This window comes from Platalea leucorodia, assembly GCF_965183815.1.
Source record: "Platalea leucorodia genome assembly, chromosome: 1".
NCBI classification, from domain to species: Eukaryota; Metazoa; Chordata; class Aves; order Pelecaniformes; family Threskiornithidae; genus Platalea; species Platalea leucorodia.
Genome location: NC_138823.1, coordinates 140790696 through 140862784, shown reverse-complemented (window position 1 = coordinate 140862784; position 72089 = coordinate 140790696). Strand labels below are relative to the sequence as shown.

The 72089-nt window shown below is 41.5% G+C and overlaps 2 protein-coding genes across 2 annotated transcripts in view; one reads left to right on the top strand and one right to left on the bottom strand.

Moving 5' to 3' along the window:
• Positions 1–95, bottom strand: part of DLX5 (distal-less homeobox 5) — a gene marked incomplete at both ends in the record, with an annotated part of 2483 nt that extends 2388 nt beyond the window's left edge. Inside the window, 2 exon segments of the mRNA XM_082311400.1 lie at positions 1–54; positions 57–95. The exon segment at positions 1–54 is cut by the window's left edge and continues 385 nt beyond it. Of these exon segments, the coding sequence (XP_082167526.1) occupies positions 1–54; positions 57–95 (93 nt within the window).
• A 30478-nt stretch (positions 96–30573) lies between these two features.
• On the top strand, positions 30574–65076 carry SDHAF3 (succinate dehydrogenase complex assembly factor 3). Its single transcript, XM_082317032.1, has 2 exons — positions 30574–30754; positions 64681–65076. The coding sequence occupies exons 1-2, from the start codon at positions 30593–30595 to the stop codon at positions 64882–64884; spliced, it is 366 nt and encodes a 121-aa protein (XP_082173158.1). The 5' UTR covers positions 30574–30592; the 3' UTR covers positions 64885–65076.
• The last annotated feature ends 7013 nt before the right edge of the window (positions 65077–72089 follow it).

Below are 72089 nucleotides of genomic sequence, written 5' to 3'. Positions count from 1 at the left end.
CTGCTGGGGCTGCTCGGGTCTAAGCAGACATGTCTGGGGGAGGAGGCTGCGGCGCTGTGTCTGTCTCCGGCAGACTGCTGGCTGGGGCGCAGCATAGGCTTGGTTAAATCCTTAATTGCGCTCTTACGCACAGCAGGGTGGATCGGGTTCCATTGGCCAGAGCAATCGGGAGCAGCGACACCCTAACTCGTCCAACTAGTTTAGCACAACAAAGCTTTGGCTTAAAAAAAAAAAAAAAAAAAGGAAAAAAAAAAAGGGGGGGGGGGGAAAGTCCCATTCAAGCTCTTTTGAAGTGAATACCAACAGCAACCTCCGAGCCGGAGCGTCGCGATCGGGAGGTTTCCGGCTGCCCCCGCTGCAGCCGGCGAGGGGGCCCGGCCGGCCCCGGCGCCCCGCACCTCCAGCCCGCAGCGCCCCGCACCTCCAGCCCGCAGCGCCCCGCACCTCCAGCCCGCAGCGCCCCGCGGGAAGGCCGCAGCCGCGCCGCTCCGATTTGCCGCCCGGTCCCCTCTGGGCTACGCTGATGGCTTGGGAACAACGCACCGGGCGCTCCCGGTTCCCAAAGCGGTTTCTGATCTGGTGGCGTCGAACTGGGGTTGTTTCAGCCGGGCTGTCCTCCCTCTCCGGGGGGACGCCGTCCGGGACCTCCGCGTTAAATAAAGTAAATCGCATTACCCCCCCAAAATCCTGAATTTTAGCTACATCATATCCTGCGTGGAAGACCCTAGCGCGGCCCGGAGCCGGGCGGGAGTCTCCCGGCGGGACGCCCTGCCGTGGGGTGTGGGGGAGCTGCCGGGGGCACGCCCGGCACCACACGGCCTAGGGGCACCCACGCCGCGGGTTTCGCGAACGGCGACCTGGCCGTGGCGCGATGCCCGTGGGCGGAGAGCCCCCGCCCCCCCGCAGCGCCGGCGCCCCTCCAGGTGCGCCCGTGGCCGCTCGGCCCCACGCGGGGCCGCTCCTCACCGCCCCGCGGCGATGCTCACCGTCCGGGTCAGATGCCCATCACGGGGGGAGCTCAAATCACCCTCACGCGTGGGCAGGACCGCTGGGAGGCCGTCGCAAGAGCCCGCTTCCCGGGTAATAGCCCCCCAGACGTGGCTGGCGCTGTGCGAGGGTGTGTGTCCGTGTGTCCCCCCCCGCCGCAGCACCCCGACCAGCAGCACCCGGTTTTCCGCGCCCGTCTGCGCACCCAGGTCCCAGGCGATGGGCTCCAGGGCCGGGCCGGGGCGAGCCACGGGCTGGTGATGCCCGTCCCTGGTAATTTTACAGCAGCGTTGCAAAAAAAAAAAGGATCAGATTTTACTAGACACTAAGGAAAACAAATAAAAGGCTGTTTTCAGTGACCTGGAGTTGTAGATTTTTCTGAAGTTGTTTACTCTCCAGGTTTAGCGTGTTTGCTCACTGAAGATCTAGCCAGCTGGGTAACACTTGTAACACAACCATGCATGTTGTACTTGAACTTATTGTTTGCTTTGGAAATATCCACAGCTCATATAAAATCACATTAAACAAATCCCTAAGCATTTCATTATAGGAATCACTTAAATCCATTGGAAATATCTCCCCCCCCCCCCCTAATTTTTTTCTAAAGAGAGAGGAGAGGGATATATGTTTACGACTGGGGAGGGGGGAAGTAAGTTTGTTAAAGCTCCCAATTTGCATCCAGTTGGAAGGGACGGTAGAGATTTTAAACAGATGAAGAGGGGGAGAGAGTTGGGGGGGAGGGGGGGGAAGCCCATTTGTGTCATAAATTCCAGGGCACTGCACTTCAACACGCCCGGGCAGGAAGGTGCCGGCGGGAGGGAGGGAGGGAGAGGAGCGGACCCGGGCGCTGGTATCGCACCCAGCCCCGGCAGCCTCCGCAGCCGCCGCGGGTCCCGGCCGAGCCGTCCCGGCGAGCTGCAAGAGCAGCTCGCCGGGGAAATCTGGATCGGTTTCCTGCAGCAGAGAAAGTTTGCTCTTGTTTTATTCAGAGGCAAGGCAGGGAAAGGAGGGGGAAAAAAAAAAGTTTCGATATTAAAAGGAAAAAAAAAAAAAGACAGAAATCCACCAGATACAACCGCAAAACCCCCAAGCTGGTTTTTTTTGAAGGCATCCGCAGCCGTTGCAGCCCGTGCGAGGATTACCGAGCCGGGGGCATACAAATCCGCCTGTTTGCGGGTTTCCTGCCCCCCGTCCTTCCCAGCCCGAACCCGATTTTCTTGACTTTCTGCTGTTTTTTTCCCCCAGCGGTTTTTATTTAACACATCCGGTGGGGAGCGAGCGTTTCGGAGGGAGCCGGAGTCTGTTTTCTATTTCACAATACGGTCATTGTTTACCGGCACATGCCCGCCGCGCCGCCTCAGCGGCTGCCCGGGGCCCCCGCGTCCAGCCGCGGCCCTTTCGGGCCCAAACCCCGCTAATCCCCGGCGGGGGTGGGGGGGTGGGACGGGGACGGGGCCGCGGCCGCGGGGGGTCCCGCGGACGCAGCCGGTCCCGGCGCGGGGGCGCCGCGGCCGCGGAAGCGTCGGAGGCGCGCGGCGGCCGTGCCCGTGGCAAGAGCGCCACGGCGTGGCCGCGCGGGGCGCAGCGCCGCCGCGCTACCTGCGCGCCGCCCGCCCCCTCCCCCACCCCCCGCCGCCGCCGCCGCCGCCGCCCCCGCCGGGGCCAGACTGAGCGGCGGCGGCGGCCGCGGAGCCGGGCGGCCCCGCCAGCGCTGTCCCCGCAGGGCACGGGGACCGGGGCGAGGGAGCCGCCGGGCCGGCGGCCGCGGCCGGACAACGCGGCGATTGTTCCCGCCCGCCCGCGCCGGGGAGCTGCCGGGGAGGCGGCGCTGGGGCCCCCGACCGAGCCCGTGTGGCGGCCGGTGCCCTGCCCCGGTCCTGGCTGGGCAGCGTCCCCGCGGGCCGAAGCCTCCGCGCTCGGGCTGCCCGCGGAGCGGGGGGGCTGCGGAGGGCTCGCCGTCCTCCCTCGCTCGGCCGTGCTTTGTTTCCAGCCAAGGAGCGAAATATTTCGGATGAAGCGTCTCAGACTTTTGGATGAAATCTTGCAATTGTTCAGAGAAAATCTTTCACTTTCTGGATAACATATTCCCGTTCGGGCACCGAGTTTTTGCTGGAAACTTTATTTCCATGGAAATTGCTGGCAAAGAATGAAAGGAATTTTTTTCCCTTCTTTAAAAAAAAAAACCCAACCCAACAGCCCTCCTCAGTGGAAACATGGATTAACTCTTGTTTTACAGCATCAGAAAATGGAGATTTCCAAACAGCTTCAACAACTGATGGCTTTCCTGGCACTCCAGTGCATCGTCTCAGGCTTAGGACTTGTTTACCTAGGAGATTATTTTCAGAATGAAGAGGCAAAGGGACTGAAAGTCCTTGTACTCTCATCTAAGGCTGGGCAAAAATAAACTACATCTGCTTCAAAGTAAAAATCTTGTCATGTTCAGCATGGGCAAAAGCTAGCGGGAATCCAGTGGAGAGGGCTAGTGAACTACCCAGAAGGATGTTCACAGGGCGGTTATAAAAGGGAAGAACGCAGGATTTTGGAAAAAAACAATTGGGAGCAGGGGAGGAGAAATAAACCTGACAGATAACCCAGGGAAAGAGCCTAGGACTTTTTGCTCAGATTTCAGTAGCTTTCTGCAGAGCCTCCGGCCCCGGGTATAGCTGGTTCAGGGAGAGGAAAACGGGCATTTCTCCACCTAGGCATGACATGCTCTGCTCTGGAGAAAAGAAAAGGAGGTTTTGTGTTCCTGTGAAGGTCACCATTCATGTTGATGGAAGGATGCACATGTGACCTTGGGATCGAAGCCTGTCTGGTCTCTCAGGCACTGGGGCAGGCGTTGTTTTTGCCCTCCATCCTGAAGCATTCACTAGGCTCCGGTTGTCTCCCACCCCTGAACAGCCTTTTCTCTTCCAGTTGCTTGCGCGTGCCCAGGGAACGCCGGGCCTCTAGTTAACGAAGCGAACCTGTCATTTCGGCATTTCCACGGCTGATGGACTCAGTGCTGGGTTGGCTGCAGCCTGGGCTCCGCTGGCCTCGCTCGTCTGGCCTGTAAATTGCACTGTGCATTAAAACCATGACGTACAATGTTAAGAATTAGAATTTGCCTTTTAGGGCGAATTGTGGCTGTCTCTTTTACTTGCCAAAGAGCTGACATGAGGAGCTTACACTTGCACCTATTTCCCCCAAATTGCACCAACATGCCTGAAGGGAGGAGTCAGGGCTCCCTGTAAGCATCAGCTGCAGCAGACTGAGCCAAACGTGTGGGACAAGATGATGTTAAGAGATGCCTGGAGATGCAGAACTCCTGCCTGGAGCCCCCCGTTCCCTCCTTGCTCAGGGTGCGCCTGCCAGGGTCACTGAGGGGTTGCTTAGATGTTTCTCCATGCATCACAACCTTCCCAAGGCAGGGTATTGCCTGGCAGTCACAGTCCAGCCACGGCCTGCCCCTCCAGAATAGGAAATACTTAACAAACTCACCCATTCCCTTCCTTTTTGGAGCTCTGTCCACATGAGGCAGACAGGGAGCTCCCGTTGTTCTTCAATTCAAGGGCTCGGCACAGATGTGACCCATCCTAAGGAGACCTGCTCTGGGCTGGGGAGGATGTTCAAGGAAAAGCCCGTCCCAGGGTTTTTTCCCGTTTCCAGTCCACGTGCTTCCATCGCGGTGTAAGACCAACCTCTTTCTGAGGTCATGGAGGCCAGCACAGAAATATCATCAGAAAGCCCAACTTCTCCCAACTCCCAAGTTGTTCTTCTACCTGCCTTCTCCCCAGGTAGCTGGGCGTTGTTATTCCAGGAGCTGTAGCTGCTTCGACTGATGTGAGGCCCGATGGTTTCCAAGAAAGACAAGATGCAAACCAGATGGAGCCACCTTCAGATCAACAGTTTTGGTCAGCAGCGAGAGCTGCGGGAGTTGCCTGAGGTTTCCACAACAGATGTTTGAGCATGGACCTGGAGCCACGTAGGCAAAACTGCTGCTGGAGGTGCTGCTCTGACGCAGATCATGAGCCAGCACTGCCGGAGAGCCAGGTGTAAAGGCTCTCTTGCCAGAAACACTCCTGAGAAAATATTTGCGCTAGCTGCCCTTGCTGCCCGGTGTGGTGCTGGGGTGTGTGTGTGTGTGCTGCAGGGGTCTGGCACAGTAGTCGGAGCGGTGGTGGTGCTGGCATGTGGGGAAGGGCCTCTGACCAAGAGCAGAGGAGGAAAGGACCTCGGCCGTGGCAGCAGGAGGGGCAGGAGGGAACGACTTCAGGAAATCCAGCGTCCTGGATGAGTGGGCAGCTGGGCTGGATGACTGTAATGATCTTTTCAGGCCTTAAAATTTATTACTGTAGCTTTTAGCTCTGAGTACCCAAAGGCAGTTGCTCCTCAAGGAAGAAGATTGATTCATCTCCAATACGGCTATTCACTGCTTATTCTCTCCCGCCTGTCACATCTCCTTCAGCCGTAACTCACTTGTCGGCCTCTCAGATAGGAGCAGGGTCGCTGCCTCTCTGCGGGACTTCAGATGTGAGATAAATCCTTTTGCATCCCAATGCCGCAGGAATGCTTTCCCAGATCTCTGACATCCCTGTTAAAAGATGACTGGTCAAAGAATTTGAGGCGTAGCTCTTCAGGCCCTTTGGTGTGTTTTCAGCAGAGCAGGGCAGGGCAGGGCAGGGCAGGGCTGCTAGCGGAGGGGCTCGGGGACGCCTGCCTGCGGGGGCCCTCGTGCAATGCGGATTTTCCCCTACAAACCTTGGGAATTAAGCTCACAATTTTCCTTCTGCTCTTTTAATAATGATCTAATATGTTGTTATCCTACAGAGGTCAGCCAAACTTTTATAATTTAGACCTTGAAGGTTTTGTGGATGATGGCAGCGTTAGGACAAGCTCTCCAAAACTCCTGTTTAGCTTATGCTAAGTTCAGCGTGAGGTTAGCATGCTTGTGCAATCAGCTCGAATCAGGCAATGTTAAACCATACAAATCGATGCAGAAATGAAACACCGTAATGAGGCTGCTCGAGCAGTGAATACAAGACGTGACATTCAACAGGGGGCCAGGACACCTTGCAGGTTAAAGATCAAGACAGCAGAAGAACATCTCTTGTCATATGGCTCTGTCCTTGTTACTTATGTTACATGGTCTGTCTGGCCTTGCCTATTAAGTTTATCAATATGTATTCACCGACAGTATATACGCTAGCTAGCAGTAGATAATATCTATAAAATGACTTAATAACTTGCATCTGTCATAAAACCCACTTCATGGTCTGTTCCTCAGTTATAGCTTAGCCTTATTATTATTACTTTTTAAATAAATATATGCTAGACTTTCCCTGTGACTGCAATTCTAGGGCTCTATTATTTTATTTCATCTTCTGCCTTAGCTTTTATGTCCTTCACTAAAATGTACGCTGCCATAATCCAAACTTGGTCTCCTAAAAGTTTCCTGTGCAGCACAGGGGAACCTTCTCCTCCTTTGCCTTTCGCAATCCAGCCTGCAGCTGTGAGCAGCCCTGCAGGGAAGCTGGATGTCACTGGCTGCGTTGTCAGTGCTGTCTCTTCAAGGGGCTCTGTAAGGTCACTGTCATATTCATAAGCATAGAGGAAAAGACTTTTCTTCTTTTTCTGGTCTCCATGTTTGAATTACATCTTTGTCCCTGAAAGAGGCCCTGCTGCAAGAAGCATCAAGATGCTCTGCTTTAAGATTCTTTTTACATTCCTGTGAAGATCTTCATTTATTGGAAAAATGGAGGTTATTTTCTTCTTCAGCTCAGATTTCTTTATCACGATGTTCTCTAGTCAGTGACTGAAAAATAGCTCTTGGGGCTGTATCATTTGTGCTTCTGTGAGCCTGCTAGTTCTTTTGTTATTAGGAAAATGCCTTGGTTTGGGAATGAGAAATAAGGTGTTTTTCTTAAGAGACTTTGAGGCAGGCATGTATTTTGAGGTAAAGTACCACCTGAGTGAATACCTACAGAAGGAAAAGAATTTTCATTAAAGATATTTAGCTGAAAATACATTTGGATTATAAATAAGACATGTTTTATCTTTTTTTTTTCTTCTTTCAAAAAGGCTAAATTAACCTTTGTAAAAAAACCCAAAGGGTTATGGTGGCTTCTGCATGACTTGTACTTTTTCATGAAGATGCCTCCCTTTCCAAGTGAGATCTTTGGATCAAGCAGAGGATGAACGAATGATGCAGACATGACCAAATTAGGTTGTATGGCTTATGGTGTCCAGAAAATCAGAGCAAATGATTGCTGTGGTCCCTTCTGGCCTTCAAATCTGTATATTTTCAGTAATCTTTTTGTCAGTTTCGTAAGAAATTCCACTTTTTTTTCTCATGTGCTGCCAAATAAAGTCCTCACGGTTAATGTGCCATCAGCCTGATTTCAGAATCTCTCTGTTAGAAATGGCAGGCGCATGACGATGCCTGGATTTGGGCTTGGGACTTTTCATCACTTGAAGGACCAGCAGTTAACCCTAGAGCTGTTTACAACAAGGTGTGCATGGCTGCCTCTTCCTTTTCCCTGATCTCCATGGGGAACCCACCTGATACAAACCACCAGCATGATCCAGGTCCTGCTAAAACCAATAGAAAGGGTCCCTGTTGGCTTCAGTGGGGGTAGACAGGTGTTTTGCGTGCCCACGCTCCCTCTCCTCTTTCAATACCTGGAACCAGAGAGCTGTAGCTTCTGCCTTAGCCTCCCCATTTCGGTACCCATGCTTTAGAGGCTTTCACCTGCCCTATTTCTTCTCCATCCCACTTTGCTGGAGGATTCTGCTGTGATGAGTTGGACATGAAATTTTTTCTTCCTCTGGCACTGGTTACTTGATTTTAGGCAGATCAGAAATCCTTGTCATGCTTGCTGTTGCTCTTTGCCTTAACGTACTTACAGTCTGGAGAAGGTACGGGTGGACTGGAGAGCAGAGAAAGCCATCACCCCGAAGCCTGTCCTCGGCCTTTTTGCTGTGTTATACAAGAGATGACAATTATCCTCTCTGGCTTTGGAAAAGAAGCTAGATAAAATGCAGAGATTATGAAGGGAGGCAGTCATATTACAACAATTCTGGGCAGCGAAATAATAGTTGTGGATGGAGTGAAAAGATGGTACAGTGTGATCCAAAGGCGCGCTGGTGCCAGTGCGAGTCTTTCCAGCCACAGTCAAAAGAACTTTATGCAGCCCTTTGTGTGCTTACACATCATGATATAAAAGATGAAATCTTCCATAGACCAAAGAGGCCAGGACGTCGTTAGTGTTATCTTACAAAGGATTTCAGGGGAGATGGCTTCGGGTGTTGGCGGGCAGAATTTGGACTGAGGATCTATCGAAACCTGGTTCTTCTTTTGGTGAAATAATAGGTGATGGAGAACGGTTGCAGGTTGAATGGAGCAGAGCTCCTTATTGAGGGCTTCACATTTAATCTTTTCCCACTAGGACTTCAGAAAGTAAGAGAATGTTAAAAAAAAGTGACAATCATGTATTTCTGCACATTTTGTTTTTATAATTGTAATATTATAGTGCTGTTTACTCAACCAATATAAGCCCGGTGCTCTCGGCAAATACTTACAATGTGTGTGCTCCGAATTTATTCTTTGCAAAGCAGACTTTACTTGCCACAGATGAAAACACTTCAGCCTCATTTAAATAGGAAATAAAAGGGATTGCATTACTCTATTTCTTTGCATGCTGAAGAAAAAAAAAAAAAGGCATTGTCCTCTTTCAGAGTTCAGATTTCATTTTCTTCAAATGAAGTTGCGGTGGTTAGATTTACAAAACCTCTATTCTTTTTTTTTTTTTTTTCCACAGATCTGCAAATTTCCTATCTTTAAAGTGTTTGCACAGAGTCAAAAAGAAAACAATAGAAACACAAATCTTCAAGCCAAAAGTTCCAAGCTGGCATGAAAAATGGCAAGAACAAGATTTGAACACTTCTTAATACCAGTGTAACCGCGAGATTACTTTTAAATTCCTTTTCTCTGAAATTCTGTATTTTATTTATCAGAGCAAAACAGCGTAAAGCAGAAAAGACATTTCTAAAGATTTTCTTGGACTGTTTAAAGCTATATCTGAAGACATATACACTATAATAGAAACACATAGACCAAATTATTATTGTGTTTTACATTTTGGCATTTTTGCAAACTTCCATAATTATGTCATTTTAGTACATTAAAACAAACAGCAAGGAAATAGAAAATACTTCTTCCACAGCTGTGTTTACTACCTTAAATGTGTTTTTTTCTCAACCAGGCAACCAGTCTGAGATAAGAGGTTTCCCTGCTGTGTAACACAGCATAATCAGAAGCACACGCAGCACCCACCTGGAGTATTCCAACGTACAAGAGTAGAGGAAAATTAAAGCAATAGAATGGAAAAGTCAATAGCTTTTTCCAGCGAGACACATTTGACATAGTAATAGACTTACGTTTTAAATATATGAATGTACAGAAGATCTTGGAGAGTTTCTTTGAGTGAAAATCTTGTTTATACAGGGAAAAAAAGAATATTCAACCTTCCTTGAAGAAATCCCAATTTTAATTGAAAGGCTTTAAAACATATCCCCATTTTACCATAATGTGAAACACGATTTTCCACTTTCTTTACTACTTTGGGGAGCATATTTTACACAAATGAAAGCCTAATGAGCTATTCCTAGTCAAATGGAAATATTTTGTAAAAATTGCAAATATCTGAAGAATGTTATTTAGTCGAAATCAGCAGCACCTTCAGGGATTTCCTGAGGAGTTTTAATCTGCTTGAATATCTGTTTAGAAATGAAATTGAAATTTTTCTTACCACCATTTCTATAGCAGAAATAAGTTGCAAAATGATTGCAGAAAAGTATCTTGCCCTAGAAATGAGCAATATTGCTTTCCAGTTTTCAGCCATTGCTGGTATGAGGTAACCACTTTTCAAAAAGTCCAGGCATTTTAGGTAGCATTTTCTTTCACTGGGAAGTCTGATGGATCTTTTAAAAACTTGTTTTGAATGATCACTCGATAATTATTCTCAATGTTGTAGAAATCAGAAATTCTGACAAATTTTTCAGGTCATGTAAAACATACATTTTTCTTGACCTGAAAGTAAATATGTTACTTCAGCTTCGAGTGTTTCTTTAAGGTTTTTGGTTCTGTATAAAGGAAATGAAAGAAATTCTGAAATCACAGAATGAAAATGTGTTGTAAAACATCAGTGTGGACTTTTTAGACTTCCATACTATTTTGTCTTTTTTTTCAGTATGGACAGTTGAAGATAAAAACCTCTCAAATCAAGTCATGGAATATTTTTGAGTAACCAAATTGACAGTTTTTGTTAAAAGACAACTTTGGCTGAAAAAAAGTAATCAGAACTTGCTTTGTAGTAGTAATGTAGTGTAAGCCCCTACAGCAGATAGGCACTTAGAAAAATTCTTCTCATCAGTTGAAATTTTAGGCAACCTCTTTTGTTTTGTTTGAAGGTTCTACCCATGAACATCGGACACAATCTGGTTGGTAAGCTTCATTAACATGGTCTTTGCAGCTTGCCTTATTTTAGCCACCTAAAATCCAGGTCTCAAGTCTAGGGCAGCACCCTCAGCTTCCATTGCTGAGGTGGAGAACGATGGATGTGTCTCGAGGAGCGGTCACTCTCTCCTAGGAGAGACATCATGAGACAGCTGTGTCGCAACATACCTGATCCATTGCTTCTACCAAGAATACTGTCAAACTTGAGTATTTAGGATACTTGTGGATGCTAATGGAAGCACTGCAAGCTGTATTGATTTGACTTGTCAGGAGTATTTTCCAGACCATCTATGATACAGTCTCAGTATTTAGCACTGTAGCTGCGTATAATCCAGGAGATCCACTGAGAACCAGCAGATAAGGGCGTTTTTGCTCTGTGTGCACATATGCTATGAGTTGAATGTTTGACTCTTCAAACTGCTAGGTAACCAGAGCATCCGCCGGCATGTCTGCCACTCCAAGCACTATGGCTGGGTGTTCAAACACAGCGACAAATGCAGCGTGGTCCCAGATTTTAGCCAGGAGAAGGTGAATTCAGAGCGCTCCAAACAGAAATGATACCGTTCCTTTTTAATAATGAAGGTAATTAAGCCTCAGATGCCATAGCAAAAGTCATGGCAAATTCATTACCATCAGCAAACCAAGTCAAAAGTATTTTGGAGTCAGGCTGTTCCCATTGGTGCCAGAGAAGGTTTACCACGGGCTTCCCCAGAAGCAAAGTCAGGTCAGTGCCGAACCTTTGCGAATTCTCAGCTCACCATGATGTGCTCTAGCTTAGTTGTTGGACAGGGCAGGGGTAGGAGCCACCCGCTGAAGTTTTGTGTCTGTGCTGTAGTAGATGAGGCTGGCTGCTTGCCCTTGCAGCATGCTATTTCACCCTTTCCTGTGTCCTCCACAGCACTGGGCTTTAAGGAGAACTTTAGAAGTATTTAGAAATAGTTTTGGTTATGAGATAGCTTTGCAAAGCCTATGACGCAGACTTAATAAGGTAAATGCGAAGTATTACCGAAGCTTGGGAGGTCTGTGTTTTACTCAGCAGTGCTAGCCAGTTCACCTCCTTGGTGGGTTGGCCCCGGCCAGCAGCTAAGCACTCAACGCTGCCGCTCACTCACTCCCTCACCCAGTGGGACGGTGGGAGAAATAGGAAGAGCAAAAGCAAGAAAACTCATGGGTCAAAATAAAGGCAGTTTAATAGGTGAAGGAAAGAGAAAAAAACCAACAAGCAAAGCAAAGGCAACCGCTCACCACCTCCCACAGGCAGATCGATGCCCAGCCAGTCACTGAACATAGGCCACCTTGGAAGCCAGCTCCCCACCCCTCCTTCTTCTTCTTCTGCCTTAGTTTTGGTTGCTGAGCATGATGTTACATGGTAGGGAGGTGAACAGCTGCAAAATACAGATCCTTCCTCAAAGGCTGTGGGAATTTCTAGGCACTTATAACCATTACAAAACTAGAAAAAATAGATACAGGGATAGATTTGTCCTACCTGTGATGCTTAGATAGTCCGTTTTTTAGGGTGGTGTGACAGACATGGGGATGTGGGTTTCCTCAAGGAGGACAGCTGGATGAGAGGTGTTTTCTTTTTCCTTCTCTCAAAAGAGAAATGCCCGTTTATTTAAGCGAACAACGCAATGAAGCTTCACACTCAATTTCAGAAGAAACCCAGAGCTGCGACTACTTAAAAATCACTTTCTGCAACACAAAGCACCTATTCCACTCACAGAGATATTTATAGAGGAAATTAGCACAACTTCTTGATAAATCTGTTGGATTAAAAAGTGATGCGGCTGGCAAACGCAGTTTCCCTTTTAAGCTGTTTGAGCATTTCTGTCATAACAAACATTGTCCCCAAATTGTGGCACCCTTTCCTCTCACAAATTTTTGAGTGGTGCTGGAACACACTCTGATATGATTCCCTTTCATTTCTGACACCGTTATGTCATTTTCTGGATTTGCGCTGACAGCATTTCATTTCGACATCATTATAGCATCTCAACCGACTTTCCACACTGAGCACACCAAGAGAGTTTTGTGATGACACTATACTAAGAACAGTTAGAATGCAAAATAACCCTGCTGAAGAGTAATTATTATGCATGAACATGATCAGGTTTTCTTGCTTAAATTTTCAGCTGTTGCAAAGTTTGATATTTTCTTTCTTTTCAAAATGGCCAAGAGATTCAAGGTATAGGTAAAGCTGCCCCGAGGCTGGAGGATGCAGAGCCTGGTGGGTGCACAGCCTGCCATTATGGCTAGCAAAGGTGGGCACAGCACCCACCAGGAGTCAGGAGTCAGTCCATCATCTTCTGCCCCTCGGAAGTCGAGTGCCTGAGCTGGGCAGCGAGGTGCCCGGGTGCCTCAACTCCCATCACAAGCAGCAGAAGGAACCAAAGGGGGTTTGACCCATCAGTGTTAGACCCGTCTCTTAAGACGCGATGAGATTTTGCTGGGACGTGCTCATTGTGCATAGGGAGCCTGGAGAAGTGATTTAGCCTTGCTGCCTAATTTTTAAACAGTTAAAGTTAGGAGAGTCTAGTTCCACCCAAAGGGGTAGAAAAAGGCAACTGGAGAAAAATACCATGGTAGAAAAATGAAAAAAAAAAAAACAAACAAACAACCCAGCACATCTCTTTTTATGCCTCTCAGTGCTATGTCTTATAGATTCATGGCTGCACAAGCTGAGGTGTGCAGAGGAATCCCAGGTGACAAGTCTAAGCCAGGTGCCTCTCTGAGGCCTCTGTGATGAGGGGGAATCGATCCCACCGAAGATGCTCTTGCAGTGACATCCATGCAGGCCAGCAGTGCGGCCACCCCAGGATCACACACATCTCCCTGGCGGGTGGCTCTGGTTCCCTGAACCCTGCTGCAAACCCTCCACCTGCACCTGACTGTTCCCATTCTTGGATCTGCTCTAAGCAAGGAAAGACACGCAAGTTCGTGCACAATTACATTAAAAATTAAAGAATATTAAGGTAGCGGCAGCTCCAAATACAGCAAACCTTGGATTTATCAAAATGTATGATATTCAGAAAGTCTTCATTCGTCTCCCTTCTGGAAGTGTGTTCTAACACAGGCGCTAATTACATCATCAACCACTATATTTTTTTTTTTTTTTAATTGGAACATTTGTGTTGGCGAGGATATGCAAGGCATGCTTAGGAAGTGAGACAGGGCAGTATTTTTACTGTCATTTTAAAATTAGTGATCCTCTCCCTTAGCTACTGCATTTGGTACAACAAGTAGAATCAATCATTTCTTCATGATCTTTTGCAGGAGTGGGAATTTTCTAGTCTCTGTAGTATGTAGGTGCCTTACTAACCTTGATAACATTTTTCCTCAGGTGAAATGAGACAAGGAATAGCATTACCTCCCCTGTTTGAGATGGAAAAATGAGACAGAGGAGACTTGCTGGAGTCCAGATTAAAGTCAGGTCTTTGGGATCCTACATCCATCCCACCAGCGTACTCACCACTGTCTCCACCTGTGTGTGGATGTCCTCAGGCAGACAGAAAAACAGGGCTCTATTTTCTTCTCCTTTACATTTTCTGTATGTTTGACAGCGTCACACTGTAATGACGGAGTAGGTTGCCTGGAAATAGTGTGCACCTGAAGGAAAAGTTCCTGGTGTGCTTTTAGTCAGCTAAATCCTCAGTTAAATGTGCCAGCAAGCCCTGGCTGCATGGGACAGGGAGCAGGAGTGAGAGGAATCAGATGGGGAAGCAGTGAGCTGGGAATACAGCTTTTCGAGACAGTGCTGCGTGTTTCTTATTTTAGATTTATGGCTCAGCTGATGTGGATCAAAAAAGTTACCTGGGGGCAATTCTAAATGATCTTATTCCACTGAGAAATCCCAGGTAAATGTGAAAGTCTGGAGACATAGTACTGGGAGCTCAGCAGCCCAAGCCCAGTCTCAGTTGAGCAGTGCCGAGTTTCCTCCATGTGCTTTGGAGAGCAAGCAGCAGTAGGATTTACGACATGAGAGTGGGGTGGTGTGTGGGAAATGGGTATGTCACCTGTAGCCGGACCCATGAATAGTCTTAGGCTTATGTTTTGTCATGGAATTATTTTTTTATGAGGGATCACATTGGAATATTATTAAAGACAAGTTCTGCACTGTGGATGGCTCCTGTATTTGCAAAGTTTATCTGAGCTTATCCGTAAAACAGCAGGTGACGCTGCTGTGATCCTTAAACGTGTCCCACACATCTTACAGCCTAGAGGAAACTGCTGTAGTACCTATGGGCCACCACTGGGCATCCTTCTGCTCATCCAAGTGGAAGGGGACTAGACAGTCAAAGGGGTCCTCAGTTACAGGGTCTCTGTACGTAGAACATATGCCTCATATCCAAACTTGGAAACAGCCAGTTCCCATCTGTAGTTGTGGATGCCCCATCATTGGAAGTGTTCAAGGTCAGGTTGGATGGGGCTTTGAGCAACCTGATCTAGGGAAAGATGTCCCTGCCCAGGACAGGGGTTGGACGTGGTGGTTTTTAAAGGTCCCTTCCAACTCAAACCAGTCTGTGATTCCTCCCTGTGCAAAAGTCTCCCAGGCCAGAAAGGGGTTTCGATGTTTCCGTGAGCAAGCAAGAGGACGAGCCACTCTCCTCATAGCTCCCGTAGGCGTTGCGGGGGAAGAATGTCATTTATCACAGTGTCATCTCAGGTTATTCCTGAGCTAGTAAAGCATGAGCAGAGAGAGACTCATGAGATGGAGCTCATCCTTTCAAATCCAAACCCATGTCTTTCAGCTGCCTCACCCCAAGACAGATGTGCTGCGCCCAGCCTCCAGAAAACCTGATTCATGGCTTCATACACAGCACATTGCCAGCAAGCAAAAGATTTCCATTGACTTCACTCAGTTTTTTGACTCAAAACACATTGCAAAAGGCCAGTTCTCTGCTGAATCTGTCAAGGGTCTCCTGTGTTGTTAGAGCCAGTGGAGCCTCGCTGGTTGTTGCCAGCGGGGAATTTGGCCCTACGTGCCATTTCCAGAGTGGATGTCACAAGCTGACTTCACCCTCTGTTCATCTTGTGCTTCTTCTTTAGCTTGGGAAATGAGCTGTAATTGAGAATGCAACTTTTTAGATATCAAAGCCCGTTTACATTCATTAAGTTTATGAAATGATGGTTAAAAATAAAACCTAAAATGATGTCTCTTGAGTTTTTGCTGATAAAAAATATGTCAGACTTTCTGGAAAACCCTACCTCTGGGATTACTGCCAAGTGTTTGCTTCTCTATTGCTACCATATTTTGACCTCAAATGGAACTTTCTAATTACATCACAAATTTTATTATATCATGCAAATTAGGAAGCTGTTAACATAGTCCAGGATAAAATAGCTGAAAAATAACAGGCTACAGCCATTTTTCATTACATTCTGAAGGTCTAAAAAGTTCTGAAGTATAAATCCTCAGTCCTGTCTCTTTGAGTATTGAAGAGCAGATTACCTCACAGCAAAGCAAGCTGGTTACTTAAAGAAGCCGGCTAATCCATGAGACATTATTTCTGTCCTCTTCTGTTGGCATCTTTTGTAATAGTTTATTAACAATGATTTGTGTCCTGTTGAGTAAGCTGTGTTTGTATAACACCATTGGCACTATATTAGCTGAGACCAAGGGTATTCTGGCTAGTTAGTCACAGCTATCAAATGCTTGGAACTTAATTTTCACTCTTTTCTGGCTAAGCATCTCTAACAAATATTTTGCTGCAGGGTAGAAAAAGTTCTAAATAGTCAACAGCATTGTTTGAAGGACTGGACAGGCATCTGCAGCCAGATGAATATGTTTGATGTGCTCTTGCAGTGGAAACACAATGACATCTACTGGCCAATGCAGATGGCTGTAGAAGCATTTGCAGGAGGATTATAGGCAGAAAACAGCATAGATTCCACTCTGTGGGGAAAGGGGATGTCATCCTTCTGAGAGGCGGGATGACAAATCAGAAGAACATCCGCAGATGTCTCAAGTAATACGATGGAAATTGCAAAACAGAAAATATAAGGTATTTTACTTACGTACCACTTGTTTATTGTTAGTTGAAAAACAAACAAACAAACAAGCAAAACACTGGCCAAATCCTCTGATGGTGCAAAGCTTCCCTATTGTCTTCAGATGAAAAAAGGAGTTAAAGCAACTTACCCTGGGCGTAACCAGCTGAAATCCACAAACAAGATCCAAAATGCACAAATGCGCCTCCTCTGCTCTTGAAAGAGAGATACATGTAAGCAGAGGTTTCTGATATCCTAAAATGACACAGTCCTGATTTCTGCACTGCATTGCTATTAGTGCATTTTTCTCTTAACATGATGCAATCTCTATAAGTCTTGTGCAGAAAATTATACCTAATCAACCCCAAACGTACAGTGCTCCAGCAGTAAGGTATTTCTCTTGCAAATAGTGTTATTAAAAATAAATAAAGGAGGCAATCAAAACATGTCTGTTTCTGAAAATGTGAATGCTAATGATAGCAAAGAGAATAAATTTCCTACCAGCTCACACTTCTTATGCTCAAAGTGTATCATTTTGAAATCCCTTGTCTTCTGTCAGCTCTGCTCCTATAATTTTTAGTTCTGTTGCCTCAACAAGATGATGCAGCTCTGTAGAACCAGCACCTCCGACAATCATCGTGCTTGCTTTCCAAAAACGGGTAGGCTGTGCTAGTTTACTCAGTGAGAGGCACTGGGTTGGAAATGTTACACGGCTGCGGTATCAGTGTAGCATCCCGAAGAGGAATATGCTGTGCTGAAAGGAAGGCTTTGGCTCCAGTTCGTGGAAGCAAATCAATCCAGAGCTGGGGGATACGGCATGGACTAGATCCAGCCCAGGGTTGTACAGGCTTCTAGGTGGTGAGAAGAAAATCTAGGTGGTCCAAAAAGGGCCAGTATTGTGCATGGAAGCAAGAGCAGCAAATGTGAGCAATGCGTTGATATAAAGCTCTGCATTAAAGGCCGTCACCCTAATCCATGGAGACTTGAATACCATTGCGCATTGATTTTAGCGGGAGGCAAGAATGTGCTCAAAGTGAAGCATCATCTTGTAGGCTCTGTTTATAACATAAGCAAGCGGTCCAAAGCTCTGTACAATTTTGTGTGTTACTCCCTCACTTAGATTTCATCCCTTAGAGAGCAGAAGAGGGAATGTGAGCAAAGGGGTAGGGAATTGACCCTAATGTCACAAATCCCCTGCTCAACAATGGGCTTTTCACAGTGCTGTTTGCAAGGAAGAAAAGAAAAGGGGAGAGGGGGACAGGGAGGAGACAGAAGAAGAAAAGGCAAAACACAGAAAAGAAAAAAATGATAAGGTGTTACTAGTTCAGTTTGTGATTATAAAGATCTAAAAATAGTCTTCCTCATAGCAATAAAGAGAAATCTGTGATGAAAATGACGTGACAGTCAAAATATTACAGAAAGTTCTTACCAGTTCTTACAGAAAGCTCTTACAGCAGAGATATCCTTCTGTACATCGGATTTAGACATCCCCTGCAGGGGATGCAGGGATGCTAGCAATGGGACAGCTCTGGGCTCGATTTCCCTCCTCAAATAATTTCAGAGCGTCAGAATTGGCATTTGATTCCTGACTGGCAGCATTCAGGATGCAGGACAAAACAGGAATGTGTGTATCTGCGAAGCTGCTTGTTTGGATATGACATCCTGGGGTTTGGTTCTGAATGGCTATATTGTATTGAGAAAAAAAATCAAGAGCCAGAAAATGTCTTCCATATTTTCTGATATGTGTAACTTCTTTAAACAGAGCTATTATGGAATGTGAACTTTCATATTAAACACAGTGACACCTAATAATGAATAAAAAATAAATCAGATGCAGATTTCTGGGCTGCTGTCCTCCGTTACCACGCCATCCGTGACTTCTGCAAGTGGTCATGTATGTTAGTGGTTTTCTTACTGCAGTAATCAACTGAGATGTGGCCTGAAAACTATGCCCCGGTTTTGTGCTAATATAAACCTTCTGCTGGCAGGTGGGTCCACATGTGTATGTGTCCACAGGTGCCTTCCACAATAATTCTGAGTAATAATGAAACACTCTCTGGAGTCCACCCAGTTACTCTCTTCCCTCGTTTGACTTTTACTTACATTTCATAGAATCATAGAATCACAGAATGCTTTGGGATGGAAGGGATCTTTAAAGGTCATCTGGTCCATCCCCCCTGCAATTGGCAGGGACATCTCTAACTAGATCAGGTTGCTCAGAGCCCCATCCAGCCTGGCCTTGAATGTTTCCAAGGATGGGGCATCTACCACCTCTCTGGGCAACCCATTCCAATGTTTCACCCTCATTGTGAAAAATTTTTTCCTTATATCTAGTCTAAATCTACCCACTTTTAGTTTAAAACCATTACCCCTTGTCCTATCACAACAGGCCTTGCTAAAAAGACTATCCCCATCTTTCTTGTAGGCCCCCTTTAAGTACTGGAAGGCTGCAATAAGGTCTCCCCGCAGCCTTCTCTTCTTCAGGCTGAACAACCCCAGCTCTTTCAGCCTTTCCTCATAGGAGAGGTGTTCCATCCCTCTGATCATTTTTGTGGCCCTCCTCTGGACCCTTTCCAACAGGTCTATGTCCTTCTTGTACTGAGGACCCCAGAGCTGGAGGCAGTGCTGCAGGTGGGGTCTCACCAGAGCAGAGTAGAGGGGCAGAATCACCTCCCTTGATCTGCTGGCCATGCTTCTTTTGATACAGCCCAGAATATGGTTGGCTTTCTGGGCTGCGAGAGCACATTGCCGGCTCGTGTCCAGCTTTTCATCTATCAGTACCCCCAAGTCCTTCTCCTCAGGGCTGCTCTCAATTCCCATGAACTTGCTTACATAGGAACTGTTAAGAAAAAATATTTGTTCAGATAATAAAGGGTGGGTTTTTTATCCAAACCCCAAAAATCTGCTGAATCTCTTGACCAGCAAGAAGACAGTCAGTGGTAACCTTCGCTCCCCCTCCGAAAAGCATTGCATTGCCTGGGTTATTTTCTTAAAGGGACACTGTGACGTCAAACTGGGACCTAAAGATAGTAATTGTAAACTCAGGTTTTTTTAAAAAACAAAGACTTGTGGAGATATTTCTATGTTTATCATTTCCAGTGGATACAGGGGATTTTGGTATATCTTTATTACAAATAAACATCTTCCACTCGGCCAGTGCATCCCAGACAATGCAGCCTTATGCTCGTGCATGGGAGTCAGGGAGAGAAAATGATGAGAAATTCATTACTTAAACCTGAAATGAATCAACCCATTTTCTTTGTCTGAATTGGGAGAATGAGGAAATACAGAGAGGGAGTTAAATACTTGAAAAATGTTTATAAAGTCTCAGAAAATAAAGGTGGGAGTGTTAAGCACCCTAGTTAAAAACACAGATGGAAGAACATTTGTCCTCAGGTGTGCCAGATCTCTGCTATTGCCAGTTAAACAGAGTGGGGAAAGGCCTTTTACATCAATTTTTGTTTCCTTGTTTTCAATACAGAGGTTTGCTTGCATATGTGGATGCATAAAGATGTGTCTTCTTCACATACGTGTGTAGAGATGAAGCAGAGAGCTTTGCACACACAGAACTGCAGCCTCCATCCAGGCACATTTCATGAGTGAGCTGGCGTTATTCACCTTTGGGTGCTTGCTTTGAGACATCATGGAAGAATCTGCTCTTGGGAGCACACAGCCTGTGCTGTCTTTAGGTCACTTAATTCAGACACCAGAAGCAACGAACACTTTATTTCCAGCCTTACAGCAACTTCTGTTGAGCCCAAAGGCAGAACTCCTCTGGGACATGCAAAACTGGACATGGGAACTCCCTGGGTGAGGGGTTAAGCCAGGGCAGGGAGGTGAGGATGCTGAGGCTGCTCTGCTCTTGCTTTGACCTCTTGTTGGCCCTGGGTAAATCACTTCATTTTCTTTAGCAAGCAGGTAAAAAGGAGACACTTACCCACTGAGGAAGGGATGATTACTAGGTAGTGAATGAGCAAACTGTGGAATGGGTAAACAGCATAGCCATGCTAATTATTCTTAGCAGCTTTTAGTCCTCATCTCCTTTTAAACATGCTTTTTCGCCCTGTGGCAACGCTCAGCTGCCTTCCTCTGGTCCTGCAGTGTGGCACAGTGCTCAAATTTGACTTACCACCATCTGGAGGTGAGATGGATGGAATACAAAACTTCTGTTTTGCTAAACGAGCAAACCCAAACAGCCATCTTTGGCCCTTTCCCGTCCCTTTCCACCCTGAAAAGACAAACCAGCGAACGGAATAGGATGCATATAAAATATCCTTAAACCTGTGAGCATCTCCCGGTAGGTGGTGTTCAAATGACTTTTGAATGTTTCAGCATATCTTTAGTTCTCTTTGATTCTTCTGAGGTTATATGGGTGGTTACTGGCAGAATTATACAAATACAGTCTTCACAGCTCAGCAATCCTTGGATCCAGATTTGGAGTTCAATGTGGGTGGCATAGGAGTAAATGCCAATAAGAAGGCTAGGACAGGGTTGTTACTTACAGAAACTAAATGACTCAGTATAGAGCCTCTGCAAGCTGCAATTAAAGAGCCAGAAGAATATTTTGTAACTACCGAAGCGTAAGGGAGAAACCTCAGTTTTTTGTAGTGCTGTTTTATTTTCCCTCTTTAATGAATGTTTTAATCTTGCCTTAAGACATATTTCTGTTACTCAACATCAATCATCAGAGACAATCAGTATCTTTCAAGTCTTTTGCTGCTAGGGGCATTTGCAACTCTGCTGCGGGAACATCTTTCAGTTCATTTTAGGGTTAAGACTTCAAAACTCAATAACTGCATCTTCCCTTTGTGAAGAGAGCCTCGACAGTGTCTATAGAAAGATTTTACTAAACTTCCCATAGACTTTACATTGGTTTTGTACGGGTAACTTATCACAGGATGATGAGGTATTGTCAAAAAAATTTTTAATAAAAGCTATCACATTGACATAGTGTGGATTAATACAAAATTATGCAAACCTCAAAGACAATATGAGCTATTGGCTAAAGCACTGAATTGAGACCCAGGAAAGTCTTAAGTTATTGTACCATCTCTGCCGCTGTCTTACTGAATGCTAGGTTTGCAGGAGGTCTCACTTTCTCAAGTTTCCCATCCGTTGAATGCTCACAGGCAATCTTGATGTAGCTGAAGGCACATTTTGAAATGCAAGCATGCAAAGCAATCAGTGAGTGTCAAGTACATATGCGCAGTGTACAGTTTATATTGTGGGAAGTACTGGGATGAGTTACCAGAAAGAAAAAAAAAGTCACCATATTAAAAACCTTAAAAAATCTGATTACAAAGTAAAACAGGGAAATATGGTTTTGGTATGTTACTTCAGACCGCTACAATAACAAAACAGTTTTGTGTGCACTCATGCATGTGTGTGTGTATGGGCATACATAATTGTGCTTGGAGGGGCATGTGGGTGTATGTATATGTATATACATTTATATAAAAATAGGTATGTGCATATATATGCACACACTACTGGTGTGGCATATCTGTGGCATATCTATTCTTTTGCTTGTACGACAGAACATGTATCACACAGACAATAGCTGAGCAGGAATCAAAAGCATTTACTGACAGCAAGAAAAAATATTTGTGTTCTAGAATCAGAAAAGCAATTTTTTACTTTGTTTTATTCTTTTTCTAATCAATCAGTAGTGTTAAATATTTCTAAACTGGCTGTTTACCAAATTTCAGCAGCGTCAGTTTGGTCAGCTGAAGAGCTGAGCTCAGGATCAGACCGTAATATATACATATTTCATGGGATTCATACCTTCAGATTTCTCTGAGCTGTTCACAAAAAAACAAGAATCAAAAATTGCTATAAGCAGTTCCACAGGGAGGGAGGAATGACCCCAAATTTGCACCGTGAACTGTCCTGCAATCATTGGCACGACTGAGTTTTCAAGACAATCACCATATCCCAGTGGATTTCAGAGCATATTAAATGCAGTCCTCCTGGGAAGGTTGAAAAGAAGGGGTATTATCTGAAGAACTGCTAGACCAACTGACTTCAGACCTGCATGGATAATGTTGCCCCTGGCTCTGATGAGGTATAACAATTTTCAAAACATGTCAGAGATGCCTGTGGATTTTAGAGCACTTTGAAATCCAGGTCTTAAATGAGAAGTTTTGCTCCCAGGGCATAACTTTGAAAACAGAGTGCAGGAAGACAGTAAATGAGTCACAGCAAAGCCCTCTGGAAGCCGTGAAGAGCACAATTTTGATATATGAAGCTGAACAACAGAAGGGATACAATTCTTGTCCTTTTGAAGAATTTCTGAAGTATTGATCCCCTCCAGTACAGATCATGGTATGTTTCTGCTCCTCCACCATAAAAAGTAAAAAATGATCCCTCAAACGCAGTAAGACTTGCCAGATATTAACACTGGGATATTTTTTAAATGTGGGCTTCATTTTGGGTATCCATATCTTAAACAACTGGACATTTGAAATACAGACTGTACCCTACACCTGGATGGGATTCTCCAATTTCTCAACATGATGCAGGAAAGGTTTGAATTTTAGAGGTCACAGAAAAATCAGCTGTCCTACAGAATGCTGTTTTCACCATAAGCTCCAGAAGTACATCACTGCACCATTAAACACTTTGCTTTCCAGACTCATTGTCAAGAATTTAAAAATATACATTATTTTTTCTAGCCTATTAATCAATATAAAAACATTATGATTTACATATGGTGAAAAAAAAATAAAATAGGAGAATAAACAACGTTATGGCACTTTGTAGTTGCTATCTCCCATCAGTGGAAAGTCTCCAACTCTTTCCTTTTGAAGAGATTGTGGCCATCCTACTATCTAACACGTTAGACTGAAACAGCTGATAATTTTTTTCCTACAGCTTGCTTTTGCAATTGAAGGGCTTTGTGCTTCCTATAGCACCTGGAGCTGCTACTGCTCCATAGCATACAAGAATAAATTATCATTCAATATCTCAGTGTAAAATCAAATCTCAAAGAAGTAAAAAAACAAATGCCACTTTCACAAATCAGCGAGGAGTTTGTGATTGCTAGCTTACTTGTTTTTCGGTCTAAAAATTATTCCTGTGGCACCTTGTAAATAACTTTTGTTTTGGTTTAGGAGAAGTGCAAAGCCATAATTCACAAAGCAAACAGCAATAAACTCATTATTAAAAACCATATTTCACAGATGTGACCATTTCAATACTAAGAAATGCAGCACGTCTTTTGATCACTACTGATCCTGCCTTCAGGTGGTTTGGGAAGGGGGCGGAGGGAGGAATTGATGAACAGTGATAGCGCTGTTGGATGAAACGGGTTCAATGAACCTTGAGCATTTATGTTAAAGCTACCTTATTTTCATGTGGTATCCTGTAGTTCCATCCTGAATCTCAACCATTAATACGTGATGTTATATCAAGAAACCACAAAGGAAAATCCTGCCTACCAAGAAATGTAACCCCAAATATTACCAGATCCAGTGAATGATAAACCCAGGATGAGTAACCATCCAGATACCCCCCAGCCTGCAGTGTGGTGCTGAATTTCAGGGTAGGGAACACAACGAACAGACACGAACACTTACAGAGCTACACAGTTTCATGTCGGAGTTGTTTTTCTGCTTGATTACAACATCAGAAACTGGACAGAGACAAGAGATGCCTACCCAGTGCTTCACATCAAAGGTGATGCCAAGTGTTTTAATGCAAGGCCAGTTAAATATTCCAGTACTTGGCCAGTATGTTAAATTGTCCTGGACAGACTAGATGCATTCAGAGGGCTATCAAAGGGCCAGGAAGAACCTGAGATGGGAAATGTGCTTTGCTGATATTATACTGTACGTACCAAAATGATGAATGATGTTGGATTACGTGTGCTTCATTTTAAACAGCAGACAATGATCTGGATTCGCTAAACCCTAACAATTTTATAGCAAACCCTTGAACCCGAAAACCCGTAGCCTCTGAGGAAAGTAAAAGGAGAAATCCAAACACCCTCAAAGGATGACAAAATTCATGTTTGGCTTCAAATTTTGCGTCTCAGCTCTGATTTCTTCTCTGAAGCGTGCAGCACGGCCTGGGCGCTCGCAGCTGCACCTCCCATGATCAACGCAGTCAACTGCTTCGTTTCTCTCCCAGGGGGAGGGTATGGGCCCTCACACCGGCATGGCCCATAGGGCTCATGCTTCACTTGTGGCATGTAGTCTGTCATCTATATATCTTAAAAAAAGAGAAGGGTTTTCCAGTTGATCTGAGATTGGTTTACTTGGTGAAGGGAGGGAGAAAGTGTATTCTTCTTCCCAGTCCCCTTTGCCACAGTACTGATGCCAAAACTGAAGCAGCCACACAGAGAGCTGAGGAAACTTTTAAAACTTAATTAGGGAAGAAAGCAAACAAAATAATACTATAGTGTGTTTACTCAGAGCTGCAATGCTGCCAGAGAAACCACATAGCTTGCATTTGTAAGCTATGCTTTTCATATAAAACATATTTAATTAAAACAGGAGACAGGACAACAAGCTTTCTTCTAACTTCGTTTAAACATATGTTTATGTTGTGTTTTAAATTCCCCTTGGGTTAATGTGAAGCTGGGCTAAAAGCTTAAAAGGGATGTAGCCTAGCTAGTTTTATTCCCAGACTTTGGGGCCTGATGGTGTGTCATCTGGAGCTCCCGGGATCCACGGATGCTGTTGTTCATAAGGGGCTCACTTGTCCTCCCCTCCTGATGCTCCGAGGCTGAGCGTTCACACACATACAGTCTTTTCTGCAGCTTTCGAAAATATTAATTTATTTAGTTTGGCCATCTTCTCCCTTGTTCTGTTTCCCCCCTCTGTTACAAGCGTCAACATAACAAGTTCTGTGCTCTTCAGGAAGGAATTTTAATGGATTTGTGGCAGCATCTTTGCATGGCTTTGAGTTTTACAATGACTTACTAAGTAGACCAGGAAAACAAAGCTTTACCCATGAATGGTGCATACTTTATATTGTACTTGAAATAACAAAATGTGCTCTTTCAAACTGTACTGATGTGAATTAACAGGAGAATATTGCATCTTTTATAGAATTTCAGAATTTTATAGAATTTTATAGAAGAACGGCACATGTGGCAGAATAACCAGGTGGATTAATGGTATATTTACCAAAAAGATTGTTCATGAAAGGAGAAGACACACAGTGATTCTAAATATAGACATTTTCAATTTCTGTTTGAATTTTCGAAAGTATAAAAATTGTTTCGTAATCTAGGCAATCTTTTGTATGTTTACTTTGAATGTTGAAAACAATAGCTTAAGGACAAAAAAGATTTTCAGTTCCCAGTCTGATTTGGCACCACTGCCTATAAACGGAGGTGTAGGATGTTCCCCCTAAAAATATCTTGCCTGTCATTACATTGAGTTTTGATGCTCTTTAATCATTCTACCCAATATTTTAATTTTGGATCAGTTCACTGAGTTGAATTCTGTTAGAAAATTTCAGCTGAATAGTAGATATTTCTGAAAAGGAGATTAGAGAAAACCCTCACAGGTTCTTTGCAATCCTCTCTTTCTTTCATGGCCACTTACTTGAGAAGTGCTGGCACCTCTGTGCTTCGAAATCTGGCACTGGACTAGGGAGAGGAGAGCTGCAGAGGAAGGTGGGGAGATGGTGAGCAGGAGGGTCCATGCACGAGCCTGGCACTCCTCCGGCATGAAGCTGCTTACATTTGGCTTGCTGCAAAGCTCTGCTCACACATGTTCAAGTAGAAACTTGATAGAGTTTGGCAGCTAAATTCTCTGAAGATTTCCAATATTCTTGGCATCTTTCAAGTCTGCAGGAGGCAAGCAGAGCTTCCTCAGGAACTGCTTCTTTTGACTGTCAAAAAAATGTGTTTTGGATGATACAGATCATATGCTTCAGATGAAAGAACAAGAAATCCTGCAATGAATGAGCAGCTCAAGCATAAGCTGAACCAAAGCAGAATTTCCTTTTAACATCCAAAAGCTATCAACACGCCGAGCATGCAATTGACTGAAGTCCAGAAACAGCTGGCTGTCCCTCCCTTCCAAAATCATCGTGTACTTTATTTCATAAGAAATACTTTCTATTATTTGGTTTCATCCTACTGTGAGATGCATACATGAGTACCTGAAGCCATCCTGATGAGTTACATCAAGCAGCATTTACTATGGCATCTTTTTTCCTCAATGAAATGGAGCTTTTGAATGAAAACCATCTGTCCTGCTCTCACTACCATGCCCTGCTGACCAGCCTGGGGCACACCAAGCACAGCCTGTGCGAAGAACGCTGGTTTCACCTGGGCTAGGCATGGACAGGCAGTTGTCTCTGCAGACAACAGCAAACATGGCTGGTATCTTCATCAGCCTGTATTTCCTCAAGCCCTGGGGAAAGAGCTGGTCCATTTTTTAACAGCATCCATGTATAAAAGTTTGCATGTCCAACTTTTTGGTGGGTTTTGAAGCAGACCGTCTCATGCTAGGACTGATTTTGCTCCTGTTGAATCAAGGACAAAGCTCTACTCCACTTTGACAGAGGCAGAAGCATCCTGTGAATCTCCAATTACTCGTAGCTTTTTCGTTTATGAAACTATTCATTTCGCAGTTGTTTCCCACAAAGAGGGGATAATTCTGCATCTTTTTACTTTACGAGGTGCACTGGAAGATGCTGCAGAATATTTAGCAGGCTATTTGTGCTGTCATAACAGATCTTTGGCTTGGCTTCTGAATCAGAAAAGTCTGCCTTGGTCTGGAATAGTATGCAAAAAGGAACTGTCTTGAATCTATTTGAATATTTAGACAATTTATTAAAAACTTCATAATTCTGAAGGAAGAGATGCAGTTTTGTTGTGATCTGTACAAGGCAAAAATAGGAAACCTGGGACAGGACTATATGCTCTTTTTTTTTATAGCAGGAAATTAGGCTGTACTTTAACAGTTACCTACAGTTTAGAGAAGAAGATGGCAGATTATCCTGTTTTTTTAACAAATGACAATACAATTTAGCTTTGTCAGGACCACCAAGGGTTCTGGAAAATAATATCACGTCATTGCATTCTATATTTAATCATTTATTTTGATTCACAAAAAGAACTCCTCTCAGGATGCTCTTGATAATTTAAAAAAATTACAGCAATTAGCTCAATAAATACTTCAGCCTCATCTTCTTTAGTCAACACATTACCGATAAAAGAAAAAAATAAACATGGAAATGCTCCTCCAGTCTTTCTACATTTGGAGTTAGGACTGTGGAAAAGAACATGGCCACTCTGGCAGATTCACAGGGTCAAAATCTGTTTTCTACTTTTTATTGATGTGCTGCTAGCTCAGAAGGATGGCTAAGCAACTAGGGCACTTTGCATCTATGCTTTACCACAGATTTCTTGTGTATACTTGGGAAAAGACTGAGATGCTACTCACGGAGTCCTAGCCATGTAAATAAAGATTTAGCATATTGGCTAAGCCACTCTGCCTGGCTTTGTGCTGCCCTATGGCAAAGCTGGTACTGCCTCCAAAATCCAAAGGCACTATGGGGTATGGCACACAGATACTCTGGTATCTTTGTAGGATCTATTCCAATTTCAGCATAACTAACACCGAGCCAGTACTCAGAAGCTGGGTTGGATACAGAAGAATCCTTTAGGGGGTATCTAAATCACATATACTCCAGTACTATCAGCTATCAGCTGATCTAAATAAATTCTGTAAATGAATGCACCCTAAGATGATTCAGTGGAATTGCGTCACTGCAAATCAGTTCTATTAGCTGAAAAGAAGTAGGGATAAATTGCTTCCACTTGCCCAAAAGGGGTGGGATGAATCCCTTTCCTGAGGTGCCTCTTTCTTTGGTGCAAGCTAAGAAGCGCTCCCAGGCCGTGGAGCACCGGGGGCGGCAGCACAGATGCCCCAGTGCCCCGCACAGAGGCAGCGCTGCCTGGAAGCACGGGTCCGCAAGAGGCAAGCGGAGGAGTTGCACTCATGCACACTAGCTAAAATTGCGTCTGGACTCAAGCTGTGGCGCAGATGTTTTGAGTACTGATGACTGAGAGGTCATTATATGGAAATAATACCTCTAATATCTTATTATATCTTAACGAGTTCTGATGGTGAGTCCTTTTGTGCCCATACACAAGGGATACGGCATTCAACTGCCTCTGCAGCCTCTCTGCATTCCCTAATAGTGCAGAGCCCTTCCAGGACTTTGGGATATAAAAATTGTTAATGGACAAAGGCTGACAACTTAGCCTGTTATCAAACGGCTTGCTGAGCTTACAGCTCTGTCTTCTGCTCCATGGGGAGTTGACGGGCAAATTCCTCGCTCCTTGGGCAGCGCCCAGAGAAGGTGCAAGGAGGAGGCTCAAGAGCCGCAGATGAAGCAGCCTGGAGGTGCACAGATGCTGCGGGAATCCTCTTCTTCTGTCGGGCAGGGACTACCTGCCCCAGAGGACGGGCAAAATGGCTTTCGGTCTCTGTGGACAGAAAGACAAGGTGTAAAAAATGTTGAAGGTCACACATCTGGCTGCTGCATCCTGGTTAGTATTTGAGCCACAAAGCAAGCGCCCAGTAGAGGGCTTAAGCAGGCCACTAAAGGCAAGGACTCCTAAAAACCACACAGGGTGGATGTAGCAAGGAGAAAGCTGTCAACGCACAACATAAGTATGGTGGTCATTATATATAAAAAGATTTAAATAAATTCTGTAAATGAATGCACCCTAAGATGATTCAGTGGAATTGCATCACTGCAAATAAAACTGATAAAGCAAATCAGTTTTTTAACCTCAATCTTTTAAAAATTTGAACATATTGAAGGGCACAGGGGTAGACACAATGCATTAAGTCCAGAAATCCTTCCTCAAAGGATTTCCTCTGTCTGCAGAAAATACAGTTTGAAAATATAGGAAGACCAATCAGTTTGAGGATCAGGGCTCCCCTGCCAAGGGCCCATCCGCTCACCCCGAGAGCATCACAGGCACAAAGAGAACTGGAAACTGCCAGTGAGAAAAAATGAAACTATAACCATTTTCTTTTATTTTGGTAACTTTTGTGTTACTGGGAACTTCAGTTTTCCATCAGCGAAGTGCCTGAGAGAATAAATAAACATCAAGAAATGGTAGCGAGCGAAATAGTCTGTAGTTTGCTCTTCCCTCTGTTGCTCACATATAATGACTTGGGCTTTTGACGAGGTAGTACATTTTTATGATATTTCTGAGTATCTTGGGAAATCTTAAGACTCCCTGGGCCTATGGAAATGTTTCCTTTTTGTTTTGAAGTGTCAATGATTTGACCGGCTGGAAGGAGCTTAAACAGGCACCCATGATGAGGCAGGACTTTCGCCACTGCTGCCACTGCCAGATTTTCAGACTCTTTCTTTGCTTTTTTCAAAATATCCACGACTGTTGGATTTGAAGATTTTTCCATGCGGGTGGGTTGGATGTGATGTTAAACAGCTGAAAAATCTTCATAGAGAGCTGGGGAGTTGCAGCTCAGGCTGTAGCACGAGGTAACAGAAAGTGGGAGCTCGGTGGTAACAATGCGGTGGCACAAAGTCCTGAGCAGCCCCACGGAGGCCGTAAGGTTTCTTACTACGGCTCCTCTCGTCTCTTACCCACGCTTAAAAATGCAGCTAAATCAGATGTAAGCTTGTGAAGCTTGGGTTTAATGGACTAATTCATTTGCACCAAATTCTACCCAGGTATAAAGTGCAGAGCTCTTTCTTCTGGTGGTGAGAACAGAACTGAAAATGAACTGATTTTTGATTTTTATTGCGATCCCTGCCATCCGCACACATCTTTTTGAAACAACGCGAATTGCTTATTCATCCTCCGTCTATTTTAAAAGTAATATTTGCAACTGAATTTCTTGGTAACGTTTTAAACGCTGTGCAGACGCACACGGTGCGGACGAATTTTCTGCAAAAAGCAGGCTCTGAGTTCATTCGGCATTATTTTCTGACCTATAAAGCGGAGCTTTACTTTGAAGATGCGGTTAAGCTCCGCGGCCGGGGAGCGGTACGCTCCTCCCTGTGCCAGAGGAGGCCCTGCCCTGCCCCGCTCGGCCCGGCCCGGCCCGGCCCGGAGCTCGGCCCCCTCGCCCCGCCCCCGGAGCGGCCGCCGCCGGGCTCCGCTCCGCCGCCGCCATGCCGGGCGGTGCGCGGGGCCTGTACCGGCGGATCCTGCTGCTGCACCGGGCGCTGCCGGCCGCCCTGCGGGCGCTGGGGGACCGCTACGTGAAGGAGGAGTTCAGGAAGCACAAGGCCGCCGGGCCCGCCGAGGCCCAGCGCTTCCTGCGGGAATGGGAGGCAAGTGCCCGCCGCCCCGCGGGGGTCCGACCGGGGGGCCGCCTCCCGAGCCGCGGGCCCGTGGCGGGGCTCCGAGCCCGGCCCTCGCTGCCGGCGGGCCCCGCGCAGCCGCCGCCCGCCTCCCCCGGCGCGGAGCGGCGGGGCCGGCCGGTGCGCAGGGGAGGCCCAGGCAAGGCCCGGGCGCCCGCCCCGGTGAGGAGGACCGGCCGCTGGCAGCCGCCCTTTAGCCGGCGGCCGGACCCTCGCTCGCCGGCTGCGGCAGCCCCGCTGTTGCCTGCGGCAGCCCCGCTGTTGCCTGTGGCAGCGGCAGCTCGCGGGGCTTGGCGTTGTGTGCGGCTGCGTGTCACGGCGCGGGCGGTAGGGGAGGCCCGGCAGCTCCCTCGCTGCTGGCTGCCGCCGAGGGCTGCGCTGCCGCTTGGCGGGCTTGGAGGGGCGAGCCCTTACGGAGTTCCTGGCAACTCTGCGTCTCTGGGCAGGTTATCTTTTATGGTTCTTATTCCCTTGCCGCATCTAGGTCTGATTATAACTGTGCACACACGAGTATATATAACAGAATGACAACAATTATATAATTAGCTATATATACATATATATAAATATATACCCAAAATTATCTGTATAATTTATAATAATACGTTATATAAATGTGTATATATATAACTACATACATAGCTAATTGTATAATTAGCTAAATACATAGGTGTAAATAGCTTCCCCATGAACTTGTATTTCATTTTTGAGTGACATTTTTTCAGAGTGTTTCCTAAGGAAACCAGTCTTACGTGAACTTGGCTTCTCTGCTTACCCCCCCGCCCGCGCCCCGCCTCTGCCCCTGAACTTAGCGGCTGGTTTCACCGACGACAGAAAAGCGGATGGCTCACAAGTGATTAGGATGTAACAAGTTTCAGGAGCAGCAGAGGAGGGAGACTCTTGAGGTGCTTTCCCCACGTGCCTGAACTCCAGCAGATGCCAGCTTATTAATAGACCCCGAAAAATCCACACGACAGGCAAATGTCATAGACGCTTTGTGGAGGAAAAACTTCAATTAAAGCATGAAAACAACTTCAAGAAACAGATCTATAGACAAGCTTCCCATTAATTTTCATGCTCATTGAACTACTGGTTTGATAGTATTTTTGAATCTCAAAACTATTTTCCTTTCTGTGGCAGAAAACTGTATTCTGCTCTGCTCGGGAAGCTGGTTAGCATAGGTAGCGTCCAGTGCCTCCTGGTTTACCAATGCAAGGATAGTGGGGGGAGGGCTGACCCATCCCTCCCACCTGCTGTAGCTGAAATCTTGGGGGTAAAGCAGCTCCTTTACCCCTGCGCCAGGGCATCGGGAACCAGCAGGGAGAACACTGCCTGGTACTCTCTTCAGAGGAAAGGAATAAGTGTATTTTAATTGCCGCTTGCCAACTGATAGATCCTGAAATCAGGAGAATTTGTATCTACCTCTCAAATGCCTGATGCTATTGTAATTCTCAATTGCCGTTTACTTGATATTGCCAAAAGGTTTCCGCATCGCTGCTTCCAGTTTTAACATGAGCTAAAAAGACAAGTTACAGGTTACTATTTTCAGTGCTAAAATCTTCCTTAAAATAGTTTTAGAAAAGGAAGAAAATATTTACATTGAAATATCTTTAGCCATTTCTGTGAAGTAAACAAATAGTGAAAATATTTCTCAGTTTTAAAATGTATCAAAAGTAGATTATAGGGAAAACTGTGAAAAAAATTAGACTACAAGGAACAGAAGTCAGATTTTGAAACCTGACATTTAGTGCTATTAGCTATGATATGTTCAAGGAAAGGAAACTGATTTAATAACTGTTTTGAGTGTGTGCATATAAAGAACTTTGCAAATGTGTCTGTCTTCTAACAAGATGCCGGGACATATTAGCACATCGTTAAAGTGGCTCTTCTCATCTTTAATTTTTGTTTAATTTTTCTCCCCCAAATAATAATCTGTTTCAAGGGTGGAATTGAAATCAGACTTTCACATTTTTGGCCTGTGGGACTCACTCTGCATCTTACGCTATGCTGTGGTTCCTAGCCCCTTGAAGGCTTGAACTAGGTAACTGAGGAAGGTGTACTGTAGACGACTTGGATTAGGTAACAGAGAAAGATGCTCTAATTCATGTTGGAGTCCTCTTTGCACCCTTCCTGGGCAGCAGAACACTCTTTTAATCAGAAATAGGCTCTAGAACGGTTCCTGTGAACACACCAGTGTACCTGTGAAGCGCCCAGTTCTTGAAGGGCATATGAATCGCACAGTTAGCAATGCACGAAGCTGTGGTATGCTACTTCACATACATGAACCGTAACTGTACTTCTTGCCTCCATACCTGTTTTTATTAAAAAAAAAAAAAAAAAAAAAAAAGATAAAAAACTCAAACAAAAAAAGCCCCAAACAAATCACTACAACGTTAACACAAAATGATATTTATATTCCCTGTTAAGTTTCAGCCATTTTTTGGGGAAAAATGCAAAGTTACAGCTCTGTTAACAGTATTTCGGCATGTTGCGCATGTCAAGCACTTTTCTTCCCGATTTGCTTGTTCGTTAAGGTATGCCTGTACCTTACTGTATGCACTTTAGTGTTGTCAATATTCAGCTTCCATCTGGAAAGTTCTTTCCTCTTGTCTTCTGTTGCATGCAGGGTGTCTGGTAGAGAGTGGCATGATGTCTCATATTACAGAAAAATAGGATTCATAATTTTGTATTGAAATAGTATATCTTAATGTATATTCACCAGAGGGTAAAGATTGTGGATATGATGATTGCATCAATGTTTCTTGACTTTGAATAAGGATTCAGTATGAAGTGTGATTTTAATAAGCCACCCCATATGCTTTTTGAATTAAAATTTTCAAGGGTCACTTATTTTAACATGAAACTACTTGACTTTCATTAAAACTCTTCAGGCTTTTTTTTTTTTTGATAGTCAGACCTTCTGTGTGTGCTTGAATATCCTAGTTCATAGTCTGTGTTTGTGGTATGCTTCCTTGTCCTCCAATTGGATTTGTATTTGCTAATTGTTTAGTTAACAGGCCTGGCATTTTAATTGCATTGTGGTTGCGCCAAACAATTTTTTTTTCCCCTTGGTGTTTAAATCATGCTGATTCAAGGGAACCGGGCACATTGATTGTTTATCAAAGAAAACAAACTGAGCAAATTCCCTTTATTTCTTGTGAAACATGGTGAAAAACCTGTAGGATTTTACTGTTAAAAGCTTGAAAAAGAACTGTTAAAAGAATGTTAATTTTACAGGGCATTCAAGCAATGGTAGCTTCTAATATTGCCATAATTCTTTAATATTAGGTTCTGTTCCGTGGCTTTTGGGAAGAACCGAAGTCTCAGTGCAGGACCTGAATACTCAACCTAAGTCTCAAACAGGAGTAGAGGCATTTTGAATATCCTTACAATCTACAGAAGCACAGGTGGAACATTAAAGGGAGATTTCTAAGATTAACTTTAAAAAGAAATGGGGGGAAAAAGAGGTAAAAAAGCTCCCAAATGATATTGTCTTATTATGTGGATGATTCGTATCGTTTTCACACAAAGGAGATGAGAAAGGAACCTTTCGTTTGCCATGCACAGGAATTGAGGGGTTTAGTGTTAGAACCCAACTGCGTAGATGGCTAATGTCATTTTATGGGAAACCTAAATTGGCCTGTTTGCGTTTACAAAATAGGAAAACTATCCTTTGAATATTCTTGGAAGAGTTCTTAAGTTAAAAAGACTGATAGAAACAATCTACAAGTATGTATGCATTTATATAAAAGTAGAACAATGTAAATTTTGTGTTTTTCCTGTCATTGGTGTTGGATTGATCATTTGCGTCTTTAAACCTGCTGGAAAGTATTAAAGAGGGATACAAAGAAAGCAAGCTTTGTTGTTCAGGAATTATGGTTGTTCAGGTAGATTCAAATTAAGTATATAAATTATTAATATATGTTCCTTTCTATTTTCTAAATATTTAATATTTTAATTAAAATAATTGGTACTCATTTACAGAAGACGGCTGATATAATTAGATTGATAGTGATTATTACCTTGGAATGCTATTGAATTAACGTTGACAGATATGGTAAGTGAATTAGTTCAACAGTCTTCTAAATCATACGGTAGCTGATGAGAATGCTTACTTCAGAATAGGTAATATTAAGATAATATTGATTACTTTATTCCAGGTTACAAATGATATACTGTAGAATAGTCAGCTAAGTAATTTCAGTAATCACTTGTTTTACATCATTTAAGTTAATTCTTCTTTTAATTTTGAAAATGACCATTTCATACTTAGCTTGTTTAAAAAGCCTGACCCTGTAGGTGGGAAGGTTTGGACTATTTTGAGATGAGCAGAATGATTCTGCAGAATTACACGACATTTTCTCACATTTAATAGATTGAATAAATTGCCTTTGAGATGCTTTGGCCACTCTTGACTCTGAAAGCCTTTTTGTAAGCTTTCAGATGAACTGAGACTGATTCGGGAGCTGGCATCTGCTGTTGCATACTCAGAAGAAAGGTGACTTTTTGTTCATTCCTGATAACAAATCTAGGCATTGCATTGATGAAATTAAGGCAGAACTGTAGCTGTCTGTCTGGGGAACCTGGTCACGTAGCCTCTCAAGAATGGCTAATTTTTTGAATCAGTATGATATTTGATATGATACAAATAATTGTCATTCATCAAATTTGTTTTCAATTGCCCATGTCGCTTGCAGTGTTTAGTTTGCTGGGATGGTTGTGGGATGGTCTCATGATACTCCCCAGAACATAGTTGTCCTGATACATCTTTTTCTGCTCGTGAGTGGATACACTTACAGAATTTTTTGCTTTTTAATTCTTTGGGCTAGTATGATCTTCCCTCCCCTTCTTGATTTATTTTTAAGCTTCTGGCACTCAAAAATACATTGAGATGTTGAAAGGAGAATTTGAAGAGCAAATAGCCAAAGAAAGTTGGACGGGTGGAAGAGGAAGCTGTGGCCATTACTGGAGTCAGACTGGGATGGGAAAGGGACGTATGGGTTGCCCTTTGTACTGTCTTTCAGCAAATATATAGGTTCCATAAGTCTAAAACTGCTGCTGACTTTCTGTATTCTGGTCTCACTTTCAGTGAAGTACATTATATAAGTGATCGTTTCTTTGTCTGACAAAGAAGTACATTTTTTTGGAAGTGAAATACGACTTTAAGGTTTTTGCCATTTTATGACTTTTATTAAAGTTGTGAAATAGGATTTAAGAGTAGTATTTCATTGTAACATTACTGGATACATTGGAATTTGCTTTTAGTGATTTTTATGGCTATCTGGATGAAAACCTTGTTATTAAGAGTGAATTCCTACTGAGACTTATGTATTTAGCCCCCACTTAGGGTGTTCACTGGGTATTAATTTGTAAGAACTAAATTGGAGACAATTTCCTCTATTTTCTCTGATATTTCTCGAAAGGCAGGAAAGAATTTCTCACTTTTTTGAGAGCTGCGGAGTTGTGGCTGATAAAGTGAAGAGCATGTGGGATTCGGGTACAACCAGCCACAGGACATCAGCCTGCTTCTCTGACCTGGTGTTCCTCGTGGCCTGCTTTGCTGTAAGATTTGAGGTCTACCTGTGTAAGATGATAATTTTGCCTTGGTGAACCCATGATTTGATGCGTTTCCTGAACCGGCATTCATGTGCAATTGTCCTTTTGACCAAAAAAACAAAGGCAAAGGTTGACCACATGGATCCCTATAGCAAAGTTTCACGGTAATAACATCCTTTTCACATTATGGCATCGCTTCCACCCTTTCAGTGCTCCTTCCAATTTGGGTTTAGAAGCAGGAGCTGGTGTCCGCTTCTCTTCCACAGAGAATCCAGGCGGTCTAGGAGCTTTCTCATGCAGAGAGACTTGGGGTAACCTGGTGGATACCCGCTGGCTTGTGCACGGTGCAGGCCCGTCATGGGAAGGGGCATTCGGTACTTCTCATCTGGAGAGCAGCAGCATCATTCTCTTTCAGATTCATCTGCCCACTGCTAAGGCCAGTGATTTCTTGGTGTGTTTTTTTTTTTTTTTTTTTTTTTTCCTCCTGTGTACATATTGGTGTGGGATAGCATATGATTAACTTATTTTATATAACTTTGTTATGTGTGAATACACTACATTTTTTTTCCTATTTCAAAAATGGTGTGGTCTGGGGTTGATGGAAAACAAGACTTAAAGGCAAATGTGAGATTTTGTTTTAGACCTTTACTGTATTTTCCAAATTAAAAATTTCATAAGCTGTGGCATCAGTACTCTCAATGCTTCTGTTGTGTTACTATGCAAATTATCTCTATATTATCATATCTCTGATTGCATGCAGCTAGTCAGATGGCTATCCTGATAACTGTGCCTGTCTGCTAGTTGCAGTTTTTATTTACAACTGTTCTGACACAGCAGGAAATAATATCTGAGCCATTGGGGCCACATCAGACAGTAATGTCAGCCACTTGTGTGTGCCAGTCACCTCAGGTTATAATATATTGCAGGATACATTCCATTGAAGTGATAGAACTTTGTATAAATAACGTGGTGTGCAAATAGGTTTATAAATTTCAGATGATTTGATCGTTGCATGTGTTTGTAAAGTATATGACATGCCTTTGATATTTAAAGTGTGGCATTAATTAAATCCCAACTCAAATTTGTTGGCAGAGTACAGCAATTTTTATTAGTTATAACTTAGACTGAGAAGTTTAAATTGCTGTAGAAGTGGGGTAAATCTCTAATATGCGTAACAGTTTATTCCTTGCATTGAGTAACATTGGCTTGGGAGATGAGCAGGGCATATTTATGTTAATGATTTCAGATTCAAAGACACTGTAGCAGTTTTGTGTGTCTGTTCATGGATACTTTCCTAATGAGTACAGGTTTGTGACAGCCAGCATGTGATTAGATCTCTAAATAAGAAAATAGGAATGGCCAGACACAGTAGAAGCAAAACCAGCAATGGTGCCTTTACAGAATTGTCAGTTTAAAAGGTAATTCAGGTTTCCATCTAGTGGTGGTATAAAATTCTTTCCGAGCCGTATGAGACACAGCATGTGCATAACCATGCTAGCTAACATACCATAGTACTTGTGTATGTGTTTGAAACTTAGGAAATTGAAAGCCTTTATTATGTATAAATTATATACATAATAGCACATAGGTCTCAGGGCCTCCAGATTTTTTTAAGTTAGAGCTATATTCATCAGGAATCTTATTTTGGCGGTGTGCATCCAGATCCCTGAGAGCTCTTTGAATCTAGCAGTTTATCTTATTTGCTGCAAATTATCCTGATTCCGCTTTTTCAGTGTGCTTTGACAGCCATTTCAAAAAGTTTAATTCGATACAGGTTACAGAAAGAAAATTGATATCTTATTGTCTTTAAGTTGTATGTGTGCAAGTATGAGTCTTGTTAGATTTCTTGTTTCCTCTTAGACTTAAAAAAAATAAAAATGAAAGAGAAGGAGATGGGTATTCTGATTGCTTTGCCCCCATCTTGATGTTCCAGCACTGTCTATTTTTATTATTTAAAGTATTTTACAGTAGAATTTAGGCAACCTTACCAGGTTAGGTTTTCAGATGAAGATAATATCAAGGTAACTAATACCCAAATCTTTTGAACTTTGTTGTATTTTAAGACAATGTAGTAGGTCAAACACACAAAATGAGTGTGAATTGGAATTGCAAATTTATAAGGATTTCTGCTTGTTTGTTTTTTATTGACACCTTCCTTCTAGCATTTGTTTGGTACTTGTGTGAATATTGTCAGTTTGTAGTGTTTTGTAAGCATGGTAGGTTTTACTATGTTTTCAGTGCATTTCCACTATCAACACTATAAACACTGCCAACTTTCCACAAGTGCTGTCAAGTACCATATTTTGTAATTACTGCAATAATATTATGAGTGCTGTAATTGCGCATACTGTATAGACGTGCTTTTCTGTCCTGTGTAGACACAAAATTGATATTTTCTGCGAGTTAAAATGGAATCTGGAACACATCTGAATAATTGTTTTGGAGTTTTTTTTGTTTTCTTCTTTCGGAATAACGTGAGGTGACTGCACAAGTAGCATTATACAAATTGGAGGATTTTTAAAGCCCCAGACGTGTGTATCACATCTGAATATAGAGCTGTACTTAGGACACAAGGATGTGTTTGGACCCATTAAGGGATGAAGGCTTTTTTATATAGTTCAGTAATATTAAAGTCAGTTCATCAAATATGTTTTTTCCAAGAAGCTGAACCTCGGATTTCGACTTCATAATCTTGTATTCAGTAACATCTTTATCAGTCTTCATGTTGTTGTAGCTGTCTTTCGTAATGACAAGAGCTTTGGCTGTTTTAATGCTGAAGCTGACTTTATAACCATACATCTTCTAATTGATACCCTGCTGTTTATGCAGCTTGCTCCTGGGAATACACTGAGCAGAAAATTTCTGCTGAAATAGTTTTATTTCTGTGTCTCAAAGCTGCTAATTTCAAACTGCGTTTTTTGAAGGATATGCTTTGGAAAACATATTTAATCATAGTGTCTGATAAAATGTTTGAATTTATAGGTTTTTAAAGGTCATTTCCAGAAGTAATGTTAATGAGATATTTCTAATGAAATGTTCATTTTTCTAAAAGTAAGTTAGAAGTGATACTAGAAGTAGAGTTACTGAGTGTTGGTTTTTAGGGTTAGTGATGTGGGGGGGGCTTGAGTCCTGTTAATATGCTCCTTTTTTGTTGTTTCAGGGATATTAGTGAGAGACAGAGCAGACTGAGGCGAAAGAGAGCATGATGCACTTTTTTTTGCTCTTGCAGTAACTAGCTAAATCTGTAGAATACCTTCTAAATTGATCTTGCAGCCATCTTTCAAGATGGGCTAGCAACTGATCCTTAAAATGTACATGGATGTTTTATTGTGCCATGAGAATTCCTGAATAAGGTAAAATTGATATACTAGTTTTATGCTATTTTATACAGTTTTTTTAAATCTTCCTGAAGTATTCTATTCCATAATTTAGAGGAAATAAACAGATCATTAGGTGACTGCAACATTCTTTCTTTTTTCTTTTCTTTTTTCTTTTTCTGAATCTCAACCAGAAGAAGCCTGGTGGAAGGGTTTGAACTTAAGTCCCTATCACCATTGCTTCTTTGGAAATGTCATGACTGAAGGTACTGAATTGTGTTGGTAGTACTGATAGCTGCATGGAATGAACCAGAGCAATTGGTTTATTTTCTGTGGACCACCAAATACCGTTTAGCTCATTATCGGCTTCTTGCTTTTTACAATTGCATAGCGGAAGCATGTGGTCTTTTGAATTGAATTGAGTTTGTATGTTGTTTGATGTATATGCAATCTGTATTGAGGGAAGAATTCATATTATATGAGAAATCTTTGAAACTTCATCACCTTCTAACTGAAGTCTGTAACGCCCTCATGAGTAGTCTGATAGCTGATTTTTGACTTGATAAATGAAGTGTCCTTCATAAGATTGCAGTTTTTGAAGTGTACACATGATGGCAGCAAATACTTAAATTGAGAAGCCTTGTTCTTGTACTGTAAACAAGTAGGATATTGAATTTTCTAATGTAAACTAGAATTTTCACAGATTCAATTCTTGTTAAATTATTTATTAAAATACATATTGAGATTTGTTAACGTGCTGCTGCAGATTTTGAGAAGGCTTTTTAATTCAAAAACTTTACTGTGGTTTCCATCTGATTTAGCCATAATGCTTTCATAATATACTTTCTGTTTTTGATTTGCATGGGGGTAGTTTGCTACCTCAGTGGCAAAATGCAGCAGCTACCCCAGTAGTTTGCAGTGTTTAGCATGGCTACCCTTTGATACCCTGGCAGGGAAAAAGGCACCTACAACACTCTGTTATCCCTCAAAGTGTTGCCTTGGCACTTCTGGTTCCCCAGTGGTGCTGAAGTTTGCTTTTCTGAAGCCCATTTTTGTTTTTCTCTATTGGAGGAATATATCTGATGTCTCTACAAAGAGATGTCGTATATTCCTCTTTCATGCTTCCTTTTGTAGGGTGCTGATCTCTCATTCTGTGATGATTTTTATTTTAATTGTTTTTCACAACTGGATTTGTAGATGAATCAAACCTGTGATGGAGAACCAGCCTAAGATAAACACCCTGCACTAGCCTCCATGATATTTAAAAAATTAAAAAAAATATTCTAATCACATTCTAGGAACTTTATAGACTGCCAGCATATGACTGTACATTTTTCAACAGATGTCGGCATGGTAAAAGTTCCTTTTTTCCTGCAGTTGGAAAGTTCTTGGAGTTCTTCAAAGTCTTTTTCTCATATCTTGTGATTAAACGGTCCAACATGATAAGTTTGCTTAGTTTGTTCCTCTTCAGGTTTTTCTCTGGCACATTTATCAGCTTAAATACGTTCTTCTTCCTGTACTCCTTAATAGATGTATATTTTTTACATACCGTATAGTATTTTGTTCTTTATTTTTCCCCATTGCAGTCTTTCTTTCCAAGTTCTCATCTTGTAATCTAGATCAGTAATGTAAATTTTCCAGCAAGCATTCTTGGCCCAATGAAATACCCTTAGTACCTCCATCAGTGATCGTGCCTAAGCTACGTCTTGGACTCTGCACTGAGACGTTCAAACAGCTGCCTGCTTTCTACCTGTAGACTTCTAATGTCATGGGGCTGGATGGGAGTTGGGAAGTGCTGTGACCAGGTCCCCAGTGGAGCGATGAGGATACCAGGGCTGAGTCTTTCTGTGAGCATGGCTTGTGTTTATCAACAGCCGCCTTCATTAATTTCTAAAAGTCCAACAATTGGATGATTGTTGAAGTTTCAAATCAACATTGGGTAATGGTAGTTAGGTAACCAGCTGGTTCTTTAGCCTTAGATCTGATGTTAGATGTCGTATATTATGACATACATGACATAAAAGCACATCTTTGCTTCCTACTATGGTATCAGGAAGGGAGATAATTATCACAGTAGCTTTCTGCTCTGGTTTCATCTGACTAACCTGGCAGCTGAGAAGAGTCATTACGAAATTCTGATCAGCCACGGTAGCTGCTGGTAGAGTATGCCCGGAGGAGATGGAGCCTAGGTATGTAGACACAAAACTCTCTTTTTATAAAATTGTATTTTATTTTATTTATTTTATTATTTTCATAAGGGATCTATTGAGTTTTAAAGTGATTATATTTTTGGAAGCGTATAGTAATAGCCCAATATACATATTTTTTTTCACCAAAAGAAAAACTTTATTGTTAATAATGCCACATTTTAGATGCTGTTGCAAAGTACGTTGGTATTGCATGGTGCTGTTAAAAGTAGGAAGTTTTCTTTAAAAATGAAAATATAGTATAAAACCATATTTATTCCTACTTTCATTCCCGGACATGGCTGAAACATTTAAACTGAATCTCTTTTTCTTTTTTCTGTCCCTTCCAAAATCAATATGGCATGCGTCAGTCATCCACCATGATATTTCAGTCCAAAAAGCTATAGTCTGCCACAGTTACAGGAACTATGGCTTGTAAGAGTAGCACCTCGTGGAAAGCATAGGTCAGCTTTAGGTTGCTCTAAAATTAAGGATATTCTGGTTCATGTTGAAATGACTTGTTCTGTATATGTACTTAATTTACATTAGTTTAAATTTGATTTAATGCTTAGAATTAATTTTAAGGTGTACAGCAAATCATGATATTCAGTTGTTTTCCAGGCCTCTTGAATTTTTAAATTCAGTTGATTGTTCATAGTGAAGCACACTAGCGAGCTTTTTAACATCCGTTACGGTGAGTCATTGTAAGGATTTATTTAAGAGATCCATGATGTGAAGAGTTTTAATTAAATGACAGATGTGTGTTATGTCCTTAGTGGTTTACAAAGATGAGGTCTTGTATAGCTGTTTTTTTTTTTTTTCCCCACTAGTTCTGCCACTGCTGACTAGTAAGAAGAAGTTTCATAGGCAGCACTGGCAATGTCGTTCTGGTTCATGGGCAATTCAGTACCATCACTAGAACAGAAAGGACTTATATGGTTAAGAAAAACATCATAATCCGATCAGTCAAGAAGCAAGTAAAAGTTGCTTTGTGAACAACATGAACTCTGGTTTTCCTTTTTGTTCTTGTTTTTAATTTTACTGGTGAATCTGATTTTTGTGGAGTGCCTATCTGCCAGCAGGTGCCACTCCTCAGCAGCAGACTAGTTTCCCAAACTTGACCAGATAGAGGAAAATAGTTGTGGTAGACCTTTGTCTTTAGAAACATTGATGGCAGTTTGCCTGGAATTGTCTTTGTTTTCCTTGACAAGAACAACCTATGCTATAAACAATTAAATATTTATCTTTTACAATGGAGCTTTTAAAAGTTTTGTTTCCTGCTGATGCATTAAACCTCAGGGCTGGAAGAATGGCAGTACATAGAGTATGATGCCTTTGTTCTTCAAAGTTTTGTATAGAGCAGTATTTTAGCTGAATAGAGGATCCAGAAATCTTTTAGGACTCAGGAAGCTTCATTATGGAAGGATTTTGGGTGGTGGAAAGGTGTCTGTATTGGGATTGCTGAGAAGGTGTAGTGAGGAGGATGACTTAGAAGCCCAGGTCTCAATGACTTGTAATAGGACAAGTCCTTATAAAACCTTTAGGCATGTTGAAAAAAAGCTGGCCAAGTTGTAAGTGCATCATGTGGAATGTCACCATTAACTATTTGAACAAATTGATGTGGAATGTCACCATTAACTATTTGAACAAATTCATGATCATAGTTATTGTGTGTGTGTGTGTGTAGCTTGAAAATGTATTTGAGAATCTTTTATGAGCATTTGTTTAATAATTACCGATAACCTGTTTTTGTAAAGGGTAATGTGGAATTGTTCAGGGTTCTGGACCTTGCTTTTATATTCATCATCTCTTCCTAGGAAATCTTATATTCTGCATTTGCTTTATTCGCATCATTTTCAGGAAAAAGTCTTTCTGACTTCTTTTGATATTACAACAAACGTATATATAGATACATACTATACATATATGGTGTATTTCAGGGGTTTGGTGCCACCTACTTCATTGAGTATTTAATGGTTTTGACCTACAGCAAAGCATGTTAAAATCATAAGATGATTTCAGTGGATTCTTCTGAAATTACAGATGTGCTGGACAGTTTTCTCAGGGGATAGCAGCAATGTTGTGCTGCCTCCTGTAGGCATATAGTTGAGCCATGGTCACCTAATTGGTAGCATCAGTCACAAAAAATTGGAAAATTTTCCCTTTTTTTCCTGAGTTCATGGTGGCAGAATTGTCTGTCATTGATAACGTTGATAAGTCCTTTAGGTTGGAAGCCGGCCAGTTCAGTGGGTGATGCCAGTAGAGGGGCAGTGAGTGAAATTTGAAGGAGCGAAATGAAGTGTAACAAGATGTTGGCTGCCTGGATTATGGAGTAGTTCCTGAAGGAAACCAAGATCTGTCTGAAGAGCTTTTAGGTTAGTAAGAAGGAAAACAATCTTGAAATTGCTGTACTTTTAGTACAAAGTATGTTGGACAAAATAATCAGCATTCCAACATGCTGCAGTTTGTAACACTGTTGGCTGAAACAGAGCAGAAGTCTGGAGGGGGTCTGTTAAATGCTTTATAGTTTTCCTGCTGTTTCGTTTTGACTTTGCTAAATTGACATACATCGAACTTTAAAACTCTGTTATTGAAAGTATGCTCGATTTTGCAGTGACTGGCCTTTTTGAAGAGCACTGGGTACTTTTTGAAACATACTCTACAGAGAACAAACTTGAGGAATTTTGTTGCCATATCGTCATTGTTACTTGAAAGGTATTTCTTCTGTTAATAAAATAAAACATGTACAACAGAATATGAGGAACACTTAGTATAGTACGATTTTTTTTTTGTTTTTTTGCTAAGTAGAATTGAAAATTTGCAAATAGAAGACAAATTTGTATCTAGCTTAAGGAAGTAAGATACTTTTTTTTGTTGTATTCAATACAGAACAGTTTTAGACAGTAACTTTTATCTAAACTACTCCTAAGTATTGCTTATGGATGAGACAGGAAACTAGATACACAAGGAAAGACAGGGAAAACAGAAAAAAGAAAATAATGGATTTTTTTAACTGGAAGTAAGTTGAAGCATTGCTGTGCAATAGTAAGGAGGAAAATAGTAAGGATTAACGAGCCCACCAATCTCTCACTATTCCTTGCCTCACTAGGAAGTGTGGAGAACTTGCTGTAGGTGAAGGTGAAATTCCTTTCCCGTCTTTTACTAAGTATGAAGGTAAAGTCATTAATGTATCAAAGTATTTGATTAAGAGACAGGAGTCTGAATTTTGCAGTTGAAGAACTTAAGCATTTGCCTGTTTGCGTTGAAGCAAACCTTTGTATTAATTCTGCTTGATAACATATTGCTAAATCCCATCCCTTTCAGATGGTGTACTCGGCCACCTGGAGCCTTCACAGGCTGAGTGATACGGTTTCAGAAAAAACTATCCCAATACAAAAGCTGCACATCACAGCAGATATTCTAAGCCAAAACCAATCAGTGTATGAAATAAGGATTTGGCTTGGGAATACACCTCTTGCAGAGCGTGGTGGGATCTGTTAGTTTGACCGTTTGGCCCTAGCGCTGCCGGGCTAAAGCTGTGTCTGTACTGCTGAATGGGATGTGCCTGGGGCTGATTTGGAGCTGGCAGTGGAACAGCCCGTGTCCACGCTATTAAACTCTTACCCTCCAAAGCAGGGTGGCCACATCTGAACTGCCTGCTGGGAGCAGTCCTCGATCTGTGCAAGCTCACCGGCTGGGCCCGGGAGTTGTTTGGGAGAAAGCTAGTTACCCTTAATCAAAACCTGTGCCAGGGACTGTGGCACCAAGCTCCCAGGGAGTGCGGTTGAGGTCTGGTACCTTCTCAAAGCGTTCCCTGGCACTGTTTTAAGTTGTTAATGCAGACAGAGCTCTGACTCCTCTGCTGTCAAGTACAAGCGCTGCTTTTTTTCTGTATTCTTTCTCTCTTGCATTATCAGATTCTCATCAACCGTTAGATTTATCGAACTTTCTCCAAATCAAGAGTGGTCATCTCTGGAACCTGTGTGCAGATCTGAGCTGTTCTCAGGAACAACTTCTGAACTCTCTAGTCCTATTCTGTTGCTGGTCTGGTAAGGTAGACTCTCTAGGCCTTTACAAAATTGCATGTCAAAGCTGGGCACTATGTCTGTACAGCAGCAATTGTGAATGTTCTGCTCTGAATAGGTGGAAAATATATTCCTGGAAGGAAAAGAAAGCAAAAAAACCCCATTGCTGTCTTTCTAGCCAGGAGGGATTGCCAGACATGTGTCTTGTTACTCCGCATCCTAGAACTGAAAAATGTTATTGGAATACTACTATTTCTTTAAAATTTCATTTCTGCCTCAATTCAATGAGTGTTCACTGGTATTAACCCTTCCAGTGTCCTCTTGAGAACATACTTCAGCTGTCGTTCATACTTGCTCTTTGCATTGATAAGGCAAGTAAGCACACTTTCTCATCATTCCTGTTTACTGACCTGCTTCTGAAATGTCATGGGCCAAGTTTAAACTCTCATGGGCCACAGCAAATGAGACTATGACATTGTGAAGTTTATTGGGTGCAGTGCCTGTAAGAGGGTGTTGTATGGGTGAAGAGCAGCCCGAAGAAGCCCAGTTAAACTTGCTTGGGTAATGATGGGTGTAGAGGAACTCACGAGTTCCCTGGAAAAGCTAGAGCTACTGTCATCTCACACAATACCCCAAGGATAAGCAGACAGAAAATGCACTTTGTTTCTCTTTGGGTAATGCCAGTTTCTGGATTAGGGCGTTTTATGCTTTGTTGTTGTTGAGCCTAACTTGGTGAACTGGAATCTTTAAGATGTACTGCTTGTAAATTTTGATTAGATATTTTTTGAGTGCTGTTGCATAATGTGTATTGTGTTTAAAGTGGAAAGGAGGTTTTGTTCTTCTTTTTGCTTGCATATTGTACAAATAAAGCTTCAATGACTGTTTGATTTAGTGAGGAGACTAATAAATGCAGTCTGTGTTTCTTTTCTGAGAAATAGCTGCCAATGTGGTTTTGTGTTTGTTATGAAAGAATAGGATGGAAACTAGCTTATGCATACATTCAGTAAAAGCTCGTGTTCTGATACAGTTGGAATAAATCAGCTGATTATTGAATGATGATAATATTCTATTACTAATCTCTTAAGTATGTGAACTTGTCTGTCTTAGGGAAATTTGTAGTTGGTGTAGTTGTTTTTATACATTTGCCTTGGGAGGAGGAAAGAACTCTTTGTTATAGTACAGTATATTCAGTACCGGAACATTTAAAAAAAATCTTAAATCTGGTAATCCTCAAAACATAATGTCAGATCTTATTGGTAACCTGAGATTTGTATTTTAAATATTTTTTACTTAGGGATAGTCATTAAAATATAACTTGGGCTAACCTTGGCTTTTTAATGAGGAGAGAAATAAAGCAGAGGGAGCCTGGAAGACCTTGGATGGAAGGGGCCTCTGGAGCCCCCTACTCAGAGCAGGGCCATCTTAGATCAGGTTGCTGGGGGCCTCGTCCCGTCACAAATCCTTGTGATTTTTGCTGCTTGGTGTAGAGGATGTGGAGAAAAATTTGACTTACAGTATAATTTTCAAATGTTAGCTGGGAAAATTCCCTGAGTTTCTGGTGTTCAAGCAAAACTAGTGACAATGATAAAAGTCAGAAAGTCGTAATTTAAATCAGCATTCACAACTAAATGATGCTGAAGTACAAGTGCTAGCTGAGTATTCTGAAAGTACGTGATCACTGACACACATTGGTATTCTTTGTGGTACATCTAATCACTTGTTTTCAATCCAAGAGTAGTATGTCCAGAAAAACTGAAATCATACTGTGTTGGGTTTTGCCTAATAATTTGTTTAGTTTATATATAAATGTAACTATGTAGGTGTGATGTTGGCTATGTGTTTACATTTCAACAATATGTTCAGTATGCTTTAGTTTAGTTTATCTGATTTTATATTGAAACACAAGTCAGCCATATAAATTACATATGTGGCTGAAATGAGGGTTAATGTGCTAGACAGTATGCAGTGTAACTGTGATGGAAAGACTTTTACGGCAATTAGCAAGGGCTTGGAAAACAGTATTATGCTGATGTGAATGCTGTCTGTATTATTATTAATAACCATTGATTGTCTGTGCACTTATTTGCACAAAAACACGCTTTTAATGCACAGTAAAAAGTATAGGTAGGAATAAACGAAGCATATGAGTTTGTGCAGATTTTCCTTGTGAAAATCAATTCCATGGTATCCAAAAGACTTAGTTCCAGTCTTTTATGGCATTACAATTTTAGGATGGATTAGCTAAATTGATATCTTAACAGTGCTTCACTTGAATTTATTTAGTAGTTTAGCAGAAAGCGTGCAACAGTGTGTAATGGATTTAATTGCAGTGTGAATGAGCACTTTGAATTTGTTTTATTTGGCTTTGTCTTTCTTTTCACCTTCAGATGTTCAGTTCTGTTGTGTGAGATGAAGTTCTCATGACCCCTTGTACTATTTAGCATATCCCATTTGTTGATTAAAGCTTTTGTTACAATGCTGCATCTATCACTGGCAAGTTACCAAGTTACTTGCCAAAGGTTTCCTTTTTCTGGAGCAATGGGACTTTTTTGTTTGTTTTCATTTGTGATTAGATTGCTTGTAGGCAGCGTTTTTGAGGGAAGATAGGATCCTAAAGCTATTTCAAATAGGTAAGATAATTTTGACAGCAATTGCGGCAGAACTTTCCCAGGGAAATTCTCCACCCACATGATGAAATAAAGCATTACTAAGCTGGGTTCTGCAAAAGAAGATGTTTTGCAAAGCTGTTACTTGTAAAATCACTGCTATAGTGGATATAGGAAGCAGTTCAGTGAAGATGAGGAGATCTGTTACATTTTTCTCATAAATAAATACAGTAGAGTACAAATGATCCCATTGCTTCCCCCCCCATTGGTGTATGGTCTTGTTTTCAGTGTTTTCCTCTTTTAAGAAATTAAAAACTCATGTTAAGATGTTATGTTTTGACATAGAGAAGATAAATTATGTTTTGTTCTGGTTTTCTAGGGCAGCAGTCAACAGTGAAGGCTAGTCCTGCACTATAACAGCAGGTGGACTTTACGGCTGAATTTACGGTAGCGCACGTGCCTGCGGGTCAGAGATCCACAGGGCACCGGGGTGAGCTGGGAAGCGCAGTATGGTCCGGACACCAAAGCGATGCCTGGCCACGGCCCTGGGACCAACCCGTGCAGATTCCTTCAATGTCTAGCCCATAGGGACAGTTCAGCAAGCAGCCTACAAGTGGGTTTTCGTGTAAACAATGGTTTATTCTAGTCTACCCATCTTTTCTGTGATAGAAATGGGGCACGTGCTGGGATGGTAGAGGAACCCTCTCAATCCGATGCCTTCCTGTGCAGGGCCGGTGCTCAGAGCTGTGACCTGCTGCGTCTGCATGCTGTGCTCACCTGCTGCGTCTTTATGATGCCGGTGAGTGGGAGGAGTTTCCACTACATCACTAAACAGATGTAGTTTGATTAGACTGAGCTCTCCTGGACCGTCAGCTTCACCAATGCAGTGGGACTGATGTTACTTGGAGGATTATTTTTTTTTTTTTTTCCTATTTAGCAAGCATGATTTTTTTTTCAGAGGCACATGAAACATTCTGCAGGACAGCAAAGCATGCTAATATTCATCCCCCACTTAAGACTGAAATAAACCTCTGCTCATGAAGACTACATAATTTACCATCAGTGTGGTTCAAGGGGAAGCGTTGCTGGGTGGTAGGTGGTCTAAATGTTATTCAAGATTATTCTGCTGGTGTCTTCAGGCAACTTATTTGAGAGTTTTTTCCTGTTCATTATCTTGGCCTAACTCTATAGTGAATCCTGTGACTAAATTAAAAAGCAGAGTAGGTTAATTGGGAGTTTACCTTAAATAGGTAGCTCTAAAAGCCATCCTGCAGAGTGGAGAGTGAGACAAGAAGTCATCCTGATTCTAACTGCCTACTTGTGGGCAGATGAACACAAGACTTTCTTTTCCATATTTTTCTTGGCTAGCAATCAAAATTCATTAAGATATATAAACAACTCAAAAAGAATTCAAGTTTTTATTGTTCGTATAGCATTGCATTGCTTTAACAAGTCCAGAGTCATTTTAAAGCCACGCAAATGTAAGTTGAGATAATTCCTGAATGTTGAAAAGTCTTGAAACACAAATGAAACCTCTTGAATGGTTTTAGTAGTCTCTGACTGGTAGAAACCTTGAGGCAACCTGTTTATTCGCATCATCAATGGATGGCAAGCAGAGATTTTTCTAGAACTTATTATATAGTCAGTTTGAAAAGTCTTCTCTTCCTGATCATATACAGTAGAAAAAGGACTTGTTTCTTAATACAGTATAAACAAACAGTGTGGCAGTTTGACATTGACGCTAATGATAAACGTATCATTGTATTAGCGTGGAGAGAGCATCTGAGCCGATGTGGATGTACCATACCAAAATGATTAAATGGTACCACTTAACTCAGAGCAGAGGTAGTTCATCGTGGTTTTTTTTGACGTACAAGTAGAACTAATATGCTACACTTTCCATTCTTGGTATCTTCTCTACAGGCAGGCTGTCCTGCTCCAAATGTTAACGCTTTGCCCATAGGTGAAGACCATGGTGCTCGGCTGTGAAAGTACCTGGGAGGCTGGCAGCCAGAGCACAGAGCTAAGTCGGCTTGGCCAAGCTTAACGTGGCACGTTTGCGTTTCTGAAAGGTTGCCTTGATGTTTTCCCGGCTCTGATGTTTTTGCGTTGTTTTTAAAATGCTTTCCTTTAGATTATTGAGGTAAATTAACTTCTATTCCAGTTCAACACATATTTTTGCTTGGGACTGGATGGCTTTTGGTTACACAGAGAAAAAGGAGAGGTTCTAGGTGGGTGAGAATTTTTAGGAATAAGTAGGCAGTCTGGATTTTTGTTGCGAAAGCTTAAGTTTTTGTTAAATGAGTGTTCATTTCAAAATGAAGTACGCACAACTCTGAGCTATTTGACTTACTTTATTTCTATCCTTTTATTACTTCCCTACCCTGTTTTCCCTGTCATTTGCTAATTCAAAGCAAGCCCCCTTTAATAGTTGGAAAACCTCCTGCAATAGCAGAAACAAAAAAGAAGGAATAGAACAAGATTTAGGTGAGTTAATTTTGAAGTTTTTGTTGTCTAGAGATTACAGGAGAACGTGTTCAGGCTTGAATTTGATATGTATTTGATCTTCCCAAGAACAGTACAGAATATTTTATGGAGTTTTTCAGAAGTGCTTTCAAATTAGCTGTCTCTACAGTACTTCATTGATTTTTGAAACTTTTTCAGCAGATCAGTGAATTTTCCTTTTTCCTTTTGTACTTAATCCTTCCAGTCTCCTGTGACAGCCCAGCCCATACTTGCTGTATTGTGACAGACGCTATAAAAATCCTCTTAAATGTCAGAGCCATTGGATAAAGGGATAAATAGATAGAGACTTGCAGATGATTACAGAAGTTTTTGGGTTTTTCAGATTTGGGCGCTCTGATGTAGTCATTAGAGATGCATGCTCCTTTATAGCAGCTCTTGAACATACTAATGACACATTTGTTTTCTTCAGTTAACTTGTGTGGATACTTCTGAAGCAGTTCAGAGATTGTATAAAAATCTGCAAGTTAAAAACCCTTGGTAAGGTACATAGATTTGTAGGCGTTAGAGTTTTTTGACCTTAAGAAACTGCTAAAAAAAATCAGCACAAATTTAGAATTATGTTTAGAATGGGAACTTTTAGTTTCTCTGACCTTTTTTGTCTGCACCATATCAGAGGACTTTGTGGCTGCATATATGTTATATCACAATGTTTTAGGAAAATAAAACAGAGTAAGGAACTTCCTGTTGCAATTTTCAGAGCAATAAAACCAAAGAAGAAGGAAATGCTGTGATTTGTTCTGTTGCTTGGAGGATATGGAAACCTTTTTAAACAATTTATATTATTAACTTCATTTGACAGAGGTACGTTTATGTGTATACAAAGTGTAAGTCTGGTCTAAAACTTGAATGTCATTTAGCATCTTTTTCTGCAGCAAGAAGAATTTAAAAATTTGCACTGGGTCTAGCACAGAGACTAATGAGTTAATCCTTTTTGCCTTTTATGAAGTACTATGAAGTACTTGTTAATTCCAGTAACAAGCCTTCTTTCCACAGAGTGAGTTTACAAATATAAACCAGTATGTTGTTAGTTGTCTTAAGGAAAATGTCAGTTACATCGGTATGCATTTATTTTTATAGAGATGCCCTATTGCTGCTATTTAAAAGCAAGAAGGACTGAATTGTAACCAAATGGTTGTGGTCAAATACACTGAGTTATTTCTATAGAGCAGGACTTTCAAAAGTACCAGACTGAATGTCATACTTAGGTAAATTACACCCTTATAAGAATTAACCTGTGTTTCCCAGTGGTAATGTTTTTTTATTTTATGAAATCATTTAAGTTCACCTGTATGTAGGCTTTCTTTTATTGATGGCCAGTCTCCTAGGTAGTCCTCTATGAAGAGCACACCTCAAAATGTTTGTGCCATGTTGAAGAAGCAGGTAGATAAACTTTAATGATTCCTTGGTTGTCTGTTTTAAATGCCTCCACAAGCACCCAGGTGGGGCTTGGCTCTCTCCCCTGTTACGAGAGGGACCCTGGTAAGACTGGCCAAGAAATCAGCCTTTGACTCAGTATTGGCTGTTGCCAAATTCCCTTTGCTAAATTAGTATCCCATATATTGTATTGGAACAGGGAACGTAGAATATGTTCACTTAAAACTGGGGAAGTTTCTATCTGTTTGTCCTAAGGGGTGGATCTGACTTTTATACTAATGACCTGCTGGTCTGTTTATTAAATATTGCCCATGACTTTTTACTTCATTCATTCAAGCACATTATTCTTCTACAGGTCCATTAAAGTAAAAAACTCAGTGTACCCTCAGCAGAAAGGTTATTTGTGATGTCAGGGAAATCAATGCAAGATGCCTATTAGTGGATTAAATTTTTGTTTATACTTGAGGTTTTCTTCGTTACTGTATTAGTTTAAGCTTTTCGCTCTAATGAGCATATAGGAATGTGAGTAATGGAAAAATAAGATATCCAAAAGAGACTTGGTATTATAGGTACACTTGAAGTGCTTCATTGGGTATAAATTGAGTAGAAGAACACGCATGGAAAGTCAAGTGTCATCATCTGGGATATGTAATCTTTTGCATGTTCTTACTTAGTATCTAGCAGTCTGGAAACTAATGTGGTTGTCTTGGAAACAGGCTTTATTTTCCTTTTGCAAATATCTAGATGTGAAATCCTTGTCTTCCTTGAAAATCTGGAAGTAATACTTCTGAAAGAAATAACTGCAAATTTAAGATGCTTGTTGTCTATTTAAAGAATTGATATGGGAGTCTGTAAGTGATGCTTGCATTGTGTGCTTTAATTATAGTTGTGTGATTATGTTGCTAAAACAGTCTCTAGGTTTTTTAGGTAAAATGCCTGTACTTATTGTCGATATTTGCCTGGGAATTATCTGCAGTAAAGCATTTTGCTAAAATTTCCTAGCTTAATATTTAAATAGAAATATTGCAGTATAACTGATGCGTTGAGGAAGTTAAGTACCTAAAAATGAACTGATACTATCACTTCCAGTCTTTTCCTTTTCCCTGCTTTAAATTAACCGCATGTGATAAAACTTTGAATATTCTGTGAGACTGTAGCATAATATTTGCCAGACAAAACATCAGCAGTAGACAAAAGTGCACAGGACAGCTTTTTTATTAGCCAAAGAGCTGCCATGCACAGCATAAAATGTCAAAGCAAAATAGAAACTGAGTCAAGAAATAACCATCTTTCAAATTGATGAGGATTCATTACGATTTGTGTGAAAATATGAAACAATGTTCTTGAAAGAAGTTTAACTTTTCTGGTCTGTAGCTTATTTATCCAGTCACTGCAGTCTTAGAGTTTGGTATTAGTAACAGTGTAATTTCATCATAACTTTTACAGATGAAGGTCCAGACTGAATAATTTTCCATGTTTTGTTCTTAAATTGTTAACTATATTAAGTTCTAATGGCATTTTTAATATATTTCGCTTCCAAGTATTTTTGTTTCCAGTACCAATTTGAAAGACTCTCAAATACTGATATGTACTTCAGAGATTTTTTTTTTTTTTATTCTTTCATAAAAGAAGTCTTTTTTTTCAGTGGAGCTCACACTTTGAATGATGCAACTTATGCAAGGGAAGAGACCCATGACAGGATCTTGTCGAGCCATTGGAACCCATTTGTATGACTATCTCTTTGGTTCTACCTCCCATCTCTTCCTCCTGCCCCGTTTCTTGTGCTGCATCTGCATTTCAGATTGATTTATCTTTTCAGAACTTAATTGATCATTTTATTTTTTCTTAAATGTTGTTTTTCCTTCAAATGTGTTCCAATTTTTTCCCTTTCTTCTTCCCTAGAACAAGCTCAAGCTTTCTATTTAAGGCCTGAGATGAAGCTTATTAACGTAAGTGGAGAGGATCTTAAAGACTACGGTTGTTATCAGATGATGCAAAAAGCTTTTAGTGACCTAGATTTTGGCCCTGATGTACAATACTGATGTAAGTATCGTGCATCCAGAAAGAAATAATTAATCACAGCTTGTTTTCCCACAAATGACAGTAAAGTCACTCTGATGTACTGTAATGCTGTTGTGCTCCATTTTGGACTTAATAGCATTTATATATGTTTACCTTGCCAGTCAGGCCACAAACTTCCCACTTTCACCTCAAATTATGATCTCATAAGTCTTACATGAAAAAAGGACATTAAAATGACATGTTATTCAAGCTATAAACAAAGCTGAGTTAGTCCTTGAGCTTTTTTCACATTCCTCTAAATAAATGTCATTTCTTCCAGTTTAACAATATTAGTAAACTGTGTTCAAAAAAAGTAGTCCATTTTATACCTTCCTGATCAAATAATAATTCTCCGTGCTGATTACTAAGTATTACATAATTATATTCCCTGGCTCCATTTTAGCTGAACAATTTTTCATTCTCTCCTCCCAAACTGCAAACAAGCAAGCAACCAAAAAAACCCCAACCCCCTTATATGGTAACAGTTTGGTATAGTTACAGTATGTGCATCATTGTGTTACTGTGGTCACTGCCCTGAAATTTGGTCGATAATCAGATACTCTAGCATCCTTCCTGAATCTCCTGGGAAAACATGATATTGTTAAAGTTCTCTTGGCTTTTCCTTTCAGATTAACTTTTAGAAAACTTTGAAGTTTTCTGGTTGTTCCCATTCTTTATGATCCGGTGACTTTGTCCTGGAGAAATCTATTTTGCCTCTGTGTGTGTAATTAGAAATGGTGACATGGTCTTTCATCCCCAGAAATTAAAATATACATAATTCAAAGTTTTCTAAGGATAGAAAGGAGCTACAATTTTTTTTCCATCATGTGTTTCACTTCAGGATGTTGCCGAGTCTGACTTCAGCAGCATTACCCAAAGATAAAACAAACTCCAGGGGAGAGATTATAGATTCACTCAAGGAGAAATGGTATTTTTGTTGCCTTTTGTAATTAAAAAAAGACAAAACAAAACAACTAATGAACACTTTCCTTTTACCATAAGAAAGGAAGGAAGTTGATTGAAGCCAGTCATCTACAGCTAGCGAGAGAGAGGCATAGTTGCTTTTGCAGTGATGAGACCCACATCTCTGGAGGACTGTGTACCCAGTCATCACATCATGCTTAAGACAGAAGTTTCTCTCTCTGACGCTCAGCACAGAGATAACCTACATCTCTAGTTTCACTTAGACATGTAACATTTAGATGTAGACAATCCCATCGCAAGTGCTAGACTATCCCCTTGGATTGAAATGGCCTCTACAAATCTTTCCATCTAATAATGGACTGAAATACAAAATAGCTTATCCAAGCTGCTCGTCACACAACTTGTTTTTAGAGCTCCTCAGTAATTACAACTGTGTATATTTGTTAGAAAAGGGAGGATTTTATTTCACCTGCATTTTTTGTCTTTGGGGGTAGGAGAGGTATCCCGTAGTGAGATGGGTTCTCCACACTCGTGGTCTTGAAGGGTACTTGAGGAACCAGTTTGGCCTCTGGCAAACAGCGTCATTTTTGTACCTTTTGTGTTTTGTGATTAAATGAACTCTGTTTGTGTGCTGCTCTGCTGTCCCTGTTTTTCCTTCCCTTTCTGGAGTGCCACTGTAGTGGTTGCCTCGGCAGAGGGGCAGGGACAGTGGCTGTGAGTTACCAACTCTGGTTTAGCCCCACTCTGGGATTTTTTTTTTCCCTTTGGTGATTCTTCAACTGCCCTGCTCAAGAGGTGGTGATGCACAGGGGAAGAAAACTGATCTCGTCCTGGGAGGAATGCAGTTTGCACTGTTGCTGGATTAGAAAAAAATGCTTTAAAAAGTTTATTTTTGTTCTTTCACATAATCTGAAGTTTTCAAAAATTTGTATGAAAATGTGCTTTCTATTAATTTCTGAGATGTGTGCTTTTTTTTAAAATAGAGTGAGTAATGTTTCAGGTTTAATAAAAATAAAGTACTCTTTCTGATACCCTTTTTGATTCTTACTTATATGTGCTTAAAGTTTCAACTTAGTATTCTTATGACTGGTCATATAAGCTACTCAGTCCGGTTTTTAAGTGTTCGTGTTTTTGTACATAGCAAACCTCTGAATAAAACATACCTATTTGTTACATCCTAACTTCTGCTTAACTGAACCCTTCTATTATTAATGGAAAATATCAAGGACGGTTGAAATTTGAAATGTAACAGAAATGGCAGATTTTTTAGCTTGTTTCAGGCATCTCATTCTTTATGTGTAAGAGCTGTCAGAAGGTGGTAAACAGATCTCAGAACAGCAGCATTTATAACCAAATTGCTCTCATGAAATATAGATAAATCATTCAGCAGAAGAACTAATTAAATCTGTAGCCTATAGCATGGCCACTGGTCCATTAGCAGCCCTGGTGCTTCACTCTAGCCAAAGAGCTTGAGTTTACAGTATGTTTAATTTGAGCGACAGAGGTTTGTGTGCGAATGCAAAGAGGATTAGACTATTATTTAAGCGATACCTCAAGATAAGCAGTGGTGAACAGAGGACTTGAAGAGCATCTGCTTGCTTACCTCCCTGGTTGCAGCCTTTGCTGGCTGCAGCACCGTCTCAGGTCTCTGACTTTGCAGCTATGGCTGCCTCAGCTCAAACCACCCTGTTGAAGGGCTGTTCTATGACTCTCTTTAACGTGTCGGTGCTGGGAAAATCTTCCTGGTTTTGAGACCAGAAGACAGTGTTACTTTGCACAACTCTGCCTCTCTTAATAGATGTTAAACATTTTGTTGATGGATTCTGTGCTGTGACATGGGTAATGAAGGAGATGCTAGAACAAGAAAACATAAGGAAAAACGTTGGTTTCTATCATAAATAAGCTTGTCACTAGTTTTTTCTTGTATATACCTATTAAATTTATAGCATAACCATACTTTTATGAAGATCAACTTGTTTGTAATGCTTTATTTAACTGGAGCACAGTGCCATTTTAGAGGCCCTACGATTGCCTCAGAATGCGAGAGTTGTCTGCTGCACTGGAGCTGGGGTGTCTGTGGATGAAACATTTGGCCGCGTACCTTTTGGATGTTGGTATTATCCAGGGTTACATGTAAAGTCCTATAGCATTTTCAGAAAGAGAATAATCTTTGAGATTTCCCTTTTGTGCTCACACTACAGTCAATAAATGTTTTTTTTTGTTTGTTTTTTGCAAAACCACTCAGCAGTAACCACTCACCCTACATCCTTCAGGCTTTTGGCAGGAGCAGTGTTAAACTAGTGCTCAATGTTCGTGCAAGTTCCTCTTGCTAGGCGTTGCCTCTGGTTTGCTGTTACACATGTGATGAATATTCAGGTGATTTAAATGCCAGAAGAGAAAGTTGTTTTTTTCACCTTCTGTCAAGACTTGCAGTAGGAGCTGGACATCTTTATTCCCCAGAGGTCCTCTGCTGTGCTGGCTACATCAGAGCAAAATTCCAATCTTCATTCTGTTGCCCTTTTTCCAGCAATTACTATTTTAATTTTCCACATAAGAAACACTGATAATGCCAGCCATAAGTCTACCTGGTATCATTCAAATACCATTTGATGGGTATTTTCAAAAGCAGGAGGAAGGCTTGCTTACTACCCTTTATAGTATATTGACCTTTTTTTTAAGTGATCATGGTGTGTCCTTTACAAAAACAAAGGTGGTTTGAAATTGTCTGATAATATGTTGTTCCCGTTAGAGGATATGTGACTTTGCATAGCTGTTTATTCAGATTAGGTAATTTATTTGATAGCAATTGTATTTTATGCAATTTTTAAAATGTTTATGAGCTATTTTAAGTGGTCTTATAGGGTGAAGTGTAGGTTGTTATGGCTTAATGTGTACGTGAGTGTATGAAAATATCCGCTGAAATTGTGTATTGAGCTGAGCTTAAGTGTGGCAGAATTTTCCTGGGTTTGTTATTACATTTCTAACTATACTTACAGCTTCAGGAAAAATATATGAAGATGCTCTGGAATTTCATGAGGTGTATCTCCCATTTAAAAATCACTTCTATGAAGATTTTGTCTTTTGCTGATACTCAATTAGTTTAACAAACAAAACAATTTCATAGTAAAAAATACAGTAAATCAGTTGCAGAATTCTGTCTGAACATGCATAAAATAATTCATTCAACATATCTCTGCACAACAATAAGAACAGGTTGTTCCTTGCTGTGCTTGTTCGTTCACAGTCATTTCTTCCTGCTACCGTCCTAGCAGCATGTGTTTGATTTTGCTCCTAGTAGCAGCTGAAGAATTTGAAATGCTGCAATTTTAAGTTAACTTCCATGGAGCGATGAGGGTGGCCTGTCAGGCCATGCTTGTGTTTTTGATGTCACCCTGAGAAAAATCAATTTAAAATAATTTGATAGTGTTTTTCAGTGCCTGACTGTGCCCTGTTTGTTTAATATGTCTCAAAGTAGCAGTTTCTGATCTGGCCCCAGTAATAATGTTGTTTATCAGTGTTATCATTAATTTGACTGCCAGTGGAGATAGTCTTTTGGAATGGATGAATACACAGGCTTTCTACTTTAACAGCTTAAGAGAGATTAACATTTTAGACCTTTTTTTAAGAGAAAATCTGGCAAGAAGGTGAATCGTACAGGCAGTTACTGTGAACAGACATATCTATTCTGACTTTTTCTATCTAAATGAATCTTACAGAGATTTTTGGAGTGATTGTCTAAGATGTAGCATTGTACATGTTGAAGAGGATGCCAAAGAAAATAGAAATTATGATTACCGTTGTTCCCAGTGAAAATGGGCAAATGGGATCTTAACCCATTTAATCTTACAATTAAATCATAAATATCTATCAACATTTTGTATTCACATATGAGATAAATGTCTACCAGCATGCACTGCACCAGGTAGGAGTCTGTAGTAGTCAGGGAGTGGGGCTATTGGTTTTGTGGTCTTTGCTTTTATTTTTGTATTTAATCCTTTCTCAACTTTGAAAACAAGGCTGACACCCTTTCTGTAATGTGTGGTATTTTAAAAACCTCAAATGTCACCCATCCCTTTGCCCTTTTGATGAATTTGTGCATTCTGTGAATGCTTATGAATCAGAGAACAGAGGAAGACTATGTATTCGCTTCAGTTAGTGAATTTAAATAAAAAACCCTGTGGTTATTGATTACAGCAAATACTCACCTTCTGTGTTTTTGTAGAAATCACTTAGAGGTTCAAGTATTTAATCATGTCATAGGATTTTAAGAGAGCCTAATGGCTGGATTCAGTTTGCACGCTGTAGACACCAACGTGATCTGTGGGCAGAACCAGCATCTTGAAGGAGTGCATCAGAGTATTCAGGTGAGGCATCTGCCTCTCTGCATTGGCGATACGGAGAGTTTCGGCGTGTGTCTGCAGTTGCATGTACTGTTGGCAATGCAGGGACCTGGCCAGTCTGCACCTCGGACCGTTACCTTCCTTTAAGACTGGGATGGATACTGGGAGGAGCAGGACTCAGGGTGTCTGTGATACGGATGGCCAGTATGCTGGGATTGAATACTGGATAAATCAGCCGTCTTTTGATGGTAAATGGTCAGGAGAGGTTGTCTTGACTTGGACTTGATTCTGATCGTCTTTGTTTCTGGTGGCAGTCATATACAAGGGGCAAAGGTTTTTACCATTCAGCTGGTGGCTTGGTTTTTGTTTGTTTTTTTCATGTAGGTGCCCAGAAAGTGGGCACCCAGCTGGTGCAGGCAGAGGATCATTGCAGTAAGATCTACTTACCAAGAACCAACCAACAAACCTAAAAAAACCTAAGGTGCAGAGGTGGTCCCTGACTGACCTGCCACACTTGACCGCCCATGCAAGGGAGGAGAGCACCTGTGAGCCTCTGCCATCCTTGTGTGCGCTGAGCCTGGCTCTGCGAGGGTGCAGGTTCACTCGTCTTCCATTTTGTGTCTCCTGTCTCTGGCTCTGTGAGCAGAGTGCGAACCATAATTGCCATAAGATGCCAATAAGATTGCAATAAGGAGTTTTGTTATATTTGGAAGATGTAGTTATACGTAAAATAAGATGAAAGGCAGAAGTGAAGTAATTTTCCTTGTTTGGGAAAGGTAAGCAAGCGTTTGTTTCAGTTCTGCTGGTAGGGAAGATGACACTGGGAAACAGTTAAATACTGTATCTATTAAGTTCTAATGAAACTAGAGCATACACAAACATGCTGCTCCTCTTTATTGCCTGAGAGGGACTGTGATCATCATATTTTATGACCAAAGGTATATTACTGAAAGAACAGATGTTAGCTTGTTTTTTTGGTTGGCTTTTTTTTTTTATTATGCTTTTAAATCTATTACTGAACTTTGGAGTTCAACGTATTAAAGCTCATGTGCAGTTAGCAAAATGGTGCATTTTCTGTATAGAAGCTGAATCTTAAATTACAGAACTATGTACCAGCAAATTATGTAGTACCTTTCCACAAATCACTGATCACATAATAACAGTGTGAATTTCTGAGGGAACAGTAATGTGTTAAAAGCTTAAATATCCCAAGCTTTGTTCGGTCCTCATTTGACACCACAGGCAGAGAAAATGAGATACATCACATACCAGTGCTTTTGTAAATGCTGAAATGTATTTTCTTTGGTGCATCACCGCCTTTTGGTACAATGAGCTGAGAAAGTTCCATTTTTCTGTCACGAGCCAACCAAAACCCAGCGTGTTTTCAGGGTCCAATTTTGAATTTTTGTTCACATTACAAATCGATGTGAAACTGCAACTATTGAAGCTTTCTGGCATGTACAAAACATTTGTTCAGCTAGAAAATGAGTGGAGAAAAAGAGCCAGCGGTGACATGTCCAGATGGGAGCACGTTGGAGTGCCGTGAAGCAGAACACCTGGCATCAAGGAATGGGGAAATCCAGTCCATCGCTGTGTGTCTGGGTGCAGGGCACCTGCGAGAGCGGGCGTTGCGCCCTTGTTGAGGAGCACCGCTTCCGAGAGCTGGATTCTTGAACACTGATGCTTTGTGAAATGTGATGCTTTGATGTTAGATTAAAATAAACCAATTGCAGACTCTTTAGCAGTAATTAATGTGATGTTTTTGAAAAAGATGATCTTCTAGTCAACAAAGTTTGTAAAATTGTAACCGGTGGACTTCAGTTGTTTCTAGGTACCATAGCCCATGCCTGCAGCAGTAGCCCCAGGCTGCTCCCAGGTGGTTGATCATTAGCGGTGGGGAGGACTCTTCTCCCACTGTGGAACCTGCACTGGTAGGACATCTCATGGAGGGGTTCTCAGGGTTTGTGCATTGTCAGGTCTCTTAATAAGACGTGGAGAGTTTCACATTGCTTGATTTCAGTATTGTTTCTGAATTATACGCTGTGAATGTTGTTGTTTGGTATAATGAGAATTTCTTTTTTTGGAGTCCAGAATCAATACTGACCGGATTGTTTTGTGCAGAAATTTGAAGATAGAATGAGGTGGAATAGTTGATGTGTAACATATCCGTGTGTTACTGGTCTGCTGAAAGCTTCAGAGATCACATTTGTTCCATCTGCCTTGATAAGAAATTCTGTAAATCATGAAGTTGAAGACTTTTTAACCCATTATCATTTTTTACCTTGTTATTGTTTGATTGTTCAGTCATCAGGAAAAAACTGTATTTAGTTCCTTCTAAACCCTGGGCCAACTCTACCATGAGGTAATACCACTGAGGTGTAGGATTACTGCAGGGATTAGCTGTAGTGTCACTGTTCCTGAATGCGTATTTAACGTAAAAAAAGGAGAGGTGATGTGGGGAAGAACCTCAGTATTATGAAACTGTTGTTATTTTTCTTATTAGGTAACTTTAACACAATGTTCTGCCACTACAGATCTCTCTGTTAGAAATGAGGGATCAGTTTACTTCAGAGTCTGTATTAATAAAAATTTACTTTTGTTTGCCCCAGTTTGTTTTATCTATCTATTTTCTTTAAATAGCCATGAATTAAACTTTGCAGCAGGACTGGTAAGATCCTGCTGACTTTAGTGAGCCTTGACATGGTCCATAAACAATGTAGTATATTTATGTTAGTAAATGTTGTTGTTTTGAAATTTATCACATGCTCATGAATAACATTTTTCCTTCTCACCCACTTCTCTGGAATTATTAGACATACAGCTGAAGTAGTAGCTTTAGTAGCTGTCGTGGTTTAACCCCAGCCAGCAACTAAGCACCACGCAGCCGCTCGCTCACTCTCCCCCAGTGGGATGGGGGAGAGAATCAGAAGGGTAAAAGGGAGAAAACTCGTGGGTTGAGATAAGAACAGTTTAATAATTGAAGTAAAATAAATTAGAACCGTTAAATAGGCAAAGCAAAAAAAACCGTGCACGCAAACAAAACAGAACAAGGAATTCATTCACTACTTCCCATCGGCAGGCAGGTGTTCAGCCATCTCCAGGAAAGCAGGGCTCCATCACGCGTAATGGTTACTTGGGAAGACAAATGCCATCGCGCCTAATGTCCCCCTCCTTCCTCCTTCTTCCCCCAGCTTATATACTGAGCATGATGTCATATGGTATGGAATAGCCCTTGGGCCAGTCTGGGTCAGCCCTCCCCCCGGCTGTGCCCCCTCCCAGCTTCTTGTGCACCCGGCAGAGCATGGGCAGTTGAAAAGTCCTTTACCACTGTGAGCGCCACTTAGCAACTACTTAGCAAGAACAAAACGTCAGTGTATCCTCGACATTGTTCTCATCCTAAACCCAAAACACAGCCCCCATACCGGCTACCAAGACGAAAATTAACTCTATCCCAGCTGAAACCAGGACAGTAGCTTTGCTGGTAATTGGATTAACAATTCACTATGCAATAATGAGGCTTCTTTTAGCTGAAAATTGGAAACTAAAATAATGCTTATATCTCTTTGCTATAATCCTGTGCTTTTGAATACTCCTGATATTTGCTCCTTTATTAAAAAAAAAAAAGTGTTACCATGTAACACAGCCATCATTCTTATTTGGTCAGAATATAATTTTTTTTAGTTCAGTTTCTTATATTCACAGTTGTGGTTGAAACTTCAAGGGTGCTTTAAAGGATACCTTACTAAAGTAGGAGAGAAGCCTGTATTTTTTCCAATAAAAATTAACTTTTGAAATGGATTTCTTAACTGTGGAGTTTGTTTTTTAAGTTCCTCTTAAGAATAACAAAAGTTTGTTCTCCCTTCCAACCCAGTGTTTAAACGCGTGCTTAACTTTTAAACATCTGAGTAGGTTCGCTGCCTTCAGTAAGTACACACGCCATGAGGCTTTCGACAAACTCGGTCACTACAACTTCTTCGAGAGCAGCTGCAGCAGGGCTGGTGCTGGGCAGAGGGAGGCGGGGAGCGTGCAGGATCCATGCCGGTGGGCTTTGAACATAGTGGTGTCAGCGGTAGCATCGCTAGCCGAATTAAATTTGCAGAACCACTGTCCTTGCAAAACCTCGAGTGTTGTAATTTCGAAAAGCTGTAATGGTCAAAGATTGCTCCAAAGTGGTGATAAAGCAATTTTCCAGCTATAAATGCTGTTATTTAAGTAAACGTGGTCCAAATGCTTTCTTTTACAACAGGATTGAAAGGAATTCTGAACAAACATGTTCAAAACAGTACAGAAAAGTGGTTATCCTTTTTTCCTTCAGGGAATGAGTACGCAATATGGAGGTATCTGTCCTTGAAGCCCCTTTTTTTTCTCCCCTAACTTTTAATTTTGGTAACTAATTTCTTCCAAAGCTGACGGAGCGACAGAAGTCTCAGAGTTGCTGAATTCATACTGCCTTTGGAGCAGTCCAGGGTTGGGTGCAAATGACCTTATTAGTTCCCAGAAATGCAGAGCATCGTTAGGCAGAAAGGCTTTAGGACATTGTCGAATAATAGATTGCTTTTTCTAATACATTTCTTCAAGAATAATGCTTTTCCAGATGTATAAGTTTACAAAGTGAAACCTATTGATATCCTGCTAGATAGAAAACATGTATTTTAATAGTTATAACTACATAAATATATTTGATCTGTAATTAAATTTTGTTTTGTTTTCAGTATTAGTACATGATATGACAATTAAATTTATCTGTACATATGATATGCATTTTAAACTAGCTATGTAAAATTGATTGTAGATACTAGAAATATCTTAACAACTTTTTCTTTCTTACAAAAGTGTATTTTTTTTGTCATTTGGTGTTGATTAATAGACTGTTGTAGAAGGTTGAATAAGAGCATGTTGTTACAGTAAGATGGTATTAGAAGAAGTTGACCTGAATCCTGCATTTGTCATTTTCATGACTTTTATATTCCTTCCTCATTAGAACTATGCAGCACTGATACAGCAACAAATTAATGAGGACAAACAAAACTTGAGAGAAAAGACTGTATATGGAATCCAGCTCACAGAAGAAAAGCTTAATGACTTCCGTGATGAACAGATTGGGCAGCTGAAGGAACTGATGGATGAGGCTACCAAACCTAATAAAAAAATCACCATTTCTAAAGACTCGGAACACAAAAACTAAAAGGGTTTAAACACTGTTTTAATGCATATGGAAGCATTTTGAAACTTCCTTTTCCAGTTGGACTTAAATGTGGTTTCTGTGGAATAATGGCGCTGCGGATGCCATAACTTGTCTGAAACGGGTGTCTCTGGCTATTTGGCTTTCTATGCAAGAATAAATGTTAAAATGGAATAATCACAACAATTTTATGTTAATTGCAGTATTCTTTTTCTCCTAAGGGAAGGTGGAAACTTAAAGAATTTGGTAAAAATAAATTGACATTTTAAAAATAGAAAGGTTTTTTTTTTTTAATCTTAGCGCACCCATAGGGCAAAACATCTTTCTGTTTGTATATCATCCTCTGCCTTAATGGAAAAGATGCAATTAGCATTTGTTTTCTGATGTGGATTCAGTAGAGAAAGAACAAAAGTATGGTACTAGAGTGGACTTATTTCCGTGGAAAGAAATAAGCAGTATTAGAAACACATACTGCTGTTGAAATTGGAAGTTGGTTTTCTTCTTGAGCTTTATTGTGAAATGTGCTTTAAAATAAAAGATGTAGTTAATTATTAAATGGACCTTGAGGGAACCACTGGCTTATGAAGAAAATTCTGCACTTTTTTAAAAGCTAGACTCAGGTTATTGTTAGTATCTAAAATTTTAAAAAGCCATTCATGAGTTGGTTGTGCTGTAGTTAGAATTCAAAGGCTCTTTAAAAGCTCAGTATCTCATATTATTCAATATTTTACATGGAACAGAATTAGTAAACTCCTCAATCACAGAAATTATCCTGTTGATAATACTGTATAACAAACATCTGTAACTTACAGGTAATGGGCACGCATTGTCCTGATGAAGACTTAACCTAATACTCATACTATTGTGACTAAAAAAAAGTCCTACTTTTTTATCTGCTAAGAAAAACCACCCCCGTTCTGTGCAAAAGACAGCTTTCATTTCATATTCCAAACCTAGTTTTGTATTATTAGTTGTGTTCTATTTCTGGACCTTTCCCTGTCTGTTACCCACAGCGTGTTCAAGACAACATAATTTCTTTCCTCTTGGGGGATAACAGCTTTGACAAGTAAGCACATTTCCATCTGTCTCAAGTTATAACAACATGCTGTTTGCCAAAGCTACGCTCCTGGATCCTAACTGGGGGCAATCTGGGGAGAAGCCTGCTTCTCTCTGTCTTACCTCTCTTCCCAATTCTTTGCTAGGATTTTAGGTTGCAGGTTCTTCATTTCTATTAAAATGTTGATTGCAAGACTCCTGTGCAACTTATGGTTGCTTTGATACATCTTCCTCTGCTGCAGCCTCCGCTGCTTGCGCAGTAGAAACATCCTTTAACTTGAAGGGCCTAATCCAAACTGGGACAGGAGGGTGGAGATGACGTCTAGACTGCAGGGCTGAGGTTCACAAGTCTTGGTTCTTGGTGCTTCAAGGGTATGGTTGGAGAGAATGGCGTCTCCCTTCTGGCCTGCTACGTACCTAGGTCTTGCCGCAGCGTCAAAGTGGGAAACAGATTTGGGGTGTGTGCAGGAAGCTTGAAAATTGTCTCCGGTACTTCCATTCCCCCATACCTAAAGCTTTTCTTTTTAAAATTCAAAGGCTGTAAAAATGTAATCAAACTCCAAAGTTTTAGGGCATAGGGATGTATTCTGTTGCACTTCCATCAGATACACAGTAACCACTAATTTTCGTCACTAGATCTACTCAGTTTTAATATCAAAACCTGTTTGACAACAGAGTTTGTTTCCACTCCTTGATTGCTAGTACGTGTGTGCCTACTTTCCAGTCAGTATCCAAGTTGCTTCAAATTTATTTCAAATACTGCAATTTAGAGCACAGTTACTTTTATCAACACATTTAATGAAACTTGTTAGTTCAATGGAACTAGTTAGAATACTTGTTCTGCATCTGTCCACTCATGTATGTACCTAGATAATGCACATTTGTACAGGCTAAATTCATTTATAATGAAAAATCGCTATTTGGTATGAAAAATCCAAGCTTATAATGAGACCTAAAGTGAGTTGGAGGTGAGGGTAAACATCTTTACATCCACAGTCCCTTTTCTAGTAAATCCGACAACTTTTTTCTTTCATTCCCAATGGCAGCTTGTATTTTGTACAATGTTTGTATTAAAACAACTCTTACAAAAGCCAAAATTCCACAATGAGAATGCAACATCTTTAAAGATTGCTGGCTTTAAGACGGCCAGTGCTAATAGTAAGGCATGCTCTGATCCAAGCAGCGCTTAGGCAAGTGGTGGGCGCGGGTGGCCCCACAGAAGCTTCGCAACATCAACACCACCATGCATCAGTGAAATTCTTTGATTTACAAGTGTGGTTAATGACAGTTAAGTTGAAGAAGACAATGGGCTTCTCATCCTGTCCACAGAAAGGTAGAGTGACAGAGATGCTTTTTCTTTTAATTTTTTTTTTTTAAGATACAGGATACATTTTGTGGAGAATTTTACACAGGGTTTGATGGATAATGAACAAAGGAAAGCATCCATCAAAATTACTTCAAAACTACAAGCAGCATGCTATTTCAAATGGCAAGAGAGTTGCTTAGAAAAAAGATACTTATCACCTTATGATGAAAAATAGCTTATGATCACTTTAGGAATGAGTACAAAGTTTTAAGCTGTGTTCTGTGTGTGTTGGTATGGATTGCTGTTATACAACTAAGCACTGAAAAGACCTCTCTCCATTCAGCTTATCTGTTAAGAAAGATCCGTTTTATTTTGTTGATCTTAAATCCATTTGGCTCTTCTAGAACTAAAAGAGAGTGATAAAATTCACTGGTTAGTTTGGCTAAACCTTATCTGTATTAACACTTTATGTGATCGCCTGGCAGCTGGTAGGAGTTGGAGGGAGCTGAAGTTTTAGATAGCTGAAAAAGGCACAAGCTGAAGTCTTACCAACACGCAAACAATTTTCAGAAATCTGACTCATTAAAAGTTACCAGTTTTGATATGCAAAATACAAGTTATAAATCTTAAAAAGAATGACTAAAACCGTCATTCTTTCAGTGTTTTATGATTTCTGTGATGTGGGATTATGCTTACTGGCTATCCAGCAAGAGCTGTTAGAACGTGATGTTTCTCGCTTAAATTAATAATTTAACAGATTGAAGGTGGGATTTATGAAGGAGTTTCCTTTCTCAGCTATTTGGACTTACTTATTTTAAGCTTTTTGATTTATTAGTAGACTTCCTATTTCTTCATCTTGGATATGTATTTATGAGAGAGTGGTTATTCACTGATGAGTCAGTGGCCAAATTTTCATTGGCTTCTAGGTAAAAATATTGGACAATTAGTGAAGGAGCAATACTATACCTTTCCCTGCCTGTTATCATCTATTTTAATTTTTACTCTCTGTAGGCAAACAGAGGGAGGGCTGAATCTCTCAGCAGACTGATTTACTCTAAGCGTGAACACAGAGGGTCCACATACCTTTGAGGAAGGGTGAAATCTGAATCACTGTAAAAGGTATCTCCCATTCTAGGGCAAAAGATGTCTCTACATGCTGTCCTGCTTAACTCTGCATTTTCAGACCTCTTGGAAAGGGTGGCAAGGTAAATCCTTCCTACTGGAGGGTATAGATGGAGCAACACAGGCTTTGCAGGGCTTTTGTGATAAGAGAACTGCCTGACCCACCTCCTACTGATCTGTGTCCCGGTGCAGGACCGGGCTTGGTGTGCCTGCCAGCCTTTGGTACCCAAGAGCCTCACAGTGAGGAATGGTGGTACTCTGAAGTCTTCCCCTTTGAACCACATTGGAAAGTTCACTGTAAAGACTGACACAAATCAAAGGGCTGATGTTAGAAGTGACAATAATTGCATTTGTAAATGATCTGCTCTTGTTCATGGAGGTTACATACCTGCTGCAAAACCCCCGGCTTTGGTAGGAACATTTTCAGCAGTTTCAGTGGCCACAGATCTGCCCGGGCAACAGGCTCGACAGTGCTGAGTCCTTCCAGCTTTTCCAGTGGTTTGTGTCTACCGATTAAGGCACATGAAGATCACAGAATTTAATTTTATTTGGATGCAACCGTTATATAAGCGCAATACAAAGTATTCTTTGTTCATCGAAATTGAGAGTTATAAGCTAATGTACAAATTCAATGTATAAATGACTAAGGACTGAATGGTTTTGCCACATGTAGCAGTGTGTGTCATGAGTAAATGTCAGGTGTTTGAACAAGCCCATTTACGTGATGTATGATCCTACACAACGGGTACGTGTGTCTGGGGAGTTCAGTGTTTAATCTGCTCGCTAACAATTTCAAAGCATGTAGTTAAGACTATAAAACAAGAATCCTTATTTAATAAAATGACCTTTAGTTACTAAATATCTGTCAACTTGTTAAAAATGCTGAGGAACATCGAGACGAGTGCATATTACTACTGTAAAGCCCTCAATAAGTATTTTGTTGAAATACCACCATTTGCAACACCATTTCCAGCACAGATGAGCCTTCTGTTGTATGCCAGTTACAGTCCTAGAGGGATGAAGTGAAATCTAAATAATCTGTTAAATGAGCTAACATATTTACCATTTTTTCCCAAAAGGTTACTATTTCTGTTTTGACTGGAAAAACAACTAGTACAGAATCTAAAATAGTGGTATATCTTTATCCTGAGAGATTAACGGCAAAAGCAGTAAAATATGTAGCAGAAAGTAAGCTGGCAGTACTCTGTTGGGGTTGTACCAAAGGCAGGATATCACCTAGCTTTACTCTGGTGGAAGAATGTACAGAATCTATAGCATAGAAAGTCCACCAGAGCGGCAGAAACTGGCCATGCTCTTCCCTTGTACAACAGACCCACATGAAAATAGGATGGTGTGGTCAGGAATTAGTGAGTAACCCAAGCGGATGATGGACCGTGGTAGATCCTTCCAACAGGCTCTGCCAACCTGACTGGGGTTTAAACTGCGTGTGGCTGAACCCAAGGCGCACTGTCTGCCAGCGTCCAGTCCTAGGCACGCGGCCCAGCTGGGGTTGAAGAGGGCTGCTAAAAGAGTCTGAATTTTCCCTTTTGGGGCACTGTCGAGAGGCAGTAAGGAGCTGCGGACCAATTCAGCTGGCAGTCCATGTTTCCTACTCACAGAGGGATTCGCTCCTTGTACATCCACTCTACTACTCCAGTACGGGTTAACAACATCATGCTGTCACCTTTGATTATGATCTAATAAGTTAAAAACTTTTCAAGGCTGAAGAAAATATCTCGTTAATCAAAAACCCAGTTAGAACTGATTTGAGAATTTCTGTTTCTTTCTGTTTAATTTTATAATGTGAGCACATGCTAATGGGTAGTGGGAAAATAGACCTGACTTAAATATCTTAAAATTACAGTTTCTTAGCCTCTTGGGGCAAAATCTTGCAATCCTTTACCACTGGAAAACTTCATCAACTTCAGATGGTATTGTACAGTGCTCCCAGAATGCTGCTGGATCTGTCCCGGAGGTATGGTGAAAAGGGCAACTCATTTGCGGAGTTTCTTTACAAATGATGAAACTCAACTCTTCTGTTTTGTTTTTTCTTTTGAGTTAAATATACCATTCCTGTCCAGTTCAGCTATTCCAAATTAACATTGTCAATTGGAAGATCAGCTTGGAAAAGAAATCACGTGCTTTTCTTATGTGCATTGAGGTACAGTAAGGTAGGTTCGGATGCGTCTGTATATCAGCCTGATTTTGTTGTCCTTGTCACGCTGTTAATTGCTGATTTCATATGGTGGGACTTTGCTCAGATTATGAGAGAGAGGGAATCAACACCTTTTACAGAAATGACTTGGATGCCTTAATGACGTGTGATTAACACGCGTTGCTGCAGCAGCGCGGGCAGGAGCACGGCACATAGGACTGCACATCCACAGCCCCTGCCTGCTGCTCGCTGGCAGCCCCTGCCCAGGAGGCTGGCAGGCAGGGAAGGAAAGAAGATTTAGGAAGAACTGGCTTTACAAACAAATAGAAAGGTCTTCCAAGCACCTCTTGGTACTTTAAGGTATTTTCTTCCGGAGAGGCCTCTGCCAAGCACTAATCCATCACGCAGAGTGCCAAAGCCACAGCAGAGGTCTTGGTGCCGGAGGTTGACTGGGACTGTGGGTCCAGTCTTCCTCAGGCTCAAAATTCGCCAGTCTGTCCTGGGGAATTCAATTTGTCCATCACAGGTTCCTTGAATTTTTCTCCTGAGCATTCAGCAATTTTAGCATTTCATGAATACACACGAAGTATCAAAACTGCGTAGGTGCAGGAGGTGGCAATTGGCGATGGCTCTCAGCTTGGGATGCAGCGTTGCCTGCCTGCAGCGTGCACTCTCCATAGCTGCGGCAGGTTCATGGCAGTAACTTGGGACAAGGCAATTGCTTTGATTTTGGTGCAAATACAGCAGTGCGGCCCCACGTTCTCTGGGAATTTAGTACAGTGTTGCCTTCCTGATCCCACCGGGGTGGGATGCTCAGTCTGAGGAAGAGTGGCACCAGCTAACCTTATGTTTTCTCTTCTCCGTCGCTTTCTTTGCCCTGCGTGATTTGTGCCACAGGAGTGTGATTTAGCGCATACAAGTCCTACAGAGGTAAAAACACTATTTCCCACCTGCCCTTCCCAAGCCCCTGTCTCGCATCTCGGAGCTCAGGAAAGCTTCTCGGGTCTCACTTGGCCTGTGCTACTCACCCCAGTAGCCTGCTTTTAAAACTCCACAGTGAGCAAGTAAGTTAGGAAACATTTTACCCTCTCACCGGTCCTCAGGTGAGGCTATAGGCTTGGAATTGTAAAACTGAGGAAGGAAAACACTTTTCATTGTTGCTATGAAGACCGGAGTTTATGTAGTAATGACTTGTTCTGTTTCCTGTCTCCTTGATCTTATGTCAAAAAAAAAAAAGAACAACACAAAGAAAAATCACTGACAAAACCTGTGACCTCTCAGCAGTATCGCAAAGGAAAACAAAGATGATAGGAAAAGGAAAAAAAAAAAGTCGTTGTGATAAGACAGTCTCTTTTTGCAGAGAAGGAACTAGGAAGAGGCTAGAGAAGGAACTAGGACCATAGTGGGCACAAGAGCAACTGCCTATTGCAGGTCCTTTGGAGGAGCGTGTTCCTCGTCCAGAGCCATGGCTCCAGCCCCTCAGCTCGTGCACTCTGGTGACAATCAGATGCTCGGAGAACAGCGTGACGCTTTTTAACAGTAAGAACTACTCACATTTTCTCTATAATC

Bases quoted from the DNA above. Each gene is read 5' to 3' on its own strand.
- SDHAF3 (XM_082317032.1), top strand. From the start codon at position 30,593: ATGCCGGGCGGTGCGCGGGGCCTGTACCGGCGGATCCTGCTGCTGCAC. The intron at 30,755-64,680 runs GCAAGTGCCCGC...CTTCCTCATTAG, and splicing joins GCTTCCTGCGGGAATGGGAG to AACTATGCAGCACTGATACA.